The sequence below is a fragment of the Mustela erminea genome, chromosome 2 (genome assembly GCF_009829155.1).
Source record: "Mustela erminea isolate mMusErm1 chromosome 2, mMusErm1.Pri, whole genome shotgun sequence".
Taxonomy (NCBI): domain Eukaryota; kingdom Metazoa; phylum Chordata; class Mammalia; order Carnivora; family Mustelidae; genus Mustela; species Mustela erminea.
Window position 1 is genome coordinate 4868243 of NC_045615.1, and position 72089 is coordinate 4940331.

A 72089-nucleotide genomic window follows, 5' to 3' on the forward strand; every position below is an offset into this window, starting at 1 on the left:
CTTTTTTTCTCTTTCTTCCTTTTTTCTTTCTCTTTCATCTTTCTTTTTTTCATTCTTTTCCTTCTCTCTCCCTTTCTCTTCTTTCTTTTCTTTCTCTTTCTCTCCTTTCTCTTTATTTATTTATTTATTTATTTATTTATTTATTTATTTTCTTTCCCTCCTTGAAAATCCAATGGTGATAGGAGGAGGTATACAAGGGAAGATCTGAAAAGCCTTCATAAAAATACCTTGGGAAACCTCTCTGAACCAACTGATACCTCTTCTTTAACCAAACTTGACTTTAGTATGCAGAGGGAATGCAGGATAATTACACAGTAGAGTTTATGGAAATGGCAGAGTGAAAATTATTCTTTGCTTGCTGTTAGAGTAAATTCCATCCAATCATTATTGAAGGTGAATAGACAATTCCTCCAGGATGTTTAAAAGGTCTTTCATCCTCCATTTCTTGAGGTCTGTCTTTCATCCTATTTTTTCTCCTCTAGATTTAAATTAATACTAAATAAGCATACACTGAAATAGGAGACTTTACAAAATCATTTCACATCAAATATTTGAACATCTATGATAGAAATCCACAGTTTCCATTCACTTGCTTGGATGGACCTTAATATATCAAAGCATAGAATAAATATAAGAACTAGAAAGCTCCATGGTTGTAAGGATAATTATCCCTGTTTTTTCCATGGGGCTGTCATGCTCAAAAGGATTCTTACTGATTTCATTTTTTCATGTATGGAAAAATGTTAGTATAACTGTTAGTACAGTGCTTGGGAATTGTTTTACATAATGAAGCCGTGGACTTCAGCTATTCCCTGTGTTTTGCTTTAGTTGTTGCTTATACAATATCATGCCTCCTCAGCTAGGATAGAAGCTTCTCAAAGGCTCGATAACTTGCATTCACTTTGTGTTCTTTTCAATACATAGAATAGCACAAAGTTAACTCATGGTTGATTTACCCAACATACTTAATTGATTCATTGGTTGAAATGTGTACTTAAAAGTTGTGTCATTTTGGACATTGCTGCTATAAACATTCGGGTGCACGTCTGGTGATTCACAGACCTGTACCCCTGGGGATAAAAATATATGTTTATAAAAATAAAAAATTAAAAAAAATAAAAAAATTAAAATAAATAAATAAATAAATAATAAATAAATAAATAAATAAAAAGTTGTGTCATTTTAATCAAAATAACATTTTGGAAGTCTATATTATCTTTTTAAAGGTATTTTATCTTAAAAGGGATGATATTTCTTAATTTATCACATTTGCCTCTATTTTTAGCCCTGTCACCATTCTTCATCATCCACTTGCCCTTGTCTTCCTAAATATTTAACGACTTAAGAACTGACACAACTTCACTTGGGAAAACAAACTTATTCATAATCTGTTTCTGCCCAAATCTTCATCATAAAGAATTTAGTCTTTTAGAATACTGGATTAACTCATTTGGACTATTACTAAAAAATACCATAGACTGAGTTGCTTATTAAACAACAGAAATTTATTTTTCAACAGTTCTGGAAGCTGGGAAGTCCAAGATCAAGGTGCCAAAAGATTCTGTGTTTGGTGAGAGCAACTTCTGTTTCACAGATGGCACATTCTCACTCCCTGTGTCCTCAGGTAGTGGAAGAGGTGACAGAGCTCTCTGGCACGTCTTTTATAAGGGCACTACTAATCCTACTCATAAGGGCTTTTCCCTCATGACCTAATCCAAACACCCCACATCCTAATACCATCATCTTGGGGGAATAGAATTTCAACATATGAATTTTGAGGGAATACCATCAGCCCATACCAAATAAAAATAACCACTACCATCATTAATTTATTCATTACCTTCTTAGATAGCACTTTCTTAAAGAAGCTATAAGCCAACTAATTCATTCTACAAAGGTTAAAAAAATTAATATGAGAGTGAGCCTCACTGATAAGCTGTGAACTTTGGGGTCATCACGTAAATTCTGTGTGTCCATGAAAACATCTTTCTTTCCTTCCAACTTTCTAACCACATGAGGAATAAGGGAAAATAACATATCACCCCCCCCAAAAAAAAACCAGAATCTTTAAAGACTTTTTAAATTAATATCTCACCCTTTCTATAGTGTGTCATTCAGAGAACATAATGGCAGCCAGTGTGGTGGTAGAAATATTAGGAAACAGAAGACAATTCCATTTAAATCAGCAGACTAGAGTTCCATAAAAACAGAAAGTTGTCAAGAGCAAGAGTAATGACTATTATTTTTCCTATCTTGAAGCCCACCACTATACCGGAAGTAACCTGGAGAACAGAAGATTAATGAAAATGTAGAGATACCCTTAGAAAGTGGAAAAACATCTAAGAATCCCCTTAGGTGAACTCACTCTTGCTGAAAGCTTCAGGAGTAGTTGAGCATGAGGCATAAGCCTCTGAGGTTCCTCAGATCCACCTGTTCCTCCTTGACACATTACGGCAAGGAACTGAAGCCTGTCCAAAAGAATCCTGAAGGACTGACCTTAATCATTTAGTTGTCTGTTGATACAGCAGCTCAGTCACATCGTCTAGTCTAGAAATACAAACAAACATGGGTAACTGTGTATGAGCCAGAATTCATGAAATTTGGATTTTATGCATGGCCTTAAATCCTGCAGTTAATGAGATGCTGAGTTATGGTATGTCAGTTAACACAACCAAACATCCAAAGGAACATATTGATATTCTCACCTTTATGCAAGGAATTGACTTCTTGCATATGAAAACTCATTAGAACAGAGATTTGAGGGCACTTTGACTCAAAGAAAAATGACACCCTTTACAAAAAAAAAAAAGAGTCTTGAATACTCAGCAGAACATCTCTGCTTCGGTCTTTTACCAAATGCCGAAGATTCCAGGCCCTATAAACTAAGACATTAAAAAGAATATGCTTCAAGAAAAGGCCATTCTGGGTAAAGTTATTTCTATTCATCTCCATTACTTTGAGAACAATCTGTCAAACAGAAATTAACTGCCTAAGGAAACTTACCAAAAAATCTGTGTTCCCAAAACTGAAATATTTTAATTTTTCCTTGGCCTCCACTTGCCAAAACCATACATCGCAGAATGTCTCCATCCATGCTAGTGCTAAATTACAAGTCTCTCCTCTGGCTGTCATCTGGAAGATGGCTCCTAGTCAGGCTCCTGTTCACTATGTGGAAAGACGAGAATATTTTATGACAGCTTAGGCAAGAAAAAGTCAAGAAAGAAATCATTTCTGAAAGTTCCTGAATCAACAGTTTTAAACATATCTCTTCTCTTCATTAGAAAAGGTAGGTATCCCTGTTCCTACAGTGACAGAACCATCAGTACCAAAGTACTTGGGAGGAGTTAATCTGCTGAGGAAGTCACCCTGAGCTAATGAAGACTCAAGGTGGTCACCTACAAAACTTGGGTTCAAGTTGAGTTTTTTCAGTAAGAGGGAGGGCAAGTTTGAGCTTTTCACCTCCTTGATAATACTAGGGAGTGTTTTTCATGGCCTTGAGATCTCATTAAAAAAAAAAATGTATAATGACATCATTGGAAAAGACCTAAGACCCCAATTCCAATCCACTTATTCTTGAACCTCTTCCAAAACATCTTGAAAAATAATGTTCCTGACGCCTATGCCTGAAAGCCTCCACAACTCCTTACTCCCTCAAAAACCTCAAAAACTGTTTGGTTTGGCTTGATCATAAAGAAGCTTTGCAGGAAGTAGGACACTAGAAAGTACATGGATTTTGGTGTCAGGGAAACTCAGGTTTGATTCTTAAACTTGGGCTAATTATTTACCCCCACTTTTAACCACAGAGTAATAGGCTATTATCACCTAATATGTTATAAGTTTGATAATAATTATAAGTGGGTTGAGCATTCAGGAAAATATTATTCCCCAATTTCCTCTAACTAAACGCAGGATGGCTTCGAATGACCACAACAGCTGTACACTTTCAGCAGCTAATTTCCATATACCTTGGGTTCTTGAAGTTTGCCCTAGGACACCAAAGATGTTGGCCATGGCCTACTGGGAATATTGAAGTATGAGATAAGGCCATTGAACAAGAAGAGGTCAGAAACTTCTCAGAACTGCTGCAAAATTTTTCAGCAGCAAACTCTTATTTCTGACAATGTTCTTCTGTGTCACCCACTCCTACCCTTGCATACAAATGTGGATGATTACCTATTTCATGCGGTGGTGAAAGAATCAGAAGACAATCTTAAAAGATATTGTGAGTTTGGGAGCTTATGAAATCTCTGAGGAAACTTGTCTCAAAATCAGCTGTGGCTTAGTCATTACCTGATTCCCAGGCAGGCCTATAAAATTTGACATCTGGCTATCAAATGTTACCTGTTTCATTACATTAGCCCAGCCAAGGATATAAAAGGGAGTCATTTGTCTTAACCAAAATTCCAACTCTCAAGGCTGTTATGATGATTTTAATGAGATAATGTGTGCAAAAGTAATTTCTGGTGCTTCAATCATATAAGGTAGCAATGATTGATTGATCAAATTGCCTTTCTTTCAGACGTTAAATTCTGAAGATTCTTGTTGAGCAAATTTTAAATTACAATGGATATGTAGTTTATGTGTTATGTAATGCAGATGTGTTGAATCTATAATATTCTCAGTTTATGGACATTTTGACATTTACACTTATTTCCACCCTAAAAAATTGAGAGATACACTAATTTTATCCCTACACCTTATATAATCCCCAAACTTCATAGCTTAGGAATGATATCAGAATATCAAATTCAAAACAACTTAACACAAGGAAAATTATTACATACAGTAAGAGAGGTCCTTAGAAAGAGTGACTCCATAATTTAGGAAAGCTGCTGAGTAGATAGTTTCATTATTTTGGCAACCTCATCTACGACCCGGGTTCTTTCCATCATTCTGCTTGAACATTCCAGCACTCTGCTTTGTTCTCAGACTAGCTGCCCTCAGGGCTGCCAGATCCAGCTGCACGGTTTCAGGATTCAGATCCAGGAATAAAAATACTTTTTTCCTTGTACCTTTTTAAGACAAGAATCTTTCCTCAAAACTGCCAGCATATACACCTCTTATCTCTTTATCTAGAACTAAATCACATGGATAACCTCAGTGCAGTTATCTACTGGAGAAATAGAATTACTACTACTTAGATGAATGAGAATGTACCTTATAACTGGAGCTAAAGTCATCCTTCCTAAACCCACAGCTGCAAGGAGAAAACAGCTGTCCAAACAAACCTAGAGCTCTGTCTAGAGGAAGAAGGGGGAGTATTCAGTGGTGAGTATACAGCCAACACTGTCCCTTACACGCTTTAAGAAAAAAATAAGTGTTTTTATGTTTTAAATTTTTGACCAAATGGATTCATTTATATGATCTGAAAAACCTAATCAAATAGAGATTAAAATTAAAAACAAAACTCCCTTGCCCCATGCCACTTAATCTCTAGTTTTTCTTACATGGATCACACTGAACTTTAAAAATATTTCTAAAAATGTATTTCTTTTTTTTTTAAAATATTATATTTATTTCTATGACAGACAGAGATCACAAGCAGGCAGAGAGGCAGGCAGAGAGAGAGAGGAGGTAGCAGGCTCCCCGCTAAGGAGAGAGCCCAATGCGGAACTCGATTCCAGGACCCTGAGATCATGACCCGAGCCAAAGGCAGAGGCCTAAACCCACTGAGCCACCAAAGTGCCCCTCTAAAAATGTATTTCTGATGATCACCTTCAGTCTTTAAATAATCTGCTTTTTCACTGTTTTTCTTAATACATTCATTAGAAATAGCATCTACTGATTTCTTATTCTGACATGAGATTTAATTCTCTTATATCATCCCAAGCATTCCCTTCTCCTTCCTGCCAATATGACTCTTTCCATCCTTTTTAACTTTTTGTTAAAATTGTTTTTGTAACATTAAATAACTGTTCACCATTATATTTATTTTTGTAACAACATCACTTGCCTTTAAATTGTCAGATTTGATAATATATGTATTCTTCCCAAGGCCATAACTGTTTTCTGTGCTTTATTTATTTATAGTTTGGTTATAAAAGCAGAAAGTTGGCTAATCGTGCTTTGTTATTCCTCTCTAGGTATTATTTACTGCAGAGCCAAGTAGTCAGTTATGATTGATTTTGCTTATTTGTATAACTTTTTAATTTTTTCAGAGTTTTTAATTGTCTTCTTATTCTTTCACATTGCTGGCCTTTATTACATTCTTAAGGAGTTCTGTCTTCTTGAGGATAATATCAAGTCTATGATATTATCATAGATTTCAAATATCAAATCTTTGCTAGATGCCTTCCTCCTGGAACCTCTGTTCTCTTACTTTTGTCTCGATTGTCATTCTCCAGCTCCTCTGCCAACTACCGTTTGGGACTCCTGCCTTTCTCACCTACCCTAAAGCTGTCTTTCCTTGGATTTCATGTCTTCCAAATTGTTATGTACTTTCCTCATTTTGCTAAAGTAAATCCTCAAGTAATATCCTAAGAAATTTTGTCTGGGAAGTAAATTCCTTAGTATCTATAAATGACTTTATTTTTTACTCATCCAGATTGAGAGCTTGACTTGGTATCTTGAAAATATCTTTGCAAATAATTCTCAGAACTTTGAAAGCACTTCTCCACTTCCTTTTAGAATTCAGTATTACAGATGTGAGGTTAACATTAGTTTAGTTCTCATTCATTTTTATGTGTCCTGGTTTATTCTCCCTGGGAGCTTTTGGAATCTTTCGTTTATTTTGGCATTCTAAAATTTCAAAGTGATTTGTCTTGGTGTAAACTTTTTTGTAATTCATGGTGCTCTACATTCCCCCACTGAACCCTGTTAGTCTGAAGGCCCTTATACTTCAGGTCTTTAAATTTCTCTTTCAGTATTTATCCTATAGTTTCCTTGTATTTTCTCTGTACCTCCTCTTAGTCAAATGTTTACCACCAGTTTCAGCCTTTTATGTCTCTCATTATTTCATTTATCTTTTCTTTCTACTTGTCTTTTTTTCTATAGCTAGGAAAACTTCATAAAACTCATACTCCAATTATAAGTTGGAATTTATATATTTTTACCATTAATTGCAAAACTCTAATTCTTAGTCTCTAGTTTTTTTACAATTTTTCAAGGCCCATCTTATTTATTAGTAGAGATGATGCTTTCCTAAATCTCTCTGAGAGCACTGAGTTATTTCACAGTTCTATAGTTGAGTTATCTTAATTTCTTTTTTTTCTATTAGTTTTTTTTTCTATTATCACTTTTTTCTATAGTTTTTCTTCATTTTTCCTATAATATTCCCAATTTCTCTCGTGCTGATTGAATGATATGTTTATATAAGTAGAAAATTCACCATCCAGCTTCACTTTAGAGCCATTGGCAGGTGTCTAGGGACTCAGAAGTGTCAGAATGTATAGGTCTTTATTAAGCAGTGCTGCAAGTCAGATTGGCATCTCTGGAGCTTCTGATTCAATAGATCTAAGTAGGCCCTGAGAGTTAGTATTGCTGGAGCAAGTGCTCAGATGACAATGATGCTGATGATCTGAGAACCTCACTTTGAGAACCACTGGGAGTGCAACAGCTTTGCAAAGGAGAGCTGCTCCTGCTTCCATTGACCCCATCAGCCCTGTATATCTCAGAGCCCAATTTCCCTCACCTGACTTCATGAGCCATCTGTTCTCTACCTTCTTTCCATCTTCCACAAAATTGCTAAAATCTCTTGTCTATTAACAGTCCACCATCTAAACCTTATGTTAGGGATAATACTTTTTTTTTTTTTTTTTTGGTCTCTGTTTCCTATTTATTTGTTTGTCTTAATTCTTTACTCATTTTAATCATGTTTGGAGTCAGCCCGCCTTGTTGAGCTAAGGTCATCCTGTTATATTTAGTTACATCAATATGTCCCTAGCATCATGTCTGTCTTTGAGCTTCCTCTGCATCCATAGCTCTCACTACCAACCATAATTTCAAGTCAAATTTTTAAAAATTGATTTTTGTTGTAAAAATTTCAGGTTATCTGACAGTATATAAAAGAAGTGGGTGTGGAACAAGAAAATATTTTTTAGTAACACAAAAATTAAATATGGCGTAGTTGGGCTAGCTGTTTACCAAGCCCATTTTCTCTTCTGAGACACCTGGAAAGTCTACGTGTTCTAGTTCTTGGTAATGGGCTGGGAGTGGAAATGATGCAGCCAATGTGGTGAAGATTTCGATGGACCTTCTTTGCCTTCTTTTTCACCCATATGCCAGCTTAATGCATGAAAGTGCTCTGAGGTCTTAGAGGAGAGCAAATCTACAGACGGAAGGAAACTGAGTCCCTGAATGATTGACCCAAAAGAAGAGCAGTTGATCAGGAACAACCTCGTGAACTGCTATATGCCAAGTCACTAAAACATTTCAGTTTACATTACAGTAAACTTATTAATCCTACTAAAATAAATGATAAAAGAAGATCCCCCTAACCATGTGTTGGATGAATTAACTTTGTGTTGGACTATTGTCTACATGAACTTCTGTTTTATGAAAGCTAAAGATCCACATAGAATTTCACCACGGCAATGTATTAGATCATTTTCAGTTGATTTCTTGCTTAAAATTTAGTCTTATAAATCTAAAGAAATTGTTCTTATTTCATTTCCACTTTAATAAATAATATACAACATTAAATTAGGATGATTTGAATAGGATAATAGATACAAATATACTTTCCAAAAAAAGATATCATCTAAGTGTCACATAATAATGAACTTTTCTTAAGAACAAGGGTGAATTAGAAACAATTCTAAATTTTTTCTTTGTATTAATTTGTTAATTGAACTTGTAAATTTCAGATTCTTCCCCAATAGGCAGCAGATTCAAGATTATTGGAAAGCTTAAATTAATATTCTCAGCTTGGTTCCTAAGTCAGTGCCACTGCACTATTGTTAACAAGCTTAATTTCCATATTATTTAATTTTTAAGACATGAGAAGTTCTAACTAAAAACCATCAGTGCTTTTAACCTTTGGAAACTCTGAGGTTCTAACTGCAATACGTCATAAGTCATCTAAGATGATTGAGGACCTTGAAGGTCAAATGAGTCTAATCAGACACATTTCCACTTTGGTAATTGAACCACTGGCTTCATTCCATATGCCTAGAGAGGACTCTCAAAAGTGAGTTGTTATCCTCCAGCCCTAAGCTTCATTATTAAGACCTACCTACAAAAAAGTAAGAAAGGAGGAAAAGAATTTTGAGAGCACTTCAGTTCTTCTGCAGATGTAACATTCAGTAGATCACTTATAAATGCTCAGGTTTGTACACTTCATCTAGCAAACATATATTAAACACACAATATGTATCACATTCTGTGAGATGGCCATAAGGCAAGGGTAGGGAATTCACCTTTATTTGATAGCAGAAAATTCAATTCTCAGCCTTACTTTTTATAAGACAAGTTTTTCAATTTTCTGTGTAACAACATTAATGTCTTAAATTCGTACCAGGAGCGATTTGCAAAAGACCCATAAAACTCATCAGTTCAGACTAGTCCTCTTGTGATTGTTTTGACAGGAGCTGGCTTGGCAATTGCTTTAGTGCTTGATGGAAAAGAAATAAAAATATAGTGAGCAAAGAAATAGTGTTAACAAAAATAGGAAAAAGGTTATTTAAAAAAAAAATAGAAATTTTAAAGGTTTTATAAATACCCACATGTAGAATACAATTAATGGACTAACACAAACCACCAGTATTATAGCACTGAAGCAGGACTGGAAGAACTTCCATTTGACAACATTAGTTCAGCTGGTGTTCCTGTCAATGCTTAAAATGATGTAGCACTGCTTATCGATAAAGTCTAGTCTTGTATATATCTGGGCCAAATTAGCTGTTCACTAATCACTCTCAACTAGAGTTTAAACAATGTTTATTGAATATCTACTCTGTGCCACTCTGCTTATCATTGACCCAAGATTTAATAGGTGTGGTCCCTGCCCTCAAAACCCTTGAACTAAAAATGAAAACGTAATGAACAGTAACAAGCAACAAATGACACACAAATGATACAACCAAGTTCTACTACAGCCCAGAGGAGGCAAAACTCACTTCCAGTTTCAGTTTTCTCAAGACTTTTCTCAGAAAGGTGAAATTTCAGCTGGACCTCAAGGACAGATGGGATTTCAACAGGCAGTGAGAAGGAGGGAGTTTATTTCAGAGCAACAAAATATGTCCATAGAAAGATGAGAATGCCCAAAGCAGTATTAGAGCATTAAGAAGTCACTCATGAATGTGAGATTCGTGACTGGGAGAGTAGGGAGGAAGGATAGAAAAGTAATTAAGCACTCAAAATTTCAAGCTAATAAGGAAAGACTGATGCATGAGCTTTGATGACAGGCAGATAGGTCTGGTTTCTCATCCTGCAACACCAACCCACATGACTTTGAACAATTTAATCCCTCAGAGCCTCCCTTGTATGTTTGTATAATGGAGATGATAAACCTAATCATTGATCTGAGAACCACTAACTATGAAGGTGAAATAAAACACTATATGAAAAACACCTAACCAAGAAATGCATCAACCTGTTAGTACTTTCTTCCTATAATACTTCCATTGCATATTCACTTTGATAAGTAGTTGAGTGGTATATATGCTTCCTGATTAAATTGGTATCTGGTAGTACTAGCTAAGAGAAACACCCAGGGCCAACCATTTACCTTCTCTGGGTTGTGGGGATTAAAAAAAAAAAAAAAAAAAAAGATAACCCATTCTGTTCTAACTAAAAAGTTTTATTTAGCTCAAAGTATATCTTAGTCAACTTATCTTTCTCATACAAGATGGTCAAAGAACAAGAAATTCTACTCCCATTTGATACCCAAAGCAGAAATATAAGAATTCCATAATGTAAATAGAAGTAACCTATACAGAGGCCCATGGGTGGCTCAGTCAGTTAAGCAACCAAGTCTTCATTTCAGCTCAGATCATGGTGTCAAGGTTGTAAGATCAAGCTCCGCGCCATGCTCCATGCTCAGTGTGGAGTCTGCTTGTCCCTCTCCCTCTATTCCTCCCCCTACTATCTCAAATAAATAAATAAAATCTAAAAAAATAGTATATGTACAGAAACATTAGAAAAGCTAATTAATTTAGATATATAACTTTCTGTATTTCAAAGAGTTCCTCAGTTCATGACTTCACTGGTGAAAACTAGCAATGTTTTAAAGAAGAAATAATATAAATTCTACCTACAGTCTTTTAAAAAAAGGGGGGGGGGGAGAAGAACTCTCCAACCAATTTTACGAGGCCAGCACTATCCTAAAATCCAAATCAGACAATTATAGTATTTTCAGTGATGAAATTAAATGAATAAATTGCCCTACTTAGGTGTCATGATTATTATGAGAACTAAAACATAACATAGGTGAAAGTCCCTTGGAAAGTTACATATACTAAACTGAAAACCCACCTGCTACATTGAGTCATAATCTGCAGTATTGAACTTGCACTTAGAGTCAGTCTACAATGTTACACAGAGTCCTCTTCATACTCTACTCCCAACACTGCATAGTCCTTCCTTGCATTCCTTGCATTGCATGGCTCCAGGTGCATGTCTTTGCAATAGGCACTGAATCTCTTTCCCATACAATCATTCCCCCACCTCTAATCCATAGGGTATACATTTCCAGACCCCCAGTGGATGTCTGATGATGCCAATAGCACCCAACCCTCCATAGACTATGTTTTTTCTTACATATACATACTTACAATAAAGTTTAATTTATAAATGAGGCATAGTAAGAGATAACAATAACTACTAATAAAATACAATTATAACAAAATACTATTAAAAAGCTGTGTGAATGTAGTCTTTCTCTCAGAATAGTTTTTTATACTGTAATCTTCCTTTTTCTTCTTGTGTTGATGTGAGATGATAAAACGTCTATGTGATGCGACGAGGTGGCATGAATGACATACGCACTGACATAGTGTTGGGCAATGACTGACCTTCCGACAGTACATCAGAAGAAGGAGCATCTGCTTCCAGACTGTGGTTTACTGTGGGGAACTAAAACCACAGAAAGCAAAATCATGGATAAGGGGCAAACAGTCGTTTTATTCTGACTCATGTTATTTGCCATTATCAATAGATTATAGGATAGGATTTGCAGGTTAATCTAGTCATTGAAATCACAAGGAAAACTGAATGATACAACAGGCAATACCCAGGCTGTAGAATTAGGCAAAATGACTTTTTTTTTTTTAAGAGGGAAAAAATGTAGAGGAGTGGCAGAGGAAGAGAAAGAGAGAAACTCAGGACCCTAACACCATGCCCTGAGCCAAAACCTAGAATCAGATACTCGACTGACCAAGCCACCCAGGCATCCAGAATAACTTTTTTTTTTTTTAAAGTCTGTAATTTACCAGCACTTACCAGCTACATGTCACTAAGCAATTTAACCTCTTGGAAGACTTTTGTGTAAGATGGGAAAATATGTTTCTTACAAGCTGTAAATTCTGGCACCTAATAAGTGCTAAATGTTTCATTCCTTTCCTCTTTCCAAGTACATAAGCTGAAGATTCAATTCTACTTTACAACTGCAAAGTGCTGTTATTAGTGTCAATTTATAAACCATAGGCTGTTGCAAATAATGTTACCCACTAATGTATTGAGGTGATGATGGAAAAGGAAGAGTAAGAGATGAAAGCTGACAACAAAGCACATCACCACAGGGACTTGGAACAGGACTTGATGGTTCAGGATCTTAATCCTGTGTATTTTTATATGATCTCAGTGTTATGTATGCTTCCTGGTATCCAATCCAAAGTCAATTGGATATAAAACTCAGAACCAACAGCTGTTGCTAACATTATTATATCACTTTTTATTTTTATCTTACTAACCACGCCTAAGTTGGATGAAATAAATGGATCTGAAGTCTAAGTAGGTGTCTATGCTGAATTTTGCACTGAATTTATAAATAGACTAAGAATGAATTTCAATAGGGTTCCATGTACTTTTGCCCTTTCTTTACTGTTTTAGAATTGAGGTTAACTTATCTCATGAATAATGAGATAATGTCAAGAGAAAATACTTTGCCTTTTAGATGATTAAAGCAAAATATCTGGCTCATCTTCACAAAAATGAAATCATTTTTGTCAAATATAAAAAATTAAAATGATTTACACAATAAAGTACACCTAATGTCTGTGCCAATAAAATTAGATTTCTCCACCAAGTTTCAACCAATTTTACCTTATCATTATTAAAATAACATTAAGTCATCACCATATATAAAACAATAGTTCACAGCATATTATGCATCAAATAATAATCTAGTATTTATATATTATTAGCTATAATAAAAGTAGCGCAAATTAAACCAGTCTATGGAGTCTAACTTCACTTTAATAACCAAGTCACTGTGGTCTAAGCCCCCAAGCATTTCTAATGCAGAGTTTGACCAATTTCATCCTTTCAAAACTAGTTATTGTTCAAGTTTGTAAGTAGAAATTCTTTTCTCTCATTTAAAAAATGAAAATGAGCCACTGAAGGCTACTGTAATGTTTTGGACGAACTGGAAAGTTTATCGCTAGGGACCACTGAAATGTTTCTTAAGCCAGTTTTGCTGCAGCTGCGTCCCTCTGGCCCTGAGCTGTTGCTCCACCCTCCACCAAGCTTCCCTGGTTGTACCAGACACCCTGTTACAAGGTTGTAGTTACTCAGTTGCCAACAAAACCAAGTCCGTAATTTCACAATGCATTCAACATTATGCTGGGAAAATTCATATAGAATTTTCCCAGCATGAGATTGCGAGGTCATATGGTATTTCTATTTTTAATTTTTGAGGACCCTCCATACTGTTTCCCACAGTGGCTGTACCGCTTACAGTCCTACCAACAATCCTCAAGGGTTCCTTTTTCCTCCAGAACCCTGCAGGCATTTATCTCTTGTAAGGTTTTTTTGTTTGTTTTTTTTTTTAATCCTAAAATGGGTAATTTAATGAAATCTCCTCTTATTTTATTTCTTTTCAGTATTCCAAAATTTATTGTTTATGCACCACACCCATTGCTCCATGCAATACATGTCCTCCATAATACCCACCACCAGGCTCAACCAACTCCCCACCCTCCTCCCCTCCAAAACCCTCAGTTTGTTTCTCAGAGTCCACAGTCTCTCATGGTTTGTCTCTCCCTCTGATTTCCCGCAACTCACTTCTCTTTGTGTTTTTGATGATGACCATTCTAAATAGGTGTGAGGTGATATCTCATTGTGGTTTTAATTTACATTTCCCTGACGACTGGTGATGTTGGGCATCTTTTCATTTATTTGTTCACCTTTTATATATTTTCTTTAGGGAAATGTCTATTCAGGTCCTTTGTCTATTTTTAATCAGGTTATCTGGGGTTTTTCCTCTTCAATTGTATGAGATCTTTAAAGGTTTGCTCATATTTTTTCCCAATCCACAGGTTATCTGTTCACTTTATTGATAATTTCTTTTTTGCTGTGCAGAAATATTTTAGTTTGATGCAGGTCCACTTGCTATTTTTTATGACTATAGCTTTATGATGTAGCTTGAAATCAGAAAGTGTGCTATCTTCTGCTGTTTTTCTTTCTCAGGATATCTGGCTATTTGAGGACTTCTTGGATCCATAAAAGGGTAGGAGTGTTTTTTTTTTTTTTTTTTCTCATACAGTAAAAAATACTATTGGAGTTCAGCGGGGTCACATAGCTTCCAAGAGCTGTCACCAGCCCTTCAGGTCAGACGGTGCCAGGAGACACTCCATCGATGGGAGTATGATTCAGCATTTTTTCAGGCACCGGAGGACCAGGCTCTAAGGCCTGCAAATTTGTTTGAGAATATGAATCAATCAGATTTGCACCCACCAAGTTTCCTGGCCAGAATATGTCCCTAACTTGGTTCTGCAGAGGAGCAAAACTCCGGACTGGGATCACTACTTGGACACTGCAGGTGTGAAATCAGTCTGCTAACATCTGCGTGCCAGTTGTTGCAATTCCTTTCTTCCTTCTCTGTCACAGTCAGATTCCTAGTAGTGAGCTCCACCCCATGGTTTGAGATTAGAATGGGGGCTCCTACAAAGGGATGCCAGTGCTAGAGGTGCTGGTTGTCCCGCCACTGATTCTCTTTTCTCACTAAAGCAACTGGAGGGTTAGGGATGACCTCTCTCCCTGTGGTGTGTTTTGTGCTGTCCTGAGGGAGGGGAAATGTGGTCAGCCTGTAGCCACTTCTGTACCCTTCCAGTGCTGTCTTTGTCTTTCTGTGCAAGGGGGTACTTCAGCCTCACTCCCATGTTCTAAGATTCTCTCAGTGGTGTCTTATTCTTGAATAGTTATTACTTGTCCTTGTGAGGGAGAGTGAAGTCAGGAACGACCTATTTCACTATGTTGGTGATGTCACTCCCTTTGATTTTCTTAGTGACATCGTGGGAAGTGAAGAAATTTTTAACTTTAATAAGGTGCAATTTATCAAATTTTCTTTATATCATTAGGGCTTTTTGTGCCTTATGTAAGAAATTTTTTGCTCATTTGAGGCAGATTAAATATGAGCAAATTCTTTGAATTTCTCTTGATCAACAGACAGAACCTAGATTTCCTCCTCTAGAGTCTGCAAGGGATATATTATTGCTTGGCCAGTACAGTGTGGCAGAAGCTATGCTAGGCTCAGGTCTTAAGGGACTAGCAGTTCCCAATTCATGTCTTTTTGAATACTGCCTTTTGAAATCCACTCACCATGTTCTAAAAAACCTGAAGCAGCCCTTGGAGAAGTCCCTGGATTGGGACAGAGGCCACTAGATGTCAACAGTAGTTGAGCTCCCGACTGATAGCCAACATCAACTGGCCAGCCATTTTGAAATGAGATACTCCAGTCCAGTTCAGTGATCCCAACCTGATGGGTGAAGGAGAGTTGAGCTATCTTGCCCAACTTGCAGATTTGTAGGCAAAATTTATAATTGATGTTTTAAGTCACTGTTTTTAATTGGTTTATTACACAGCAATAGCTAACAAGAATACTATCTTAAGGTTACAAAGACTTGTTGATTGTTCATCTAGAAGTTAATAACTTTGGATCTTGGGACGCCTGGGTGGCTCAGTTGGTTAAGCAGCTGCCTTCAGCTCAGGTCATCATCCCAGCGTCATGGGATCGAGTCCCACATCGGGCTCCTTGCTCCGCAGGGAGCCTGCTTCTCCCTCTTACTCTGCCTGCTACTCTGTTTGCCTGTGCTTGCTCTCACTCGCTCTCTCTCTCTGACAAATAAATAAATAAATAAATAAATAAATAAAAATAAAAAAAAAAATAACTTTGGATCTTACATGCAGTTCTCCGATGACTTTCCAAGTTACTTTTTATAAATGGTATGGGGTAAGGGTTGAGGATTATTCTTTTTCCATACAGATATCAAGTTGTTCTATTACGACTTTTGAAAAATCTTTCCATTCCTTTCCCCTGCCCCCATTAAATTAACTTTAATGAAAATCTATTGACCAAATATATGAAGACCTATTTAGAGACTATTCTATTCCATCAATGTATATATTCATGCATATGCTAATATCACACTGTCAAACTGTAATTTATAGTTATAGAACTACATAGAGTTAACTTGGATAATAGACTCTTTTTTCAAACTTTGGGAGCTCTAATAGATTTTTACATTTTAATATAAATTTTAGAATCAGCTTATTCATTTTCACAAATAAGCCTGCACAGAATTTTATTGAAATCGCACTGAAATCCAGAGATCAATTTTGGAATAATGAACATCTTAACAACACTGAGATTCCCATCCTTGAATGTTATATATCATTCCATTTATTCATGCCAGCAATACTTCTTGTGCTTAATTTCATCTAGTAGTAGTATGTAGTTCAGCATAGCAGTCTTGAACATCTTATGTTCAATTTATCCCTAGTCATTGCACATTTTAGTCTATTGTAAGATTTCCAGTTATGTACTGCTAGCACATAGAAAAGCAATTGATTGTTGAACTTATACTCTTCAAACTTGATAAAGTCACTTATTAGATCTAGTGATTGTTTTTAGATATCTTGGGGTTTTCAGTGTTAAAAAATATATATATAACAATGACTATAGACACTGTTAAATGCTCTTTTATAATCTATGTGCCTTTTATTTCTCTTTCTTGGTTCATTGCAGTGGCTTAGACCTCCAGTACAATTTTAAATAAAAGTGGTAAAAGATAACCTTATTCCAGATCTTAAGGGAAGTACGATATCAGCTGTAGGTTTTTTCATGGATGCCCTATAGCAGAATGAGAAAATTCTTATCTCCAGTTGTGCAAGAATTTTGGTGATGAATGGGTGCTGAATTTTGTCAAATACTCTATCCACATCTGTTGACATGCTTTTACTTTTTGTCCATTTACTCTGTTAGTATGGTGAATTAGCATAGTTGCTTTTTGAATTTTAAACCAAACTTCCATTCCTGGGATGAAAACTTTCTAGTCATAATATGCCTTACTTTTTATGTGTTTCTGGATTTGGTTTGCTGATGGTTTGTTTATGGGTATTTTTTGCAGGTACTTTGTCTGACTTGGATATCAGAAAAATGCTAGTTTTATAAAATTGGTTGGAGAGGTTTTTCTCCTTCACTCTTTTGTTTTTTTTTAAAGACTGTACATAAAACTTATATTATTTCTTCTGTAAAACCTTGCTAGTTTTCAGGACTGAAGTCATCTGAAGAACTCTGTGGGAAGGCTGTGATTACAAATTTATTCACTTTAGTTTAAAAAATATTTGTTTTGGAAATTTTTCTCTTTCAAAGAATTTTCCAACTTCAACTAGCTTTCAGATTTGTTGGTATGAAGTAATTAATATTTCTTTATTTTCATTTCAATTCTATAAGTATATCAAATGATGCTCTCTCAATCATTTCTGATGATGATAGTATATAATTTTTCTTCCTTTATTAATTAGTCTAGCTTAAGGTTTATCAATCAAAATGATGTCTTAAAAGAAATCATTTTGCAGGGCGCCTGGGTGGCTCAGTGGGTTAAAGCCTCTGCCTTTGGCTCAAGTCATGATCTCAGGGTCCTGGGATGGAGCCCTGCATTGGGCTCTCTGCTCAGCAGGGAGCCTGCTTCCTCCTCTCACTCTCTGCCTGCCTCTCTGCCTGTTTGTGATCTCTCTCTCTGTCAAATAAATAAATAAAATCTTTAAAAAAAAAAAGAAATCATTTTTCTTTCATTCATCTTCTTTATTTAATTCATATATGTTCACTGATATGTGCTGTTATTCTTTATTATTGCCTTTTCTCTTTATTTGGGGTTTACTTTGCTTTTCCTTCCTGGGTTCTCAAGATAGAAGATCACTGTTTTGTGACCTTTCCCCTTTTCTAATATAAGTATTTAATTTTTTTGTTAGTAGTTTTTTAAATCAATAGACAGATTTTAAATTAATTTTAAGTTTACATAAACAGAAAATACAGACAGTTCTCATATATTCCCTCTCACCCCCTCCCTACATCCCCAGTTGTTAGCATCTTGCACTAGTGAAGTACATATGTTAAAATTGAGGAATGACTATGAATAAACCATTATTCATTAATATTAATTATATTGATATTATAATATTAATTGTATAATTATAATAATTATATATTACGCTTATGTTATGTATCATTATATCTAATTATATAAATACTATAGAGATATTATATAATAAACATCATATATTGTAATGCTATATTATTATATATATTATATAATTAATATAATACATTTTTAGATTATGTATTATTACATTAATTATATTATTCATATACAATAAAGTCCATAGCTTGCATTAGGGTTCACTTTTTGTGTTTTGTAGTCTATGGTTGTCGATAAATGTGTAATGACATGTATCCACCACTACAGTATTGTAGAAAATAATTCCAACCTCCTAAACATCCCCTGTGCTCCACCTTTACCTCTGACCCTTCCCTTTTTCAAAGCATGTGGTAACCACTGGTGTTTTTACTCTGTAGTTTTGCCTTTTTCAGAATTCTATGTAATTGAGATCATGCAGTATGTAGCGTTTTCATATTGGCTTCTTTCACTTAGAAAAATGCATGATGTTTTCTCCGTGTCTTTTGTAGCATGATAACTTTTTTAAAAAAATCACTGAATAATATTCCATTCTGTAGGTATATTAAAACTTATCCATTCACCCGCTGAAGGACATCTTGGGTGATTTCAAGTTTTGTTTATTATGAGTTAGCTTCCATAAACAGATATGTGCAGGCTTTAAAAATGTTTTATTTATTTACTTTAAAAAAGAGAGAGAGAGAGAGTGCAGCGGGGAGGGCCAGAGGGAGAGAGAGAACCTCAAGCAGGCTCCATACCCAGCACAGGCCCAATGCAGGGCTTGATCTCAAGACCCTGCAAACATGACCTGAGTTGAAATCAAAAGTTCCATGCTTAACCAACTGAGTCACACAGTCACCATGTATATATGCAGGTTTTTGTGTAGACATAAGTTTTCAACTCTTTTGGGTAAATGTCTAGGAATGTATTTGCTAGATCATAGAGTAACACTACACTTAGTTTTGTAAGGAACTGCCAAATGTCTTTCAAAGTGACTGTCTGGATTCCCACCAGAAATGAATTAGGGTTCATTCTTTTCTTCCACACTTTCATAGCATTTGATGTTATCAGTGTTTGGGGTTTTAGTCTTTCTAATAGTTATATAGTCATATCTCATTGCTGTTTTATTATTTTTTAAAAGATTTTATTTATTTATTTGACAGACACAGTGAGAGAGGGAGTACAAGCCGGGGGAGTGGGAGAGGTAGAAGCAGTCTTCCTGTGGAGCAGAAAGACCGATGGGGGGCTCGATCCCAGGACCCCATGATCATGACCCGAGCCACAGGCAGATGCTTAAAGACTGAGCCACCCAGGCACCCCTCATTGCTCTTTTAATTTGAAATTCCCTAATGACATGTGAGATTGAGTAACTTTTAATATGCTTATTTGTTATCTGTATATCTTCCTTGGTGAGGTATCTGTTCTGGTCAGGTCTTTTATCTAATTTTGAATTGTGGGGTTTTTTTTTTTTCTGATTGTTGCATTTCTTTGTTATATAATGTTATATTTATTTCCGGTGTATAACATAGTAATTTGGCAATTATATACATTATGCAATGTTCACCACGTTGTGTGAGGTTACCACTTGTAACCATACAAAATGATTACAATATTATTGATTATACTCACCATGCTGTACTTTCCATCCCTGTGACTTCTTTGTAACTGGCAGTTTGTACCTTTTAATCCCCTTATATTGTGGCAATGCCAGTTTGTTCTCTGTTTATGAGTCTGTTTCTGTTTTGTTTGTTCATTTATTCTTCTTTTATTTTTTTCATTTGTTTTTTCAGATTCCACATATAAGTGAAATCATATGCTCTTTATCTTTCTCTGACTTATTTCACTTAAAATAATACTTAAGATTCAGCCATGTTGTCATGAATGACTAGATTTCATTATTTTTTTTAAAGATTTTATTTATTTATTTGACAGAAAGAGATCAAAGGTAGGCAGAGAGATGGGGAAGCAGGCTCCCAACTGAGCAGAGAGCCTGACATGAGGCTCGATCCCAGGATCCTGAGATCATGACCTGGGTTGAAGGCCGAGGCCTAACCCACTGAGCCACCCAAGATTTCAGGTGCCCCAAGATTTCATTATTTTTTATGGCTGAGTAGTATTCCACTGTGTGTCCACCTCACATCTTCTTTATGTATGTATGTATCTACTGATGACTACCTAGGTTGCTTTCATACTTGGTTATTGTGAATAATGTTGCAATAAACACAGAGTTGCATATGATCTTTTCAAATTAAGTGTTCTTATTTTCTTTTGGGGAATACCCAAAATATTACTGCATTTTAAGAGTTCTCTGTATATTCTGGATACCAATCCTTTATCAGTTGTGTGTTTCACAAATACTTCCTCCCAGTTTATGGCCTGTTTCACTCTCTAAATAATAAACTTCACAGAGAAGAAGATTCTAATTTTAATGAAGTCCAACTTATGAATATGTTTCCTGCACTGAAACAAGTGGGTGTGTCTCATGCATTCTTTTGTATATAAAGAGTCATCACCAAGCCCATGGTCACCTGGATTTTTCTCCTGTGTTATACTTTTTATTTTCTCGCATGTGGGTTTCTCTTTCTTCTAGCACTTCTTAGTACTTTTATCTTCTATTTGTATTTTTTAAAGATTTTATTTATGTATTTATTTGAGACAGAAAAAGGATGAGCAAGGGGGAGGGGCTGAGGGAGGAAGAAAAGCAGGCTCCTGCCAGCAGAGGACAAATGTGGGTCCATTTCTTAGCATTTTTAAAATGCATACTACAAATTTTGATCTGTTGTGTTTTCACTGTCATGTAGTACAAAATATTTCCTAGTATTTTGACATGTGGGTTATTCTGAACTATATTAATTTCTAAATATTTGGTGGTTTCTACATATATTGTTGTTATCGAGTCATGATTTAATTCCATTGTATTGAGTGATCATTTCCTGTAAAAGTCATTTTTATTATTGAAATATGTTTTATGGACCAGCATATGTTTTTTCTTTGTGAATAATTTTTGTGCAATCATGAAGAAAATGTATTTTTCTATTGTTGAGTGTAGTGTTCTATATATGCCAATTAGGTCATCTGTGTCCAGGCTGTTCAAGTCTTCTATAGAATTATGGGTTTTCTATCCAATTATTATATCAATTACTTAGAAGTGGTGAAATCTTCACCTATGGTTTTGTATTTGTCTATTTGCCTTCAGTAGTTTCAGATTCCCAATATGCATTTAAGATATTTATATCTTATTGTTTCTTTAGCCTTTTGTCTGATAATATTCCTTGTTCTGCAATCTACATTGTCTGAATTAATATATCCACTCCAGCTGTTTCACATTACTGTTTGCATGGCATAGGTCTTCCTATGCTTTTGCATACTTCCTATGCTTTTGTTTACTATTCATCTGATGTGTTCTTTTTCTTTCTTTCTCTTCCACCTTTTGAATTAAATGAGTATCTTTAGTGTTTCTTTTTATCTCTTCTACTGGTTATTAACTATATCACTTTGTTTCTTTTTTAGTGGTTGCTCTAGAGTCTACAATAAGCATCTTTAATTTATCATTTCCTACCTTCCACTAAATTCACTTCACATATAATGTAAAAATATTAACAAACTATAAAATACTTCCATTTCTCCTCTTCTTTTGTATTATTGTTATACATTTTATTTTATAGAAGCTATTACTCATAATACATTGTTATAATTTTTACTATAAGCTGCTGGTTATATTTTTATATTTATTCTATATTATCTATTATATGTATATCACATATACTAATGTTTACTGACAAGTTCCTCATATGTGGTGGTCTTCACTTTTTTGTGTAGACCTGAGTTTCCATCTGGTTTCATATTCTGTCATCCCAAAGAACATCTTGTTAATTTTTTTGGTGCAAATCTCCTGGCATTAAATTCTCTCAGTTTTCCTCTGGAAAAAAAAAAAAAAAGTTGCCTTCATTTTACCTTCATATTTGAAAAATACTTTCACTTAATATACAACTTCAAGTTAGCAAGTTTTCTCTTAGCACTTGGAGAAAGTTTCATTGTCTTCTGGCTTGCATTGTCTCCAACTCATTCTTGTCTTTGTTATCCTGAATGGAATGGGATGAAATGGTAAGTAGTTTCTCTGGGTGCTTTTCAGATTTTGCTTTGTCACTGATTTTCAGCAGTTTGATTACAATGCACGTTGGTGTGGTTTTCTCTGTGTTTGTACTGCTTATGACAGAGCAAGATTCATGGATCTCTGCTTGATAGTTTTCATCACATTGAAAAAATAAGCTACTCTTTCTTCAGTTTTTCTTTATGCCTTGACTTCTACCTCAACCCTTTCTAAGCCTATCATTACCTGTGTGATACTTTAATATCATTTCATAGATCAATGAGTCTTCTACTTTTTTCACACTTCTATCATTTCTACATTGCAGTTTGGATCACTTTACTCCACTGCCTTCACACTCGCTGATTTTCTTTTTCTTTTTAGTGCCTAATCCGTTAAGCCAACCTAGTGAAATTTTAACTTCAGATGTTGCATTTATTCAATGCTAAAAATAGTTTTATACCTTTCCTTTATCTCCTCATTATGTCATTTTTCTTTAAATCCTGAAAATATTTATGATAGCTGTTTTTAATATTCTTATATAGCAATTCAATCATTTTTGTCTATTTTCATTGCCTGATTTTTCTCCTGGTTATTGGCACAATACTTTGCATATCTAGTATCTTTTTTAGGATGCTAAAATTTTTAACTCTTACTTTATTGAGCATCTGGATTTTATTGGCTCCCTTTAAAAGATGTTAGCTTTTGGTTTGGGGGGGGGTTGTTTGCTTGTTTTTAAAGATTTTATTTATTAATTTGACAGACCGAGATCACAAGTAGGCAGAGAGGCAGACAGAGAGAGAGGAAGGAAAGCAGGCTCCCTGCCGAGCAGAGAGCCTGATGTGGGGCTCGATCCCAGAACCCTGGGATCATGACCTGAACCGAAGGCAGAGGCTTAACCCACTGAGCCACCCAGGCACCCCGTTAGCTTTTGTTTTTGCAGATAGTAAAGACGTATGTGGGCCTTTTTGAGATGGGTTTTTAAGGTTTGTTAGAGTATTTCTGGAGCAGGCTTTACTCCACAACGGACTAGCTCTACTACCAAGGCATGGTCCTTCTGAGACAGCTACAAAATGCCTCGAGTATTCCTTGAGGTATCTGCACTGTGGCTTATCAGAACTTAAACCCTTCTTACCATTTCAAGAGCTCATGGAATCTCAGTCCACACATGCACACCTTCGTGTTCAGACAATCTCTCAATAGGATCCTTATACAGATTTCTGGGGTCCCTTCTTTGCGTAACTCCCAGCTTTCTCACATTCTTTCCCACATATTCCAGCTGCATCAGGTTCCCTGAACTCTCAATTCTGTGTTCTCACCTCTGGAATATCACCTTCCTCTGTTTGGGTTCCTTTTATCTGCAATGCAGAAGGGACTTTCCAAAAGAAACCCAGGGGTGATTTTCTTGCTCATGTTGCTTTTTACTCTTCTTTTAAATATCTCAGCCCTGTGCTGCTTGCCTTCCAACGTCTTTAAACAGTTGTTTTGAATACATACTCAGTCTCCTAGTTGTTTATGGCAGGAGGAAAAGACTGATACCAATTATGTCATCGGGCTGGAAGTGGATGGTTTTTGTGATTTTTAAACCCATAACTACCATTTAAATATTGATTTTTCTGGGTTGGGTTTTTTTTTTTTTTCTTGGTGGTGGTGGTGGGGGGTGACAGTTTGCATAGGAAGAAGGAAATGTGACTCATCCATAAGCTCACTACTTTGTTAGCCACTATCATTACTGCATAATTTTTCCCATAAATCTGTATAATCCTTACACTATTCAATTCAGACTATATGTGCTATAACCAACTTTTGTCACTAAACTTCACCTTTTCTTCATGATACCACTCTTCCTGCACATAGTTCTTAATGCCTTTATCTTATGACATTATAAAATACATGTGCCAAGACATAGGTAATTTGTGAACATTTGTGTCCACTGTAACGTCAAGGCCCCTCTGTTTCCTTTATCCTGTTCTTCTCAATGATTCAGGAAAATAGAACAGGAGAGTTAATGGCTCTTAGGGGAGGGGATATGTTCAAATTTGAGAACATAAATTAAGTCTGTATTGTTCAAGCAGTGAAGCTTCAAAGGCATGAAATTCTGTGTTCATAAGAATTGCTATTTTCCTTGTCTTCTTTGAAGCCACACTGGCCCACACAGATCATCTGGAACAGTGGAATATCCAATCCTATGTCTCTTTCAAGGAGAGTAAGTCTGTCTTTCCCAGGTAGAGTCCATGCCTAGGGAAGTTACACAGGACTCTGAATATCTGAAGGAGATAATTTCAAACAATAAGTTATTGGGAAGAAAACATTCACTCTCTATTTTTGTTCTCTTGCAACTTCATTTCAGCTGGTGTAGTGGGTATGGATTTTTTGACTCACTAAAATGGTAAATTCTGAGAAAATCCAGGGAAAAAGGGAAAGAATATGGCTTTGCCCCTCTGGGTCATTCAAATGAACCTGTCATAATAAAAGTTTTCTCTATACATCCCAGTCTCCCATCTGAAATTCAGAATCAGAGCCCCAGCTAAAGTATAATTGTGTCTTGCACTGAGATTTTTTTCCTTCTACATATGTGGAAGTACATTTCCCTCTGGGCTTCTTGGAAAAAGATGTGATGGAACCAAGCTATATTGACTCATTCCTGGGTCTTTTATTTCTTTTATTTTATTATTTATTTATTATTTGGGGGGGTCTTGTGTTTTTGTAGCAAAGTAATAACCTGATAGTCTGAACCTAACTTCTTATAGACATTTGTTTCTAATATTTCACTTTTCTAGATTTCAATTAACATATTTATATTAAATCTTCATATGAAACTTTAATTGTTCAGGGGGAATTATTCTTGGGAGTTGAATTGTGCTGCTAAAAAGTAGAAACTGAGCATTATCTACATTTTTAATGAAAATACCAAATTACCCTCTAAGAAATGTGTGCAGATATATATGCTTATCACTACAAAATGAATTTATCTTTTTATCATAGTCTCATCAATACTGGTCACCTTTAAAAAAAAAAATTTGCCAAAACTGCTGGGAAAAAATAATCACATTTTGTTTATTCTATGGTATTTTGATTACTTTTTACACTTATTGGGCATTTATTCTTTCTGTTTTGAATTGCCAGCTCATGCTTATTGTCTGTTATTCTTATTAGGGTTTTTATCTTTATCTTCTCCTTAAAGATTGTCTATTTTTTTAAGTAATTTCTTTGTTTCTTTTTCTTGTTTCAGAACTTGTCATATGACTATTATCTCTACTTACGGTGTAATGTCTTTTTTATGCATTGAAATTCTGCCACCTGCCCATTTTTCAGTTATGATTGACGATCAAATCTATTTATACTTGGATTTCTAACACCTGACTGGTTAAGTATCACAAGATCTTAAGCATAATGGCAAAGTTAACATAACGTCTAGATACAGTGGTCCTTCAAATCACCTTTTCTCTCCTTTCTTCTTGCAATTTGACACCACCTAACTGAAAAGCCAGTTCCCACTTGTGTGCAGAATTCCAGGCCTTGGGAGGCAGAGAGGTACTCTGAGGAGTAAAAGTGTATCCCACTTTTATTTATTCTTTCCTATCTATCAAACTCCACATTTTGTTCTTCCTCCTCAGGTCTGTCAAAAATAAAGCCCCACTGCAACATTTCTAACAATCACCCTGAGGGTATTTATCTATGAGACAAATTAATTAGTGCTTGGCTCAGAAGGACCAGAATGCACATCAAATATCCTGGTGGGGTGACAGGACGAGAAATGTTGGGGTTACACCTTATAGTCAAGGCACCCTGGTCCAGGTCTCTGGGAAGCTGTACTGGGCTGAAGGCATTGGTTTTTCCTGCAACCAGGAGTGAGGACAGCAGGGCAGCTGAAGAAGGATCTGGAGTGCTAGGATACCTGGGCCTTCTTCCAACTTGCTCTAGGCTCTTCAGGTTTTCTACTCTTTATTTTAGTTTCCTTTCATTTTGAAGACAAAAATAGTAACATCTAAAAGTTCTGACAGTTTTTTATTTTAATTTCTTTTTTTAAACAGGCGAGGGGCAAAGGGAAAGGGAGAGAGAGAATCTCAAGCAGGCTCTAGACCCAGTGTGGAACCCAAAGCAGGGCTCGATCTCACAACCCTGAGATCATGACTGGAGCTGAAATCAAGAGTCTGACCCTTAACTGACTGAACCACACAGGCACCCCTGAAATTTCATTTTTAAAAATTAGTTTACAAAACAACAAGATCTTTCTTTTATAGATTGAAGCCCTGGAACATGTCCTCAAACTGAAGGCCTCATGCAATAGTAAACTTACATGCAACATGCAGTATCATGCTAAAGCTTTGGAAGACATTCAAGCATTCTTCCTCTGATTCTAGAGACCATATGGATCCAAGATGCAGGAGTAACAAAGAGATAAACATCAGGAGAAAGGTTCATGTACAAGTACAAGAAGACATTCATGAGAAAAAGACCTTCACGACATTCTGTGGTAATTCCTGCTTCATTTACCGTCAGTAATCCTCGTCACTGCTACATTTGTAAATGTTTATGTAACTGAATTAGCGTAAAGAATTCAAAGCAGTATTATCTTTGATGCTCAGACGGATGTTTCTCTAAACACAACTTGGATAGCATTCGGGCATTATTGTCTTAATTAGAAAATGTTTTGATGTGGTGTTACTTCTTGTGTGTGTATGTGTGTGTGTGTGTGTGTGTGTGTGTGTGTGTGTGTTTAAGCAGAATTCTCGAAGACTGAGTTTGTGAACAGCTAGAAAAAGCTTTCTCAGAGTCAGAGTCATGTTAGAAGCAATTCTGATGCAGGACGAAAAACTGGATACCTTCACATTTCCAGTGGAAAATAAGGCACACTCCCCAGAAATGAAAGTCTACTCTGTCCCTGTGAGGGGTTATTTGAATTTGTGGAAACAGAAGAGGCCACGGAGAGGGAGCTAAGCCAGTGAAAGAAATCAGGTGGTAGTGAGGAAGAGTGAAGGAAGGACATTTGGCCCATGCTCTCAAGGGGGTCAGTTTTTATCCAAGCCTCGGCCCTTGAAGATTCCCTCTCCTGTTTATTCTGTAATGACCTTGGAGCCTCTGGAAAGGAAAAGGCTGGTGAGACTAGTGCTGCAGTCTGTGAGAACCAGCTTTACTCTGGCCTCAGAACATGAATGAACAATAAAATGCATCTGCCCTCAGAGTATGAAATGGGTTCTGTATGTGTCATCAAAGATGCCCCTTAGTCCCTGATAAAAGTCCTCTTAGAATCCAAGAGAGGTCAGTCGCCTGGCCTGATTTGCCCGTGATCCACTCCGAAGGGGACTCAAGAGCCACAACCTCTCCAGGGCCCTCTGAGCACTAGGCTCCTGTGAAAAAGCATCCTGCTCACTTCCTCCCTCCCAACCAATTGCTAGGGGCAGCATGCTAGTCTTTAATGAAACTGTCTGCAACCCTACACTTCCCCCGGGAGGCAGTGTAGGAGCAGGAAGCTGGAAAGCGAAGGACGAAGAGTACAGATTGCATTTTGAGGCAGGAGGGGGAAGGAGCCTCTCTGAGATCTGAGCTCCAGAGCAGCCAGCTACATTGACCTCTGCCGCTCTCCTTCAGTCTGTGCTGTTCCTTTCTAGCTTGGTTGCTTTCATCCAGGAGTGTATGTTGTACATGGAATGAGCTAAACCATCAATAACCATCACATAACGCCCCCAACACCCGACAGAATCAAATGCATGAGCAAGCATGCCCTTTCTTATGCCCTCCTGAAAAACTCAAGTCATTTGCAAAGAACTACTTTGCCAAGTAGCAGATAAACTCGGGGTCTGGAAGGAATGAACTCTTTCCCAGTGGGCCTGTCTGTTCACCTGCCCTTGTGAAGGAGAGTTGGCTTGGGCCACCCATTTGGGGACAGCAAGTGCACTGACTCTCTGAGAACAGAAAACCTTTGCAAGGTGGGTGAGGCAGCTTTTTCAAGCCTTTCATTTCTGTGGGACAAACTGTTCTAGTTACAGGCTGCTTAATTGCTACTTCAGGGGCTCTGCTTACAGGAAAAAGGAAAAGGAGGGTGGAGAGGTGGATCTTAATTCTGCAAATCTAAAAGCTTGTAAAAACCCATCTGGGGATTTGTTTCAGGCAGGACCCACAGGACTATCTATCAAGCTACTGGAAGGCAGAGAGCTGGATGCTTTTAAAAAAAAAAAAAAATCTAATTCAGCTTCCTTGCTTCCTAACAGAAGATTTCAGATTTTATATATAAATCCTTTTGAGGAGGAAATGCTTCCTTTTGACAAAAGGAACACCACTGGACACCCCCGTGTTGCATATACACAGCACGGGGATCTCACTACCACCACTCCAAATAACTCAGCCAATGGTCTTGACTTGGAGGCTAGTGTTGCTTTTAATGAGAAAAAGATGAACTTCCTGTACATTTTTTAAATTAAATAAGCCATACGAATTATTCATTTTTCACCTCCCCCCAAAATATGGGTATGATTATATTTTAAACATCATTACTTCCCCAATAGAATAATCAATTTCTTTCATGATAACCTCAGCAGAAAGAAATCTCTTCTCTGAATTGCTGTCACATTTATGACCAGCCCCACACACATGGTTTGCTGCATGGACAGCCTTACAGCTACTTAGGAGCACAGGCCCTTCCTGGTAGAGCCTGAGTAACCACCTAGGAGAGAGGGATAAGAACCCGAGCCCCAGAGCCCTCATTTGTCTTGCTCGCCCTAATGCTAGGTGACTGGATCTGTCCACCTCATCTCTGACAACTGGTAACTGAGGAATGCAACAGAGAAACTAACTGCAAGCTTGCCAAGGGCAGGGCGACTGAATTCAAATCCCACATACAAGCATCAGGGGTCGAAATTGTATTTATCTCAATCAATCCTAAAGGTTAATGTACAGACATGGTTAGCTCTGTAGAAATGAGAAAGAACATTTTCTTCTCTTCCTGGCTCTTTGTTATGAAAAAAAAAAAAAAAATTCATCTTCAGAAGCCAAGAGCAGATAATTAAAAAGCAAATGTCGGTCTGCTTCCAACACATCCATTTTCCATGCCCGACCACATGCGTTGCCCTTCCTGCAGTGTCCTTGGCCGGGATCACCTGAGCGCTCTCCAAAAAGAGCTATGCTGACTCAGAACTCTGCAGTGATTGCCTTAACTGCAGACCATCTTTTCCTTTGTGAATCCTCCTCAGCCCATTTGCTCAGTCGGCTGACGTCATGTTACCCAGAGCCAACCAAAGGATGGGTGCCTATCTCACCTTCTCTCTTTTGCAATCCCCCAGGAGTTAAAAAAAATATGCACACAAGCTTCTAGAAGGCAAAAGGCAAAGGGAATATCAAGCTGCTTTGATGGATGATTCTTGAGGCCAGAGCAGCCCCCCCTTTCTCTGGAGTCCAGCACAATGAGGAGGCGCCCGGAGCCAGCATCTTCTGGCAAGAGGGAGGACTGCATGCGTCAGCTCTGCTGAAGTGTTGGAGCAAAAGGGCTGAATGGCTGGTCTGCAGTGCAAACCCCAGGAGGTATTTTTTTTTCCACTTTCTTGCAAGAGTCATACATCAGAGCCAACAAACACAAGGAAAGGATGGGACGAGGTATACCAGCTGGTCAGAGGTGGGCAGGGAAACAGCCCCAGCAAAGCCTTACAATAAGTCAGCAGTGTTCCCTGTATCCAGGCAGCAGCATCTGTGAAATGAGTTGTGGCTTTTAGGTTATTGTTTCATTGTCCCACATGGAAGTAATCTCTTAGGCAGGTGTTCTTTTGGTTATTATTTTAATGCATGTCATCACAGAACTCAAGCAAGCACACCCCAATCCCTTTTACAGAAGGAGACAAAGACACAGGAAAAAATCATGGTGATGGGAGACAGGAGGCCAGTGTTCTAGATCTAGCTCTGCCACAAACATCCCATGTAATCAAAAAGAACCACATCACCTCTCTGAGTCTTAATTCTGAGGCAGACATTATCGGTTGCCAAAAGCCATATCTTTCTCTCCACATACTTCTTCCTGGCAGAACCCCAATTTTGTTTGGCTAGTCAGTCTCCCCTGAGCTCAAGGAAGATGGCAACTTCCCAGGCTCAAGGGATGAATATCAATTATCATACTTCCATTCTCCTCACTGTGATTAGTGTATGCATGAATGTATCAAATCTGGCAAATGAGATATAAGACTGCAGCAGACCTCTGAGGACATTTTCCTCACTCATTAAAAAGAACACTGATGGGGATTTGCCCCTCCTTGTATTTGAAACTTCTCTATCCAGGACATAAATAATGTTTGGAGCTATGGCAGCCGTACCACGACTATGAGGAGAAATGCCATCCATATACGAAGAATGGCAGAGTAGGAAACTAGAAAACACCTGAGTGAGTATATGGTTATGCCACTGAATTAACCCTGGAAAAATGAAAAATTCACCTTTTATCAACAAGCCACTCTTAGTTAGGTATTCTATATATGCAGCTAAAATAATTCTCTGAATCCCAATCCTGCTTCCCTTCCTTCAATAACCTCCACATTCTACCTGCTATGCCCTTTCTTTCCTGCCCTCTCCTGACCTCTCTTGCCTTGACCAGCTGGGCAGCAGCAGTGAGGTGAAGGAAGGAGAAAATGTGTCGATCATTCAGTGCACCTACGGCGTTCTCATTTTGTGCTAAGTGTTGTCCAGGAAAAAACAGGAACTTGTGAAATAGATGCAAGAAAAAGCCATATAATGTGAGAAGCCTTGGAATCCACAGCAAAATCAGATATGTGATATATGGAAAAACGTAAGACACAAGACTTCATTGCAAGGAAATTAGAGCACCATTCAGAATAAATAGGAGACATGAAGAGGTACATGAGACTTGAAAGTCCAGGCAAGGGGTTTGTGGGAGAGAAAGCTGTCCCCCAGCAGTCACCACAGACAGCTGTCTATAGCCATCTATACATCTACACAGACATCCCCAGTGGGGACTCATCTCAGAATAAGGAGCACAGTGTTCTGGTGAGAAAGTTTTCAGACATAGAGTCCCTCTACATCATACTCAAAAGTATGTTAGTGTCCCCAGAAGACACAAGGGCTGCTCGAGGACTTCTTGGACTGAAACTGAACTCTGTGCCCTCTAATTCTTACATCCTTCACCCAGATTGAAATAAGGGGAGTTGATGTGGGCTTAAAAGTTGTTTATAGAAGTGTCTATACCTCAGGGTTCAGAATGGCTCCTTAAATGTTTGCTTTCCTTACGAGAAGTCTCTGTCACCCTACTAAGATCATATGCTCCAGACCAAATACATCTGTACCCCCTTAAAAGTTTTCTTGAATATCCAGGGACTGTATTAGTTTTCAATTTCTGCATGACAGATTGGAACATAAAACCATACCTATATATTATCTAATAATTTGTGGGGGTCAGGAATCTGTATATGACTTAGTTGGGTCTTTGGCTTAGATTCTCACAAAGCTGCAAGGTGTCTGCCAGGGAAGTTCTCATGTGGGGACTCATCTAAGGAAGAAGCCACTTTCCTGCCCATGTGGTTATTTGCAGCATTCAGTTCCTTGCAGCCGTGGGGCTCATGGCACCTTGCTTCTTTAAAGCCAGCAAGGGGAGAGAGAGCTAGCAAGCCAAAAGTTTATTTTGAATATTTATTTTGAATAATTATTTTGAATCTGCTAGCAAGCCAAAAGTTTATTTTAAAAAATCATGGTTCACCTATGCCATATGCTGTTGGTTAAGAGCAAGTCACAGGTCAAACCCAAACACATAGGAAATGAGGGGGCTACCACAGTTTGTCCACCCAGGGACCAAGCTGGGAATGCAGGTCAGGTAACATGGTTATCATGTTCTTCAAATCCTCCTAGAACATAGATTGTTCTCATCCTTCCCTCCAGTCCCAAATTTCATTAACTTCAGCCGTTGGTAGAGGGGTTACCAAGGAACATGGATACCATAAGACTGAACAGAATCAGAAGCTAAGTGTGACCCTGAAGTCAATAGACCAAAGAGCAAACTTTAAACAGTCCCCAAAATTTGGCTTACACAAAACATTAAACAAGGAGCTATTATCAGTATGAGGTAGGTTTCCTAATTAACTAATAGGTAAATGGGAAATCTTGGGTTTCAGGGTCCAAGCTGGAGGTCCAGTAGCCCTCTTCAAGTGACATTTTCTGCTACAAACACTGACAGAATATAGTGCTATTTTAATAAGGAATGGGACTATCCGCAGTCAAGTAGTAGTCAGCAAGTCACCAGATGATTATGCTTAATTGGTGTCACCTGATAGATAAAATCTGTCTAAAAGATCAGATCTTGACAGACATGAGAACTTGATAACAAAAAAAGACACTGAGACTAAAGATTAAGAGTGGGAGGCGGTATCTGGTGGTAAATCCCTTACGAAGGTGAAGCCACACTAGACAGCACTGAAGGGAACCTCAGGGGTCCTGAGAAAATGGAGCCCCTGTAGGGGCTTGTTCTTGAGTCAACAGAGAGGGAGACGGGAAACCAGTGTTCTGCAGTAGCTGGTTCCCCTTATGGAGAAGCTCTGCATGGAAACGAAATGGGTCACACTGGATTCTCCACGGAAGCCACTGCTGGCCTTTAGAGGAATTCCAGTTCCACACTCACTGTTTGCTCTGACTTTGAGGAGGGGAGATGCAAAGATCTTGTCCTTTAGGCCATATTTGGACACTTTTAGAGTTGCAGCAAAGAGTGTTAAAACCATGACTTGTGTCCTAATGGTTTGGTCTTCAGATTGACTCTCTCTGCGCACACCCAGCTAACTGGAATGTTGGTTGGCTTGCTACCAAGCAGAGGCCCAATCACGGACGGTTCTGTTGGCTCCAGCCAGACTGCAGGAAGAAAGACATCCTCTTGCAGCATTTTACCTGGGCTTAGATTTTCTTCTCTGTTGTTCCCATAAAGCAAGACAGAACAAGTCAGGAAGATGGGGGAAAGGATGAGTCTCCCTAGAGTCCTTCTGGGAAGGACCCTAGGCCAGAGATCCAAAAGAAGTTTTTATAGGAATTGATTTACTCCTACTTATCGGCCATAAGGGAGTCTGAATCCACAATTTAGGCCCATTTCCCCTCTGTGTCTCCTTCTTGTGAAACTGACATAATAGTAGAAGCTGCATCAACAATCTTAAGAGAAAAGATTTACTCTATCATGAATGTAAGCGTGCTCTTTTCCTGGTCCTTCTCCAGGGAGCACAGAATAGCATTCCTCCATCTTCATACTAAGAGTGGTCCTGTGGCTGAATTTGGAATGTGAGAGCCCAGTCCACGAGTAGCTTTAAGAGCCAGTGCTTGATTTGCCTACTCTTTCCCTCCGGGGCATGTCTGACTGACCAGTCAAGGGGCTGCTCTGTCATCCCAGTTCCCTAAGCGGCTGCAATAAACACAGCCCCACCAGCCTGCAATGGCCATGGAGTCTTAACAAGAAACGAGTCTGCATTGCTTTGTACTGTTGGATTTTCTTTTTGCTTGTTGGCTTTTCTTTTTCACAGCAAGACCTGGCTTATGCCGACATCTACAGACCATATTGCCTCCAGCCTCTGAGACTGCACAGAGAGTAATAGAATCCTCGTGAAGGCTGTGATCCTGGGCTCAAATTTTATGTCTGAAATTTGGGATGCACTAAGCCTCACCCTGTGAAACATAGGCTGCTCAGCAGTTTGCTGGGGGCATACAGGCTTCTATGAGCAATAACCAAAATGATAAGGCAACATTTTATCCCTATTTATAAATTGCTTACTGGAAAATTCCCCCAGGTTTTTATTTTTGAGCTAATAGGTGGAGGATGCCTATGGCGGTGGGAGGAGGGAAGAGGAGTGCAGGGAAAAAGGAAAGAGGGGGAGCTTTCTCAGGGGCAAGTTCCCACAGCTTATATGCTGTGTGCTAAGTCTGAGGCAAAGCTTTACTGATGTCATGGAGGAGTAAGCTAGACCTATTAAGAAATTTACTTTGGAAAGTGGCCTAATCATGTCATATTTAATTCTCTGAGGCAGTAAAATATAAGCATTTTTGGAATAGAGACTCAATAAGATCATAACAATATAAGGTATCAAAGGTATCGGGGCACCTGGGTGGCTCAGTGGGTTAAGCCTCTGCCTTCAGCTCAGGTCATGATCTCAGGGTTCTGGGATCGAGCCCCACATCAGACTCACTGCTCAGCAGGGAGCCTGCTTCCCCCTCTCTCTCTGCCTGCCTCTCTGCCTACTTGTGGTCTCTCTCTTTCTCTGTCAAATAAATAAATAATATCTTTTTTTAAAAAAAGTATTAACAACACGGTATCAATGGACAAAGCCCTTAATTCTTCTATTAAATTAAAAATAAAAGGAGAAGGAAATAAAAAAAACAAGGCCTGTAAGAAAAAAAGGACACTCATAAAAAGGACTGTAAATAGTAGTTGTGATGATAATACTTGAACGGGAATACTACCTATAAGAGACTACTAACTTGAAAGTAAGTAATGACAGATAAAATTTCTTTTTCTGAGTAGGAATGGAGGTAGTAAAGGAAATTAGAAATAAAGGGAAAATGGTGATAAAATTATTTATGTGCGTTTGGTTTGTGACAATCTGATTCATATCCAACACAAGAAAAATAAAATCAGTTACTATAAGAATATTAAATAACATATTACACCGAGTAACTCATGTAGTAGCCAGGCCACAAAAAACCATAGGAAAATATGGAACCTTGCTGCCATCAGAAAGGTCAGAAGAGGTCAACATGCTAATTGCAGAGAACTTTGAAATATGAGAGGTAGAACAGGAAACAGAGATTCTGACTCCACATAAAATGAAGTTCTTTCATCGTTCAAGTGCCATGATCACAGAAGTTCCAAGTAATGAAGCTAAAAATCCTCTCAAAGCCTGCAAAATTCCTTTTGGAATCAGGATAAAGTAAGATAAGTCAACCTCAGAGTTGACAGAAGAAACCTCCACGTGACCTATATTCCTCTGTATTCTAGATGCAGGGATGATGTTCCAAAAAGTGAGAGGAAGGCTCGGGGAGCCTGGGTGTCCAGATGTTAATTCACTATCCCCAACAGATAACCTCCTGGTATGAATAGGTTCTGCAAGAGTTATTTTATACCCAGACTTGTTAGAGGTCCTCACACATAGATGTGGTACCAGAAAAGAGGTGCTTTATCACCAAAGACAGCTTTATCAGCATTCCAGGAGAAAATGTAGCTCAGTGGTAAGAGCATTAATGTCCGCAGCAAACAGACCTAAATCCAGTCCTCATTCTGACATCTACTCATTGTGTAACTTTGTGCAACAGCATCTCTTGCTCTCAATTTTTCCATGTATGAAATAGAGATAATAATAGAATCCACCCCAGAGGGATGACTCTGAAGATTAATCAATATAATGCTTATAAATGTTCAGTTCCTGGCATTCAGTACAAAATCAATATATGTTTGCTATTGTTAGAGTGTAAAGTTTTCCCTTTGGACAAAGGAATGTCCCAATCTCTTTCCAATATTAGGTCAACAACCACAGTACAGTTGGAGCATTTAACCTGCTTACATTGTTGACATTCAGCCCAGAATATGGAAGCCTACTTAGAACATCTATGCCTCGGGAGAGGCAATTAGGAATTACAAGAGGTAATGTCATTAAGATACATAGAATAAAATCATTCCTTTAGGACAAGATGGAAGTTGTAAAGTCCTGATCAGTTCTCCAAACCTAGACTGAAGTTAGAGGCCACTCGAAATTGGTCTAATACTATTGGACATTTATTCTTTAGTGTGGGTCCCTGCTTTCCATTTTGACTGGCCTCCTGGAAAAGAAGAAATCAAATAAGTACATCGTACCTTTAGATTGTCCCAGACAACAGTACAGGAGTGCTTGGTATCACTTGTTGCTTAAAGAAGATCAAGTCTTTGCTCAAAGCCCCATCAGGTTTTTGAAGTGATTAGGAATCATGAGGGATTTTAGTCTCAAATTTTAGTACTCAACATTGAATCAACAATAGTTTGATTACCTGATGAAATATCTTAGCAAATTTAAGAATGTGGTAAGTGGTGATGTTTTTGGAACACTTTGAGTTAAAAGTTAGGAAAGATGGAAAGAGCACTGGGCGTTATATGCAACTGATGGATCTCTAAATTCTACCTCTGAAACTAATAATACAGTATATGCTAATTAAATGGAATTTAAATAAACTTTTTTTAAATTAAGAAAGATTGGAAATTTGGGCCAAAAAAAAAAAAAAAAAAAAAGTGCTACCTGGAAGGGGAAGCTAGAGTGAAATGGCATTGGCCACAGATAAATAAACCCCTGTGCACATGCTTTCCTTTAGTTCCCATAAAAAGTAGATACCAAGCCATATCTAAGAAGCCAAATCATTTATTTTTGTTCCTCTTTGAATTCATCCTTAATCTCATTATCTTCTGAAAAGTCATCTATAACTGATATAATTAACTTCATTAGCTTGAGATACAAATATGACATATATCTCTTTTAGTTTTTGAATTCATTGCACTAGTCAGAAAGTGTCTTCATTAATACGAAGCTTAATGTTGAAGACTTCTCTTGAACAGTCCAAAGAAGATTTATGTTGAGCATATAAGTTCTTGAGGATAATGATTTCTATTGTCCTAAAATTATGACTAAGATCCAGAGCCAAGGAAAAGAACACACTAAGGACCTTATACTTTGAGGTCAGGACCTACCAGCAGCTGGACTCAGTCACTTCCCAGCAATGTTTACTGAGAGGCACCAGTACAGAAGGATCTTCCCACCACGAACCAATAGAAGAGGATTTAGAGGAAGGAGTATGTTTTCAGCCTTTTGGGAAAGAGCACTGTCCCTTGAAAGAAGCTATTCCCTCCCTTTTCCTGAGAAGCCAAGGAAGAGAACATTCTAGAAAACTGAGAAGATTAGGAGTTCCTGAAAGGATGGTAACTGGAATTTTGGTTCTTCTTTAAATATTCAAGTATCCAACAACCCTTTCAATATGCCTCTGTGCTACATAAACAGATGAAAAGGGAACTGGAGAGAAATGAAGGGGGTAGGAGAAGGGCCCGCAGTGAAGCAGCCTGTGAGTCCACCATTTCATGTGAAGAGAACACTAGTGCTATCGTGGGGGTTGAGTGGACACTCAAGAAAGTAGCTGAGCTTGAACCCTTTCTCTGGGTAAAAATACCCCACCAGCAAAGGCATACTTTTAATGGTGGGAGGAGCTAACAGTTGTGTATAAAGTGCTGAGCCAGAATTCAATCTCTCACTTTACAGAAGCATATATGAAGGGATCCCAATGAATCTCTGAAAGACCCTCGCATATGCTAGCATTTGAATACCAGCTCTTCTGAAGGTAGGGCAATCAGATAATGCTGGACAGAAAAGCAAGGACAACCACTAAAGGATCCCCTGTTAATGATATACCAAATCCAGTGTATGATCTATCCCAGATGCCTGTATTTGCATGGTTTTCTGGCCAGGGTAGCCCTAGAAAACACTAGTGATGTGCTTCTGTTTATGGAGGCAGGTCACTGATCTTACCTGAGACATCTGAGTCTAGGGACTCAGTCTAGGGACTAGGGACTTTGAATATGGGACTTGTCTGAGTCTAGGGACTTTGAATATGGTTCCACCTTAGAAATATGGATTGAACCTATCAGGTATCTAGCTTTCCCCCAATAACGGCTTACAAAGGTTGGGCAACAAAACCCAGAAGTATGGGGGAGTTAACATCTCATGGGACATGAATTGGCCAGTGGAATACAGAGGATGAAGCAAAACTAGCTGACAAATTCTTCCTGAAACATATTGTAAGTGTATACACTTAAATGTTCCTCATACCATTCTCCAAAAAATACTGCAGCCAGTAATTAGGGAAAGTAAACACAGCAAAAGTGGTCTACCCAGACCTTATGTGTACTGTATTATGGGTCTGAACAGTCACATAACAGAAGGCCTAAAATGTCATCAGGATCTTTTGGTAATATGCATGAGTGGTAAAAATTCAATTTTATTTTGTCTTAAGTCTGTCTCACAATGCCTCCACTGGGTTCAAGATCCCACCTAGGTTTTTGGCTTTTTTTTTTTTTTTCACCAGTATCCTAATTGAATAATTGGGATAAATACACATTGCCATTGGAACTTTTTAAATTGATTCCCTGATCCGAGAAGGAGGGTTATTATGGTGGGAAAGACCAAGGGGAAGCCCAAAAACCTCCCCACCTCCAGCAAAGGGAGTAAATCAGAAGCAATATAGAAGACCAGGAAGACTACATATAACTTGGGCTTTGCAGAACACAGATAGATCGGGGCTATAGCATGGACTAAGGCAAGCCTGACCAAGGGGAAAACCCAGTTGAAGCTGCCAGACTGAATCACTGCAGTCTCTGACACTTGGTCTGGAGATCTGATCTGGTACAATCTTACTTCTCAATCTCCATCAATAGGGAGGATCAAAAGCAGTTGGCTTTCTCTCGCAAAAGCAGCAATATACATTTTCCCTCCTCCTTCAGGGCTCTGCTAACTCTCCTGCTCTCTGTAATTAATTGGTCTGCAGGAATCTTGATATTCTTGACATTTTGAAAAACATAACGTTGGTCCGTTATATTGATGACATCATTTTAACTGAAACTATGAGCAGGAATTGGTGAGTACACTAACTCTTAATGAGACATACATGTGCCAGAGGGGAGAAGAAAAACTCCACAAATATTTAGGGACATGACACATTGGTGAAGTTTTTAGTTTCTGGTAGTACCTTTTTGGATTTGGGATACACCTTATCGAATGGACACACTTCAGTCCCAGCTCTGGACCAATCCAGAAAACAAAAGCAAACATGAATAAGTGGCCTGGACTTTCAGGTCACTGACCAATGTCATAGTATGACTACCCCTCAACTCAAATCTTTGGCCTCTTGGGGGTTCCTATGACCAAATGATGAAGGAGGAAAGAACTTGGCCTCATTTGCAGATGGACTCATGAACTGTGTTGATGTTTGCAGGAAATGGACTCCTACATTTCAGCCCCACTCAAAGGTGATCCTAAATAATAGCGGTAAAGGGAAATCATTCCTGTGGTCAGAACTTCAATCAGTATATTTGGTAGTTTATTTCATGTAGGAGGACAGATGCCTGTAACACACGAAACTTGTGGAAGATGGGAGGGAGTGGCAAACGGCTTGTCTTTTCCAAGTCCTGAAAAGTACCATTTCTTAGCTAAACCAATCACCCAATCATAGTTACTAGACCCCCTCATCTTGGATATGTCAGTGGTTTCTTCTTACTAAATTCAATAGTTCTCCAGATATGAGTTTGCCTTCCCTGAACATAGTACTTCTGCCAGTACCATTTTCAGTAATTTTTGAGAATGCCACATCTTGTCAACGTGCTATACCACACAGAATTGCCTCAGGCCAAAGAAACTATTTTGTAACAAGTGGGGTGTGACAATGGCCCATAACCATAGGATCCACTGGTCTGACTCTGTACTTGATCAGAAGCAGTAGCCTAATGGCAGAGTGGAATGGCCTATTAAAAGTTGGGTTAAGGTGTCTGTTCAGGGAAAATGTCCTACAGGGCTAAGGATAGGACACATGGTCCAGGTTGCAGTATATGCTCTGAACCAACAACCAGTGTGTTGGACTATATTCCCACTGTCTAGAGTAAATAAGTTCAAAAAACACATGGAAATTGGATTGGTCCTTATCCCCATAATTCCCAGTGACCCATCTATAGAGTCTGTGCTTCTCTCCATGAACCTTATGCTTTTGTCAGAGTATACAATAAGGGATCTATGGAACTAGAAGATGCCTTTAAACATGACAACTTTGGGCTCCCCAAGCCAGCAGACCCAGAGGCAAAGAGAGATGTCACTGTAGTCCTTAGGATAATTGATTCTGATTACTATAAAAATTTGGGCTGCTGATACACACGAGGACATAGGGGTCACTGACACATCCTTAGTGCTTCTGTACCTATTAGAGATGGACAGCTTTAGGAAACATGCCTAAGCAGGGCAAGATAAGTAAGGGGTCAGATTCTTCGGAAATGGAAATTTGTGTTTTCCCTCCAGGCCAGCAACTCAGACTATTTAAATTATTATCCCAGAATAAGGGAAATGAATAATGAGTGTCAGAGAGAGGATAGTGAGGAATATCAATTAAAATCCCAGGACCAGCTGGGCCTGAAACCAGCTAGATTTACTGATCCTCATTAAGCCTTTTCAAGACTAAAACCCACCATCACCTTGAAGAACTGAAACTTTTCTTTCAAGGAAGAATTGAGGGCATCTTGTGGTGAGGTAATGTGTGGACATCACAATAGAGTGTGTATCTAAGTGATACTAGAAATGGACGGAACCCAACTTAGTTTATGTGCCACCTCGTTCCTGGGCCTGCCTTGTTTCCTGGCCAGAATAAACCTAACAACTCTGTGTCTATTGCTGATGGTGATAGAGTTAGTTCACTGTTGCTGTCACCACAGGTCCCAGATCTAGGAGCTCTGCATGGAGTTGCACTGAGTCAAGAGATCACTGAACCACAAAGAACTTAGAGGGACTCTGACCTCCTCAGTGATCATCTGGAGTAGTCAACTGATGCAACCAGATAGTGTGGGAAGTTAATGTCCATGGAGCAAATTGGGATCAATGAGAGAAGAGCCTGGAAGGGAGCTGGAGAACAAACTGTTCTCTCATTTGCCTTATATAGACAACCTTGAGATATAGTAGTTTGTTCAGCCTTTCTTGAAAGCAAGCAATCAGCTGCACTCACTGTAGCCAGGTCATTTAGACATCATCTTACATTTGCTTCCATTTCTTCTTTGTGTCATTTATCCTTTTCCTTCACTTTGCTTTCCTGTGTGTGAATTCCCGACAAAGTCTTGGTATATAGGCTCTTACCTTCAGCCCTCTTTTCTGCACAACCTGGAAGGGTAGTTTTCATTCTCCCTCCTCTCTCTCAGTGCTCTCAAACTAGACAAGCCAATGAAGAAAAGAGGAGCACGTGTGTGAAGACACCATGCTTCAGCACTCCTAACTAAACCTATGGAGTTAGAGATAGGCTTTGCCTGCCTAGCATGATTTGGGCAGGAATCAGAAGAACTGATTCCTGATGCCTGGTGGTAGGTATTAAGAAAGGCATGTACTGCATGGAGCTCTAGGTGTGGTGCATAGACAATAAATCTTGGAACACTGAAAAAAAAATTAAATTAAAAAAAAGAAGAGTTGAGCTTTGAATCAAGTTTGCTTTTGCATTTTCTCATGAACAAGACTAAGTCATAAACACTGGATTGAAACTGTTCCGATAATCGGACATACCTGAAAAATTTTAGAGTCCAGCTAAATGTTAAGGAACATGTCACCACAATAGGAAGTAGGATTCCACATAGCACAGTGGAGTTCGGTTATGGGGGAAAGGGTAATACTTATATATAATCAGACTGAGGTGCTTTGATCAAGGATCACATCCTCAGGGAGGTATTCACAGATACATCATTCTAAACCAATTAGCTGTACACACTGCTATAGCAATGTCCTTGTGCACTATGATAACAGCACTATCATACTATTATTCATCTCTGAGCCTAGATTCGCCATTCAAAAAATATAGGGAGCAGACAGTATTCTAGGCACTCGTAATCTATTGTTGGACTGAAGTAGACAGTCTCTACTTTTATCAGACTTATAGCATAGTGGAAGAGATACATATTAACCCAGTAATCATGCTAACATTTCTATAGGTAAAAAATTCTCAGAAAAAATGTAGGAGCATATGGTAGAGGAATGTGACCAAAACTAGAGAATCAATGAAACCTCCTAGGGAGGCTGAGATCTTGAGCTACGAATGAGAGGAAACATGGGAGTTAAGGAGAAGTTGGCTCCGGGGGATGGGATGCTTTCCAAACAAAAGGGAAAGTATGTCCAAAGATCCTGCGGTGGAGGTAGGAGCAAGTGGATATTGAGAAGATAAGATCTGTTGGAGTTGGAGATAAATACAGAGTAAGAGGACAATCAAGTGTGAGTCTTCAGTATCTGCCTGTAGATAATGCCTGTTCTGGACCAGAAGACACTGCAGTGAAATGATCTGGGAGGAAAAATCATGAGTTTGATTTAGATATATTAAGTTTTATGAAGTTTTTTCCCTTTCAGACTGCAAAGTAGATTCAAATTCATTCATATATTTTAAAACAATCTTATTTATATAATTAATGTGTTTAATTCTGTGCTAAACATAGCATGGAAGAAATTAAGCACAGTTGGAGACTCAAGTGGAATGTACTTAATGCCATCTTCTCTGAAAATTCAATTACTCAGGACTTAATAACCTTTTAGCGTCACAGGCTCACTCCCTCTCTCTCTCTCCCAGAATATTTTTTGAGCACATATACACATGTGGTTTTGTTCTAGGTGCTGCAAATATAACAGCAACAAGATCTGTCTTTAAGGAATTCAGAGCTTTAGAAAAAAAAATTTTAATAGATCATTACAATGCCATGTAATAAAGGCTTCAAAAGCAGGGACTAGAGAATTCTATGGGAGCACATAATAAGGACCTTTAGTCCAGCTTTGGAGTGTGGGATTAAGAATGCTTATCAGAAATTTAATGGTGTGTAAATTATACCTTAATAAAAGTATTTAAAATAAAAAAAAAAGAATGCTTATCAGAAAACCACAATGAGATATCACCTCACACCAGTCAGAATGGCTAAAACAAACAAGTCAGGAAATGACAGATGCTGGCGAGGATGCGGAGAAAGGGGAACCCTCCTACACTGTTGGTGGGAATGCAAGCTGGTGCAGCCATTCTGGAAAACAGCATGGAGGTTCCTCAAAATGTTGAAAATAGAACTGCCCTATGACCCAGCAATTGCACTATTGGGCATATACCCTAAAGATACAAACGTAGTGATCCAAAGGGGCACGTGCACTCGAATGTTTATAGCAGCAATGTCCACAATAGCCAAACTATGGAAAGAACCTAGATGTCCATCAACAGATGAATGGATCAAGAAGATGTGGTATATATACACAATGGAATACTATGCAGCCATCAAAAGAAATGAAATCTTGCCATTTGCGACAACATGGATGGAACTAGAGCATATCATGCTTAGCGAAATAAGTCAAGCAGAGAAAGACAACTATCATATGATCTCCCTGATATGAGGAAGTGGTGATGCAACATGGGGGCTTAAGTGGGTAGGAGAAGAATCAATGAAACAAGATGGGATTGGGAGGGAGACAAACCATAAGTGACTCTTAATCTCACAAAACAAACTGAGGGTTGCTGGGGGGAGGGGGTTTGGGAGAAGGGGGTGGGATTATGGACATTGGGGAGGGTATGTGCTTTGGTGAGTGCTGTGAAGTGTGTAAACCTGGTGATTCACAGACCTGTACCCCTGGGGATAAAAATATATGTTTATAAAAAATAAAAAATTAAAAAAAAAAAAAGAATGCTTATCAGGAGGTAGCGATGTGTTGCCAAAATAAGCTAAAGGCTAGGTCAAGGAAGGTAAAAACAGAAAAGTGCAAGTAGGTTTTAGTAACAGGAGGTATCAGTGACTCTGGCACACTGTTCTGACTGAATGAATGAAATGCCTTATTATGGGTTCATATAACCTGCTTAATACCTGATTTTGGAGGATGTGGGGAGGCACTGTCGAGCATTCAAAAACATGTATCAGGGCACCTGGGTGGCTCAGTGGGTTAAAGCCTCTGCCTTTGGCTTAGGTCATGATCCCAGGGTCCTGAGATGGAGCCCCACATCTGGCTCTCTGCTCAGCTTCCCCCTCTCTCTCTGCCTGCCTCTCTGTCAAATAAATAAATAAAATCTTTAAAAAAAAAAAAAAAACGTATAAAATAAAGAACTGCCTCTGCTGCCTCACGAAGAGGATGGCCCCAATCCTACTGGCCTGGCTATTTCACAAATAACAATAGTTCTACCGACTTACATTTTCTAAGGAAACACTTTTATTTTTGCCAGCTTCAGCAGTAACCTTATAATCTTCATCATTCCCAGACACTCTGCTAATCCCCCTTTCTGAACCATTTGTCATGGCTTTATAAAAGACTCAAATTCCCAAGATAATCTGAGGGAAAAAAAAATCATTCCTGTGTTTCTTGGGAGTATCCATTCAGGAAGCATGACTTAAGTGCTTTTCATTTCTTTCTGTGGTATTGATTTTTGGCAGGCAGACTGGGAGACTTGGTTTCTCTCTCTCCATCAAGATCAGGCCACAAAGATTAAAATGTTTACCAAGCTTCCAGAAATAACGCTGATGGTTTGCATTCATCAGGGGCACTCCCTAGAGAATGAAGTGACAAGAAAAAACTGGGGGTACCAACACTTCCACGCAGCTGCAATGTATTTCCCTGCCTTTTAGAGATCTCCTGAGTCACTAGCCCCCCACCCACCCCTTTGGCACTCCGAAGCAGTGTACCTGGGATGGAAAAGTAATGAAGCAAAATAAAATCTCAGATGGGTCCAATTCTCATTTATCCATCATGAGGAAATACAAAGGCAACTGACTGCTAAGTGGTCCTCCAGTCTTTCGTCCCTGTGACCCATTCATCACAGTTAGCAAAGTTTATTCATGAATCACAAAGTCAATCTGGTGTTGCCTTGCAACATCTTTAATGTCTCCTTTAACCTACAGGATAAGCCCATAGCTCCTCATTCGGGCTAATCACAACAACAACAATAAATAGTAACCTCTAAATGACACACACCAAGGACTGCTCTGAGCTTGTTGGATGTTTTGCCTCCTCAAACATTTTAAAGAACCTATAGCACATCACATTTTAGGAATCATTAGTACCCCATTTTGCAGGCTAGAAAACTGAGGTATGCAGGAGTTGAATAGTATCTTCAAAGGTAGACACATATTAGGTGGTAAAGAAGACTTGACACCTGAAGGTGTCTTCAAGTCTAGGACCTGAGCCACTATAGATACTACCATCAATCTCCCCAGCATTTTCTTCTCCCACTCCAGTAGGTATGTTCCAACTATACCAAATGTACAACATGCTGGGTATTCCCCTAAACACTAATAATAAAGAAAACACAACAGCAACAAATATCATCCAAGTTTCCAAGTCTCTCATATGTTATCCTTTCTTATACAAAGGGAATTTTTTCCTTCCTCTTTACGTTTATGGAATAATCGTAAGTATCTTTCAAGCTGCAAATCCTCTGATGGTCCTTTCTTCAATTTGCCAACATACACCCTTATAACAAACAGCCTTGCAATGTAAGGACATATACTAATCTCATTTGACAAGCAGGGTAATTGAAGCTTTAAAAAGCTAATTACCAGCTAAAAGTAGCAAATTTGTGGTTGTGTCAAAATTTTATGCCTGGATCTCTAAACCCAAGACCAAAATCTCTTTATTAACATATTTTGTACAATCATTCTATTAAAGGCTGAGACAGATATGTTAAATCTCCAGCCACTCCTGCCTGCCATTTGATTTCATTATTTATTTCTACATAGAAATTATTTACTTTAGGGGCACCTGGTTGGCTCAGTCAGTTAAGCCTCTACCTTCAGCTCAGGTCATGGTCCCAGAGTCCTGGGGTTGAGCCCCACATTGGGCTCCCTGCTCAGCAAAGAACCTTCTCCCTCTCCCTCTGAAGGTCCCCCTGCTTGTACGCTCACTCACTCTCTCTCTCTCTCTCTCTGTCAAATAAATAAATAAAGTCTTTTTTTTTTAATTTTTAAAGAAATTATTTACTCTATATATAGTCTAATGATATGTTATCTGAACTACAAAACATCAAGACTATTTTGACATATTTGGGGATAGTTAAAAGAAAAACATCCTTTTGTAACAAAAGCAGTTTTAAGAGGGAAGTTTACAGCAAATGCATAAATCAAGAGGTTAAAAAAAAAAAAGCTCAGGTAAACAAACAAACCTTATACCAAAAGAAGCTAGAAAAAGACCAACAACAATATCAACAACAACCAGAAAAAAAAAAAAAAACAAAGGAAGTAAGAAAATAAAAAAGATTAGAGCAGAAATAAATTATGTAGAAACTAAAAAAAACAAAACAGTAGAACAGATAAATTAAATGAGGAACTACTAAAATAAATCAAATTACAAATGAAGAAGAATAAATAACAGCCAACACCAAAGAAATACAAACAAATATTTTTAAAAAATTGTGAAAAACCAAATGCCAACAAATTGCATAACCTACAAGAAATGGAAAAATTCCTAGAAACATAAAACATATCAAAACTGAAGCAGGAAGAAATAGAGAATTTGAATAGACTGATTACCAGAAAGGAGATTGACTCAATAATCAACAAACCCTCAAAGAACAAAAGTCCAGGACCAGACAGCTTCACAAGCAAATTCTACCAAACACTGGAATATCCACTCTTCTCAAAGTATTCCAAAAAATAGAAAAAGAACAAAAGCTCCCAAATTCATTCTATGGAGCCAGCATTACCCTGGTACCAAAACCAGATAAAGATACCACATAAAAGGAGAACTACAGGCCAGTATCTTTGATGAACATCAATGCAAAAATTCTCAACAAAATATTAGCAGATCGAATTCAACAGAGCATTAAAAAAAAAGTCACCAGGGGAGGAGTCAAGATGGCGGAGAAGCAGCAGGCTGAGACTACTTCAGCTAGCAGGAGATCAGCTAGATAGCTTGTCTAAAGATTGCAAACACCTACAAATCCATCGGCAGATCGAAGAGAAGAACAGCAATTCTAGAAACAGAAAAACAACCACTTTCTGAAAGGTAGGATTGGTGGAGAAGTGAATCCAAAGCGACGGGAAGATAGACCCCAGGGGGAGAGGCCAGCTCCCGGCAAGCAGCGGAGCAACAGAGCACAAAATCAGGACTTTTAAAAGTCTGTTCCACTGAGGGACATCGCTCCAGAGGCTAAACCGGGGTGAAGCCCACGTGGGGTCAGCATGGCCTCAGGTCCCGCAGGGTCACAGAAGGATCGGGGGTGTCTGAGTGTCGCAGAGCTTGCAGGTATTGGAACAGGGAAGCCGGCTACAGAGACAGAGCCGACAGTGAGGTCCCAGCTCAGGGTTATCTTAAACCGGTTGCAGGCTCGGTGAGCTTGGAGCGCAGCCAGAGACCAAGGAGATGGGAGTAATTGGGCGCTGTTCTCGGAGGGCGCACTGAGGAGTGGGGCCCCGGGCTCTCAGCTCCTCTGGGCCAGAACCGGAAGGCCACCATTTTCATTCCTGTCCTCCGGGACTCTATGGAAAGCGTTCAGGGAACAAAAGCTCCCGAAAGAAAACCCGAGCGAAAGAAAACCCTAGCGGATTACTCAACCTGGCCCCTGGTAAGGGCGGTGCAATTCCGCCTGGGGCAAAGACACTTGAGAATCACTACACCAGGCCCCTCCCCCAGAAGATCAACAGGAAATCCAGCTAGGACCAAGTTCACCTACCAAGGAGTGCAGTTTCAATACCAAGGAGAGCAGCAGAATTCCAGAAGAGGAGAAAACAAAGCACGGAACTCATGGCTTTCTCCCTGTGATTCTTTAGTCTTGCAGTTAATTTAATTTTTTTTATCATTTTTTTCTCTTCCTCTGCTAAAATTTTTTTAACTTTTACCCTTTTCTTTTTTAACTTTTTTTAACTAGTTTATCTAATATATATATATTTTTCTTCTTTATACTTTGCCTTACTCGTTTTCATTTTTTAATTCTTTTCTTTTCTTTTCTTTTCTTTTTTTTTACTTTTTTCATTCTTTCTTTCTGAACCTCTTTTTATCCCCTTTCGCCCCCTTCACGATTTGGGATCTCTTCTGATTTGGTTAAAGCATATTTTCCTGGGGTTGTTGCCACCCTTTTAGTATTTTATTTGCTCCTTCATATACTCTTATCTGGACAAAATGACAAGGCGGAAAAATTCACCACAAAAAAAAGAACAAGAGGCAGTACCGAAGGCTAGGGACCTAATCAATACAGACGTTGGTAATATGTCAGATCTAGAATTCAGAATGACAATTCTCAAGGTTCTAGCCGGGCTCGAAAAAGGCATGGAAGATATTAGAGAAACCCTCTCGAGAGATATAAAAGCCCTTTCTGGAGAAATAAAAGAATAAAATCTAACCAAGTTGAAATCGAAAAAGCTATTAATGAGGTGCAATCAAAAATGGAGACTCTCACTGCTAGGATAAATGAGGCAAAAGAAAGAATTAGCAATATAGAAGACCAAATGACAGAGAATAAAGAAGCTGAGCAAAAGAGGGACAAACAGCTACTGGACCACGAGGGGAGAATTCAAGAGATAAGTGACACCATAAGACAAAACAACATTAGAATATTGGGATTCCAGAAGAAGAAGAAAAAGAGAGGGGAGCAGAATGTATACTGGAGAGAATTATTGGGGAGAATTTCCCCAATATGGCAAAGGGAACAAGCATCAAAATTCAGGAGGTTCAGAGAACGCCCCTCAAAATCAATAAGAGTAGTCCCACACCCCGTCACCTAATAGAAAAATTTACAAGTCTTAGTGACAAAGAGAAAATCCTGAAAGCAGCCCGGGAAAAGAAGTCTGTAACATACAATGGTAAAAATATTAGACTGGCAGCAGACTTATCCACAGAGACCTGGCAGGCCAGAAAGAGCTGGCATGATATATTCGGAGCACTAAATGAAAAAAACATGCAGCCAAGAATACTATATCCAGCTAGGCTATCACTGAAAATAGAAGGAGAGATTAAAAGCTTCCAGGACAAACAAAAACTGAAAGAATTTGCAAACACCAAAGCACCTCTACAGGAAATATTGAAAGGGCTGCTCTAAGCAAAGAGAGAGCCTACAAGTGGTAGATCAGAAAGGAACAGAGATAATATACAGTAACAGTCACCTTAGAGGCAATACAATGGCACTAAATTCATATCTCTCAATAGTTACCCTGAATGTTAATGGGCTAAATGCTCCTGTCAAAAGACACAGGGTATCAGAATGGATAAAAAAACAAAACCCATCTATATGTTGCCTACAAGAAACTCATTTTAAGCCCGAAGACACCTCCAGATTTAAAGTGAGGGGGTGGAAAAGAATTTACCATGCTAATGGACATCAGAAGAAAGCAGGAGTGGAAATCCTTATATCAGATCAATTAGATTTTAAGCCAAAGAATATAATAAGAGATGAGGAAGGACACTATATCATACTCAAAGGATCTATCCAACAAGAAGATCTATCTATGCCCCCAATGTGGGAGCAGCCAACTATATAAACCAATTAATAACAAAATCAAAGAAACACATCAATAATAATACAATAATAGTAGGGACTTTAACACTCCCTTCACTGAAATGGACAGATCATCCAAGCAAAAGATCAACAAGGAAATAAAGGCCTTAAATCACACATTGGACCAGATGGACATCACAGATATATTTAGAACATTTCATCCCAAAGCAACAGAATACACAGTCTTCTCTAGTGCACATATAACATTCTCCAGAATAGATCACATCCTTGGTCCCAAATCAGGTCTCAACCAATATGGGATCATTCCCTGCATATTTTCAGACCACAATGCTCTGAAGTTAGAACTCAACCACAAGAGGAAGTTTGGAAAGAACCCAAATACATGGAGACTAAACAACATCCTTCTAAAGAATGAATGGGTCAACCAGGAAATTAAAGAAGAATTGAAAAAAATCATGGAAACAAATGATAATGAAAATACAACGGTTCAAAATCTGTGAGACACAACAAAGGCAGTCCTGAGAGGAAAATATATAGCAGTACAAGCCTTTCTCAAGAAACAAGAAAGGTCTCAGGTACACAACCTAACCCTACACCTAAAGGAGCTGGAGAAAGAGAAATCATAAAGATCAGAGCAGAAATCAATGAAATAGAAACCAAAAAAACAATAAAACAAATCAATGAAACTAGGAGCTGGTTCTTTGAAAGAATTAATAAAATTGATAAACCCCTTGCCAGACTTATCAAAAAGAAAAGAGAAAGGACCCAAATAAATAAAATCATGAATGAAAAAGGAGAGATCACAACTAACACCAAAGAAATACAAACTATTATAAGAACATACTATGAGCAACTCTACACCAACAAATTTGACAATCTGGAAGAAATGGATGTATTCCTAGAAACATACAAACTACCACAACTGAACCAGGAAGAAATAGAAAGCCTGAACAGACCCATAACCAGTAAGGAGATTGAAACAGTCATTAAAAATCTCCAAACGAACAAAAGCCCAGGGCCAGACGGCTTCCCGGGGGAATTCTACCAAACATTTAAAGAAGAACTAATTCCTATTCTCCTGAAACTTTCCAAAAAATAGAAATGCAAGGAAAACTTCCAAACTCATTTTATGAGGCCAACATCACCTGATCCCAAAACCAGACAAGGATCCCATCAAAAAAGAGAGCTATAGACCAATATCCTTGATGAACACAGATGCGAAAATTCTCACCAAAATACTAGGCAATAGGATTCAACAGTACATTAAAAGGATTATTCACCACGACCAAGTGGGATTTATTCCAGGGCTGCAAGGTTGGTTCAACATCCGCAAATCAATCAATGTGATACAACACATCAATAAAAGAAAGAACAAGAACCATATGATGCTCTCAATAGATGCTGAAAAAGCATTTGACAAAGTACAGCATCCCTTCCTGATCAAAACTCTTCAAAGTGTAGGGATAGAGGGCACATACCTCAATATCATCAAAGCCATCTATGAAAAACCCATCGCAAATATCATTCTCAATGGAGAAAAACTGAAAGCTTTTCCGCTAAGGTCAGGAACACGGCAGGGATGTCCATTATCACCACTGCTATTCAACATAGGACTAGAGGTCCTAGCCTCAGCAATCAGACAACAAAAGGAAATTAAAGGCATCCAAATCAGCAAAGAAGAAGTCAAACTATCACTCTTCGCAGATGATATGATACTATATGTGGAAAACCCAAAAGACTCCACTCCAAAACTGCTAGAACTTGTACAGGAATTCAGTAAAGTGTCAGGATATAAAATCAATGCACAGAAATCAGTTGCATTTCTCTACACCAACAACAAGACAGAAGAAAGAGAAATTGAGGAGTCAATCCCATTTACAATTGCACCCCAAACCATAAGATACCTAGGAATAAACCTAACCAAAGAGGCTAAGAATCTATACTCAGAAAACTATAAAGTACTCATGAAAGAAATTGAGGAAGACACAAAGAAATGGAAAAATGTGCCATGCTCCTGGATTGGAAGAATAAATATTGTGAAAATGTCTATGCTACCTAAACCAATCTATACATTTAATGCAATTCCTATCAAAATACCATCCATGTTTTTCAAAGAAATGGAACAAATCCTAAAATTTATATGGAACCATAAAAGACCTTGAATAGCCAAAGGAATACTGAAAAAGAAAGCCAAAGTTGGTGGCATCACAATTCCGGACTTCAAGGTCTATTACAAAGCTGTCATCATCAAGACAGCATGGTACTGACACAAAAACAGACACATAGATCAATGGAACAGAACAAAGAGCCCAGAAATAGACCCTCAACTCTATGGTCAACTAATCTTCGACAAAGCAGGAAAGAATGTCCAATGGAAAGAAGACAGACTCTTCAATAAATGGTGTTGGGAAAACTGGACAGCCACATGCAGAAAAATGAAATTGGACCATTTCCTTACACCACACACAAAAATGGATTCAAAATGGATGAAGGACCTCAATGTGTGAAAGAAATCCATCAAAATCCTTGAGGAGAACACAGACAGCAACCTCATCGACCTCAGCCGCAGCAACATCTTCCTAGGAACATCGCCAAAGGCAAGGGAAGCAAGGGCAAAAATGAACTATTGGGATTTTATCAAGATCAAAAGCTTTTGCACAGCAAAGGAAACAGTTAACAAAACAAAAAGACAACTGACAGAATGGGAGAAGATATTTACAAACGACATATCAGATAAAGGACTAGTGTCCAAAATCTACAAAGAACTTAGCAAACTCAACACCCAAAGAGCAAATAATCCAATCAAGAATTGGGCAGAGGACATGAACAGACATTTCTGCAAAGAAGACATCCAGATGGCCAACAGACACATGAAAAAGTGCTCCATATCACTCGGCATCAGGGAAATACAAATCAAAACCACAATGAGATATCACCTCACACCAGTCAGAATGGCTAAAATAAACAAGTCAGGAAATGACAGATGCTGGCGAGGATGCGGAGAAAGGGGAACCCTCCTACACTGTTGGTGGGAATGCAAGCTGGTGCAGCCACTCTGGAAAACAGCATGGAGGTTCCTCAAAATGTTGAAAATAGAACTGCCCTATGACCCAGCAATTGCACTATTGGGTATTTACCCTAAGGATACAAACGTAGTGATCCGAAGGGGCACATGCACCCGAATGTTTATAGCAGCAGTGTCCACAATAGCCAAACTATGGAAAGAACCTAGATGTCCATCAACAGATGAATGGATCAAGAAGATGTGGTATATATACACAATGGAATACTATGCAGCCATCAAAAGAAATGAAATCTTGCCATTTGCGACAACATGGATGGAACTAGAGCGTATCATGCTTAGCGAAATAAGTCAAGCAGAGAAAGACAACTATCATATGATCTCCCTGATATGAGGAAGTGGTGATGCAACATGGGGGCTTAAGTGGGTAGGAGAAGAATAAATGAAACAAGATGGGATTGGGAGGGAGACAAACCATAAGTGACTTTTAATCTCACAAAACAAACTGAGGGTTGCTGGGGGGAGGGGGTTTGGGAGAAGGGGGTGGGATTATGGACATTGGGGAGGGTATGTGCTTTGGTGAGTGCTGTGAAGTGTGTAAACCTGGTGATTCACAGACCTGTACCCCTGGGGATAGAGTATTACGCCTCCATCAGAAAGGATGAATACCCAACTTTTGTAGCAACATGGACGGGACTGGAAGAGATTATGCTGAGTGAAATAAGTCAAGCAGAGAGAGTCAACTATCATATGGTTTCACTTATTTGTGGAGCATAACAAATAGCATGGAGGACATGGGGACTTAGAGTGGAGAAGGGAGTTGGGGGAAATTGGAAGGGGAGGTGAACCATGAGAGACTATGGACTCTGAAAAACAATCTGAGGGTTTTGAAGGGACGGGGGGTGGGAGGTTGGGGTACCAGGTGGTGGGTATTATAGAGGGCACGGATTGCATGGAGCACGGGGTGTGGTGCAAAAATAATGAATACTGTTATGCTGGAAATAAAAAAATAAATTAAAAAAAAACAACAACAAAAAAAAACAAAAAACAGATAAGCTTAAAAAAAAAAAAAAAAAAAAAAAAAAGAAGAGAGGAAGGGAAAGGAAAAAGAAAAGTTTAGAGGCATCACAATTCCACACTTCAATCTCCATTACGAAATTATAGTAAACAAAACAGCATGGTTCTGGCACAAAAATAGACACATAGATCAGTGGAACAGAATAGAAAACCCAGAAATAAACCCACAATTATATGGTCAGTTAATATTGACAAAGCAGGAAAGAATATACAATGGGGAAAAGACAGTCTCTTCAACAAACAGTGTTGGGAAAACTGGACAATATGCAGAAGAACGAAAGTGGACCACTTTCTCACACCAGACACAACAATGAATTCAAAATGGATTAAAGGGCTGAATGTGAGACCTGAAATCATACAAATTCTTGAAGACAGCTTAGGCAGTAATGTCTCTGACATCTGCTGTAGGCATATTTTTCTAGCTATGTCTTCTGAGGCAAGAGAAATAAAAGCAAAAATAAATTATTGGGACTGCATGAAAATACGAATATTATGCTCAGTGAAGGAAATGATAAAACTAAAAGGCAACCTATAGAATGGGAGAAGATATTTGCAAATGACATATTCAGTAAAAGGCTAGTATTTAAAATATATAAAGAACTTATACAACTCAACACCCAAAAAACAAATAATCCAGTTAAAAAGTGGACAGAAGAGAGAGCAAACGGAATGGCTTACTCAGTAACCAACTGCAGTCCTCAGAGGATGAACAAGCCTTTGTTAGCAAATCCGGCTCCAGCTTTGAAACCCAGCACCACCACCTGCTTCACTGCCTGGAAAAAACCACGAATCACGAGTTCGTGGATGAGCAAGTCTTTGAGGAAAGCTGCATGGAAGTTGCCACGGGAAACCGGCCTTCGAGCCACAGCCCCTCTCTCTCTTCACAACGAGGGGTCACCAGCACCTGCTGCTCACGACGACACAAAAAAACCTTCCGCATCCTGAACGCCAACATGTCCGGCAGCCACCGGGGCAGTGTGCAAGAACTCAGTACCATCCAGATCAGATGTGTGGAGAGAACCCCGCTCTCTAACAGCCGATCCAGTCTAAACGCCAAAATGGAAGAATGTGTTAAACTAAACTGTGAACAACCTTATGTGACTACAGCAATAATAAGCATCCCAACACCTCCAGTGACCACCCCTGAAGGAGATGACAGGCCAGAGTCTCCGGAGTACTCAGGAGGCAATATTGTCAGAGTGTCTGCTTTGTAAGACAATTGGAACCAGGTCTAAGAGAATTTGAGCTCCGGCTGTGGAAAGAATTCCAATGTGGAAGAAAGAAGAAACAATAAACCTTTTGCAGATGAAAAGAGCAAAGCAAGAAGGTTGGCTGCGAAATAAAAGCAAAGCTTCCAAACTTGAGGATGGAAATGAAACCACCAAATGGCATTTCTAGACAGAGTTTGACCTGTTCTACAGAGGAAGAGTCTGTGACCCTTTGACTTTGTGAATGAGCACAATGAAATGCCGCCTATGGATGCTTCTTATGATCTGAACTCTTTTTTTAATAAAATAAATAAAACAAATCTTTGAACATAATTTTCCGGTTGAATGCAAAACAAAAAAAAAATATGGAAAACATTTTGATAAAAATTTTTCCTGTTAAAACCATGAACATTGGCTATGATGAAGATTATTACATATTAAAAAAAACTATGACACATTTGTATTGACTGAAGGAAACCATCATAATGCATGCTAGAATTCTTTGGAGCAGTGATTTCAGTGTCCTTATGTTGTCTTCAGAATAGGCATGATAAACTATAATTGTAGAAAGGGGAATTTCTGTGCACTTACAACAAGCTGATTGTTCATGTTCCATGGTGGGCTGTGCCAATACACTCCTTTTAGAGCTGCGGTATTTATCATGGGGATGCTCACTAGTAAATCTAAAGTGTTCAGATAGTTCAGTATTAATTATTGTTTTACCTTGCACCTAGATACTGTTACAACTGCAATAATTCATTGTACACCTGTTGTATCAGGAATCAGGATTTTTTGTTGTCGTACTTTCCAGATCTTCATAGATAACGGTAAGAGCCACGTTCATAGAAACACTTCCGGTGTGGCCAGGTTTTAGATAACTTTTTAATCCAAAACTGTTGTGCCATAAATGTTTTTCAGTAATAACCTTTGGTCCACTGTGTCCCCGTGACAGTGCATTATCCGTTCTTGGACTTCTATAGCACCTTTCTATTGGGTTTGTCGTCATCGACTGGACTAACGTTTTGTAGTTCAAATGACTTTCCTACTTTTGTATTCCCCGACATATTATCTTGTAAGTAGATTACTATCATCAATCCCCTTGTCAAAAAATAGGAAAAAGGAGTTGACATCTATGACTACTCTCTAACCTCTTTGCTGTTAGGGAAAAAAGCCCAGACACTGGATTTTTCACTATGTGTTTCAGGCAAAGAGTAGGCTGGGATTATTATCACAAAATCAGTGATCCCAGAATCTTGCTTGATGTATTACTTATTTTACTTTAGATCTTGAATACTTTTTGAGAATAACTAATGTGAATAGAAACGCAGAGATAAACTTGAGTGCTCTATGTAGCAATATTTGACGAAAGCACGCTTCTATGCCATTGGAGAAGGCAGCACAAATTTACTGAGAAAGGTTCCTATATACTGCAAGGAGCAGTTTTCTCCACTAAATCAGGAGGACAGGAATTTGATGATGCAAAGTTGATCTCTGTGTACATTTAAGTGAAAAGTCTTTATACCTTTTCACCTTTAAAATATTTCAGCAGACATGTCTGCACGTGACAGTGTAAAAAAGTTTTATGTCCAATGAAAAGTTTTGTTCATTCCAAACCACCACTGTAAGAAATAAAGTTTAGCTTCCATACATGGAAAGAATGAATAATTATCCCTCTACTATAGAGATTTTAAAATGCTTATCATAATTTATCATAAGAAGGAATTAATCCAACCATTTTCAAGTAAAGCCAGAAATTCTTGCTTCCCATTTCTAGAATAGCTTCTAGAACAGTGCTGTGCACATGGTAGATCTTAATAAACATTTGCTGAGTAAAAGTAAGATACACTCTACTATCTCTTGGGACGAACTGGCTTCATTCCTAGTAAGTCTTTTAAAAAGTTACTAATCTTCCTGGAGCGTGAATATTAATAATTATATTAACACCTGCCTCATGTCACTTTATGCTTCTAGAGCAAATATAGTGAAACTTCTTTGATGGCATTTGTTGAAAAAAACTTTTTAAAAAGTAGACTAAGGAAACCACAATCGGGAATACTTAGGTCTTTTGATTCCCAATGAAAAGTTCTATTTTCATGTTCTTAATACTACATTTTAAAAAATACAGTTAGAGTATTTCAGTTGACAATTCTGCCTCCTTTTTGACTTATCATTTACCCCAAGCTATTAATTTCTTTAGAGTTTTGGAAAAGAAAAAAAATTTTTTGGTGTTTTAGGTGATTTAAAAATATACTGTGTTGATGGTGAATGACTATTGATGACTGTGTTAAGTGCATCTGTATTGTAAGTGAAATGTAATTATTTCTGTGTACCATATGGAATAACCAAGGTCATTGTTTTTGACAATTTTGTTTGAAATTCATATATCTTATTTCAAAGGATAGCATAATATCTGCATTATGCTGGAAAAAAAATAGACCTTTGGAGAATACTTAAATAAAACATGTGCATGCTTGAACAGGAAAAAAAAAAGTGGACAGAAGACATGAACAGACATTTCTCCAAAGAAGAAATCCAAATGGCCAACAGACACATGAAAAGATGTTCAAATTCACTCATCATCAGGGAAACGCAAATCAAAACTGCCCTGAGATATCACCTCGTACCTGTCAGAAAGCTAAAACAAAAACACAAGAAATAAAGGGTGTTGGCAAGGATTTGAAGAAAATGGAACCCTCTAGCACTATTAGAGGGAATGCAAACTGGTACAGCCACTGTGGAAAAGAGTATGGAAGTTCCTCAAAAAGTTAAGAATAGAACTGCCTTATGGTTCAGTAATTGTGTTACTGGGTATTTACCTCTAAAACACAAAAACACTAATTCAAAGGTATACATGCACCTCTATGTTTGTAAGAACATTATTTACAATAGCCAAATTATGGAAGCAGCCCAAGTGTCCATGGATGGGTGAATGGATAAAGAAGAAGCAGTATATTCATCTATATTGTGTATATATACATATATATGTTATCTAGCTATTGTATATCTATATATATAGTGAAATATATATATATATGGAATAATGAAATATTTTGTGTATGTGTATACATACACACACACACACACACACACACACACACACACATATATATATATATACACAATGGAATATTATTCAGCCATAAAAAAGAAAGAAATCTTGCAAGGATATGGATGGAGCATAGAGTATAATGCTAAGTGAAATAAGTTAGTCAGAGAAAGACAAATACCATATGATTTCACTCATATGTAGAATTTTAGAATCAAAACAAATGAGCAAAGCCAAAAAGAGAGAGAAGCTAAGAAATAGACTCCTAACTATGGAGAACAAACTGATGGTTACCAGAGAGGAGGTGGTGGGGTCATGGAGATTAAGGATTGCACTTGTGATGATGAGCACCAGGTAGTGTATGGAATTGTTAAATAACTACATTGTATACGTGAAACTAATATAACCCTGTATGTTAACTATACCAGAATTAAAATTTAAAAATAAAAAAAATTCCTCTATGTCCCTATCTTTGAAAGTTATGTTAATGTGGCAACCACTGCAATTTTTTACTACCTTGGGTTTATATGTCCTTTTACAACTTTTTATTTTTAATCTCTTGGAGGCCACAATTTTTGGCTCTTATAAATAGTATGCTTATAAATAACATTTCTGACCCAATCTAAGAATCTATGAGTTATCTTTCTGCTTTGCTATATATGTATCCTATCTACTTTTGCCAGCATATAGACATGCATATTTATTGTAGAAAGCTTAGAAAATAGGAGGGCCTAGGTGGCTCAGTTGGTTACGGTCTGCTTTCAGCTCAGGTCGTGATCTCAGGGTCCTGAGATTGAGTCTCACATCAGGGTCTCTGTTCAGCCTGGAGTGTGCTTCTCCCTCTCATTCTCCCCCTGTGCCCTCTCTCTTTCTCAAATAAATGAGTAAAATCTTCAAAAAAAAAAGCTTAGAAAATACGAAAAGAATTAAGGCATTCATACGTTCACAATTCATTGTATTCAGATAATATCACCACCAAGATACAATAACTATGTATATATTCAACTTTTTCTACACATTTTTATGTAATATACAATTAAAATTAGTATTTAATATGCATGTATAGTATCTAAGTACTCTAAGGGTTTTACACAGGTTAAATAATTTCTATTTCACAACAGCCATATGAGATATACCTTACTACTATTTCCATGTTAAAATGAAACAACAGAAGCAAAGAGAGCTTAAGAAATTTCTCTCAAAAGACATTGGATATAAACCCAAGGAGGATTGCATGGAACAATAAGTGTTACAAGCCAAGGATGAGTCATGAAACACTACATCAAAAATTAATGATGTACTGTATGGAGACTAACATGACACAATTAAAAAAAAAAAACACAGGAATCCAAAATAAATAAATAAGTAAATAAACAAACAAATTATTAATAAATAAATAAATTGAATTAATAAAAGAAGATAAACCCAAGGACATGTGATTCTATGGGCCATTCTCTGATTATGCTATCATTATAATAGCTCCTTGATAGAGAAAGATAAAATAGGAAGGTGGGTGGATAGGAATCAGTAGAGAGGGAGGGTTGAAGATTCCATACACAAAACTGCATTTTGCTGTATATTGTGCTTTCCTCTCTTAAAATAGATCATAATTTCTCTTATTACCTATTCTTTCGAACCATGATATAGGACTCTATACTCCTGTATTATATAAACAGGCAATCACTCAGTAATCAATTTCTTGTAGTTTACTATTCAAACCAAGGCATTTTCTTTATTTCTTTCTCTTGTTGTGCTCGCTTTGGCAACACATATACTAAAATTGGAATGATATTTCTTTCTCTTCTTAATGTAATGGGTTGTTCTAACAAAGGAGTTTCATAGTGAGGTGCAACCAGGTCAAAGAACTGCATAGTCAGGGTGTTCCTTAAGCAGGTTGATACTCCAAAAGTTACAGTTGCTTTGGTTTCATTGTTTTCAGTCTCTTATAATTTAATGACAAATTAGTTTTGCAAGCCCAGCATTCTTGTTTACCTACTTGATGGCCTTCTTTTTGATTTGTTTTTGTTTTTGTTTGATTGATCTCTGTTCCATTTTCTTTTTTAAGATTTTATTTACTTATTTGACAAAGAGAGACACAGTGAAAGAGGGAACACAAGCAGGGGGAGTGGGAGAGGGAAAAGCAAGTTTTCCATGGAATAGGGAGCCCAATGCAGGGCTCCATCACAGGACCCTGGGATCATGACCCGAGCCAAAGGAGATGCTTACGACTGAGCCACCCAGGTGCCCCTGGATCTCTATTTTTGTGTTCTCACCTGGGAAAGCATCCAGCCTGGAATCACTGCCTCCTCCCTTCCCCATTCTCTCATCCCCAGCTTCCATCCCCCAATTCTAGGGGTGTTCATTTGCCTTAAGTGTATACAGCCCCTTATTCAATAGGCAAGCTTCACAATAAAGCTGCCTAAGAGGCTGGCAGTAGGAGTCACCTCCCCACACAAGATAAGGAGTGATGACACTGGCCTTGACCATGTCTCCATCCATGAGGAATCCAGCACTTCCAAACACTATTTTGCCAAGGGGAAGTCAGACTCACTGAAGAACTTTTCTTTCAATCTGTTGTTGATGTCATTACATTTACACTTTATGTCTACTTCCAGGTATCATTTCATGTAAAAACAAAACAAAACAAAACAAAACAAAAAAACGCCATCAACATTTCTGTGACCATTAATTCGCTCTCCCAATTTCTTCTCTCTTATCTCAATTACAGTTCCTTATCCTGTTACTTCATTCTTTCACTTCCTATTTTCAATATTCCACTACCTCTCGCCACATGCACACACATGCACAGATACCTCTTTAATTTATTTTTATTCTTTTTTTTAAGATTTATTTATTTATTTTATAGATAAAATAAGAGCATGTGAACAGGGCAAGGGGCAGAAGGAGAGGGAGAGAATCTGAAATAGACTCCACACTGAGCACAGATATCAAGACCTTGAGATCATGATCTGAGCTGAAACCAAGAATCCGACACAGCCGACTGAGCCACCCAGGTGCCCCACAGACACCCTTCTTTAAAAACAGTATCTAGAATTATTGGACTATGTACTATTATTATTTTTAACTTAGGCATCTACTTTTCACCATTGGATAAAACTAGATCTGGCCTGTTCTGGCATTTATCTCAAAGGAGTGTACCTAGTTTCTTTCTGACTCTCCATATTATTCCTCCAACTTATATTAGAATTCGCCCATATCTTTGTCTGGAGGTCAGATGATGTCAGCTTACTCAAATTTTTCTGGTCCATGACTTAGCAGTACAAAAAAGAGAGGGACCTGATGCTGAGGATCAGTGAGCCGGTAAATTTTGTCTCTGCATGGCTTCTTCCCTGTGTTTACTGAAAATATTATACCAGGGAGGATTGCTGCATCTAGTCTCTCTTCAACCCAAGCCTCCAGCCGAGACGCACTCTGTGGCTTGAGTGGTATCACTTTCTGTCCCATCAGGAGACAACATGCGGTATCCAAGAACAATCCCTACAGCATGAGGTTGAGACCTGAAACATTCTGGAAGAAACTGAGTCAGGAGCAATTCTACAAGCTCGGTTTAGCTTGGCAGCCTCACCTGAAATGTCCAAGTATAGCCATTTCTGGATGGGAAAAGCATTCATGTGGAACAATCTCTCTCTCTCTCTCTCTCTCTCTCTCTTTCTGCTATTCCCCTCCCTTTCTTTCTCCCACATAATTCCATGCCTTATGTCTATTTTAGTTCCTTGAGACTTCCCAGCATTTTCCATGGAGAAGGCTTATGAGTTAAATGTCTGACTGTTTTCTTTTAAGATTTTATTTATTTATTTGACAGACAGAGATCACAAGTAGGCAGAGAGGCAGGCAGAGAGAGAGAGGAGGAAGCAGGCTCCCTGGTGAGCAAAGAGCCCTATGCGGGGCTAGATCCCAAAACCCTGAGATCATGACCTGAGCAGAAGGCAGAGGCTTTAACCCACTGAGCCACCCAGGCACCCCAATGTCTGACTGTTTCTATACTGGTTCCATTTGCCTGAGAACCAGCAGAGACTCTTTTTGCCTTTTGTGGTAATGAATGAATACCCCTTCTTAGCTTATATCACTGATTCACTGATCCTGGTTTTCTTCTATTTTTATATTTCTTTGTCCATTTCAGCCACTTCTGGTGGGAGGGGAAGAAGTGGGAGCTGAGTATTTGTGCCCCCCTGCCCTCTTCCCAGAATCCTGGCAGCGTATGTTCTGTTTGATTAAGATAATCACTGCCACATTGAGTAAATCCAACTAGACCATTCTGCTAACGGAGACACTCTGATTTTCCGAACCATTGTGAAGGAGGCACTACTTTAAAAGATGAAGCCACTGACATGTATTATTATTTAATAAGTATATTTGAATTTAATTTAATTGTCCACAACATAAACCAGGATCCTCTGAGACCGAATGTTCATCCAAAAACAATAAAGATTGGATTAAGATAGATGATAGAAGATGTTCTGGGGGTACCTGGTTGGCTCAGTGGGCTAAAGCCTCTGCCTTTGGCTCTGGTCATGATCCCAGGGTCCTTGGATTAAGCCCCGCATCAGGCTTTCTGCTCAGCGGGGAGCCTGCTTCCTCCTCATCTCTCTCTCTCTCTCTGCCTGCCTCTCTGCCTACTTGTGGTCTCTGTTTGTCAAATAAATAAACAAAAATCTTAAAAAACATTTTTTTTTAATTTTGAAGATTTCTGAAATGAGGGTGAAGATTATAATCAACAAAAAGGATGCTTTGTGCCATCATTTAAATGGCTACTTTTTTCCCATCAAGTAATACATAATATAATGATGGGCCTTAAAATTGAAGGTCTTAGATGCAGTGAAATACATTAGGATAAATTATGTCACCTTCCTGCTTGATATTCTCCAGGGGCTTCCATCTCCTTCAGAGTAAAGTCATTATTGAGACCTCCAGCTGGGGCCCTACCAGATCCCCCTTGTTCCCTGTCACCCTGACCCCACTTCCTAACCATTCCCTCACTCACCCACTGAGTACTGACCTTCTTGGTGTCATCCAGAAAAAGCAGATCTTCTCTTGCTTTGGGCTTTCCTCTTTCGGACTGAAGACTTGTACATGACTTGCAGCTGTTCTCTCATGTTCTTGTCTTTCCTCGAGGGCCCCCTTCTCAGTGAGATCTTTCCTAAGTGCATTTTCCAAAATGACAACTCTTCTCCTATTTTTGAACATAGACTTCACTCTGACATAATATGCATGGTTTTCACTCCCTTCTTCCAACTACAATACAGCTTTCTAAACCTGAGCCGTGACACCCAGAAGATTAAGGAAAAGGAGATCTTAATGACTTAAAACTATATTATTGACTAAGTTTTCCAGCTGTGTGCCTTTCCCTCTAGGCTCTTAGGAGTCTAGTATTTACGAAATTTAGCAATAGTTAGCGTGTAGAATAAAGAACTCTCCCTAAGCTTGAAGATAAACAGTGTCCTCTTGGGGATTCCATTGTGACAGAATTCACTTTACAACATTGGGTTTTTCAGCTGCTTGTGTGACAGGACTAAAGTCATTAACCTTGATTACTCACAGCTTTCTCCTCTTCCCACTGCCCAAAGGAGACTTCTGTGTTGGCCTGATTGTCCTGCTCCTCAGCATGGTATTTAGGGTCCTGAACAATTTGACAAACTTTCCTCCTGTTTTTCCTTATTTTGTTTTTCCTCTTAAAGCCATGTGCCCCTCAAAATGATTCAGTCAATGCCCCGCTGTTCTTCTTCCTCCTATACTTTCATTAACAATGGTAAGCCCACCATCGCTTCCTGCCTGAAATCAGAGCCATTAAGCATCTGAGCTTTGACAGAAATTATAGGCTGAGCAATTCATTGACTATTATGCATCATGACATTTCTTTATTGTTGTCTTGAGTTATTCAAACACTTTAGTGTTGTTTAACTTGCCACGTATTTTTCCTTTTCTTTTTTTAATGCCTCAGAACTTAGGCCTTAAATATAGTAGGCTTTGACCAAATGGGCAATGATATGAAGACCACGATAACTGCTTAAAAGGTAAGTTGCTTGACTAGAATGCTAAGCACTATCAGCATCACATAAATAAGTTTTCTGTCTGAGTTTTTACTAATTATCTGCTTTGATGTATCCAAAATTGTTAATTGGAGAAGAAAGTCAAGTAAGAAAATTTGATGCTAAGGCTAGACCTTCTCAAAAACCACCAGGGTAGTTGGTCCTTATTCACAAATTCATACTATGATGATCAATTTTTGTTAGTTCATCATGAAGTAGGAAAACAGAGGAACCCTTACAGAGGGTTAAAGTTTTTGCTTTTGAAGCTAACCAGCACAAACAGTTGACTTCAGTAATCAAATACCAAAGAAGTTAAATCAGATGCCCCACAAAATACAAAAGATAATAATTTATATTCACAGTTTTTAAGTATTTATTTAAAAAAAAAATAGCTATCCTTAGGTATTATTGTGAATTAACTAAGTAAAAATCATATAAAGCTGATTGCATTTACTAAGTATTTTTTAAAACATTTTATTTATTTACTTGTCAGAGAGAGGGAGAAAGCACAAGCTTAGTAGCAGTAGAGGGAGAAGGAGAAGCTCACTTCCTTCTGAGTAGGGAAAGGCTCAATCCCAGGACCCTGGGATCATGACATGAGCCAAAGGCAGACACTTAACCAAGTGAGTCACCCAGGTGCTCAGTAATTTACTAACCTCCAAACTGACTTCCAAACTGTAAAGTCAGGAAAATTTAATAAGTATAGTTGAAAATAATTTTTATTTTTATTTTTTTTTAATTCATATCAAGCATCTTTATTGATCACAATGGTATAAAACTAGAAATTACATGAAGAAAACTGGAAAATTTACAAACATGTTGAAATTAAACAACATACTACTGAACAACCTTTGACTCAAAAAAGAAATCAGAAGAGAAATGAAAAAATACCTAAATACAAATAAAAATAGAAATGTAACATACCAAAATTTAAATTTTATTATTAAAAATAGTTAAAAGAATTAAAAGGTAGATCAGTAGCTGTATTTATGGATGTTGATCTTGATCAGAAGGTCTTGGAGTTGAGCTGCCCACTTCCATGAAGTATCTGCTTCTGAACTTAAAAAGTCCTAAAGATTTTTGACTTGTTCACTTAGTATAATTTGATAAGTGTTGGTGATGATTCATTATTGAGGCTTTTTTGATTTTCCTTCTAGACAACTTAATTTCTGACCTATAATTTGTAGCAGGGACTTTTAGGCAAATGTAAGAAAACAAAATAAACTATTTGAACGTAAGATTGAATAACTGGTCAAATTAATAATAATACTAGAATGAGGAAAATGGAATTTTCTGTTGAGATTAATAATACCAATCTATAAGTCTTTAGTGAGTCACTTATATTGTAATGCATTTTTATGATTATTGTTCCCAAAAGCAATCAAAATACTAAATATATTATGTGGAATAATTTTCTGAGACTATGGATGCCTTATTTCTTTTCTCGATTGTCTTTCAGAGAGCAGAATTTTTCATTATAATGTTTGTTTCATCATTTTTTCCTCCAGTGGTTGAGTGTTTTTTGTGCCCTGTTTAAGAAATATTTATCCAGGGGCTCCTGGGTGGCTCAGTGGGTTAAGGCCTCTGCCTTCGGCTCGGGTCATGATCTCAATGTCCTGGGATTGAGCCCCCCATTGGGCTCTCTGCTCAGCGGGGAGCCTGCTCCTCCCTCTCTCTCTGCCTGCTGCTCTGTCTACTTGTGACCTCTGCCTAGCAAATAAATAAATAAATAAATCTTAAGGGGAAAAAAAAGAAATATTTATCCAATTCAGTGTCACCAAGATTTTATTTTATTCAGGTATAATAATTTTAGCTCTTACATAAAGTCTGTCATTCATATCTAGTTGATTTTGTATGTGGAATGAGATAAGGGTTTGAAGTTAATTTTTTTTTTTTGTACAAATATCTAATTGTTCTAGAATTATTTGTTGGAAAGTGTATCTTTACTCTTACTGATTAATGCAGTGCCTTGTCAAAAATCGATTGCCCAGGGGCGCCTGGGTGGCTCAGTGGGTTAAAGCCTCTGCCTTCGGCTGAGGTCATGATCCCAGGGTCCTGGGATCGAGCCCAACGTCAGGCTCTCTGCTCTGCAGGGAGCCCGCCTCCCCCTCTCTCTCTCTGCCTGCCTCTCTGCCTACTTGTGATCTCTGTCTGTCAAACAAATAAATAAAATCTTTAAAAAAAAATCGATTGCTCACCTTTGAAAGTCAAGTGTAGGTGAAAATAATTTTTAGAAAAGGCATTGACATATTCCTTTTTGAGATCTTTACAGAATAAAAGAAAACATATGCAATACACTAAAGTTTTATCATATGCATAATTAATTTATTCAAATTCAATGCCAGGTTAAAGAGAAAAATAAATTTCCTAGTAAAAGGTGGGGGGAATACCAATTATCAGAGTGTGTATAGCATCCATCCTCATGGTCTCATTATTCATCATACTTGGCTTACACATTTCTATGTGGAACTTTATATACAATTCTCTATATATAATGCTTTTGCATCATTTAAGGACCATTCAAGAATAATCCTGAATACAAGTGATTCTTGTCCTAACATTACATGAGTATAAACTGTAGTGAAATTACAGAAGTTGTATATGTTTATATTAGGATACAATTCTCTCTGCATCTCTGGCATTACTAAATGTTCTAAGTCTTTTAAGCAAAAGTATTTATAGCCCATTTAATAATGTTTGTATAAGGTGATATTCCAGGATAATAAGGCATTCCTCCTCTCCCTAATGTAGATTTATTTAATATTCTAGGGTAATAAAGATAATGTCTCTGGAGGAGATAATATGCAGATTTGCAGAATTCTCTTATAACCTTATTAACTTCCTAAACTGAGTGCTCCTCAGGTATGATACAGGTCCACTGTATATATCATTTAACTTGCCCCCCTCTATGTCACTCTGAATGGGATTAGAGAAGCAAAGAGAACTGATGTGAAGGCAAAGCTCATGTTGTCTTCTGGGCCAAGAGTAATAAGCTATATAAAATCCATTAGGGCTCATTTTCTTCTTACCAATGGAATTCATGGAAATGTGGCAAGAAAACCTAGCAACTGCCTGCTGCTTAGGGACTGCTTCACCACAGGATAATTTATAGTTAAACCAGGTACAAAATTTTTTATCGATCTATCAGCTAAACAATTTTGTTTAACTGATAGATAGACTTCATCATTCAGTAACATTTGCAATTGTTCAATAACATTTTAGCAACTATTTGAATTATTATAAAGAAGACATATAGAAGAGTTTGAGGATGAACATACCTGTAAAAGAAAATTAACACCATGGATAATAAAATAAAAAAGTACTCAACAGGCTAGAAGAGTGGTTTAAAACTAACGAAACGAGAATTCATAGAAATATATTTAAAGTCCTAAATGTTAGTTTAAAACATAGCTGCCCATGAACAAAATAGGGAAATTAAAATTAGTGATTCAGATGAAGGAAGGAGAAGAAAAAATGAAAAACACTCAGGGGGCTTGCATTTCCAAATATAAGGGAATAAAATAATCAAGAATTTCCCTCCTACTAAAAACAATTAGAAAACTGTATGAAACATAGAAAATGACCATTTTTAGGTATCAAACAACAAGCGTTACAAGACTGTGATTCTAAAAAAGCAGAAAAACATTTTCTGCCTAAAATAATCTTGGATGTGGACCAAGGAGAGGGAAAACTGAATTCAACAATCTTGCTTAAGATTATGAAATTAGAGTTTGATGAGGCTGAGTCAACTATCATTGCAAAGGAAAATTCCTGAAAAGAGGAAGTTACACAGATAAATAGCTCCAAAAATGTCATAGGGGTCCCCTTGAGTCTTTGATTGAATATCATTATACACATGTGTAAGGTTAAACCCAACAAGGATGGAAGAGAACAACTTTCAAGGAAATAACTATTATTGGAAGACTAACGATTTCCAGAGGTCACCTGGGACTGAATCACTTGAATTCCCTCTAGCAGGGATGATGAGATTTTGTTGACCATATGAACTATTCAGTAGAGACCCATGAAGGCCCAAATCAAAAAAAGAAAATGAAGAAGAAAAAGAAAGAAAAGAAGGTTAATTTATCTCTATAATAATGGCTTCTCTCAACCTACCTAAAAGAGGTCAAAAACAAAGTTCAAAATATTCAAACTGAAACTTTTCATATGCATGTAATTTAACTGCCTATGACAAAATAAAAGGGCAATATTCTTTAAAGGACCACAACAAAATCCATCACTAAACAATGTAAATCGAAAATAACTATCTCTATGGAAAACAGAAAAAAAAAGGTGTTTCATAGTCAACGGAAATAGACCCAGACAAATACATTAAACTACTAATTGTAAGTATGTTCCATATACTTAAGGATGTAAAGAAAAACATGAATATTATAAGGCAAATATGGAATATTTAGAAAATATCCAAATCAAATTTATGTTGATGAAAAATAAACTTTAAAATGAAACATTAGAAAAGAGTGATAACCAATTAGATCCTGTATAAGAAAAGATCAGAGAACTTGAAGACATAGTAATAGAAATTATCTAAATGAAAGCACAGTTGGGAAAAATACTTTTAAAATAAAACCTGGGTGATCTGTAGGACAACATAATGTGGTTTCATATAGTTGGAATTAGAATCATAGAGAAAGGGAAGAACATAAAAATATTTAAATAAGTAATGACCAAATTTTTTCTGAATTTGATGAAAATTTTAAAACCACAGTTCCAAGAAGTTCAATAGATCCTAAACAGAATAAACACTAAAACAATCACATTAATGAACATAAAAATGAAATTACTAAAACCCAGTTATCAAGTAAAACCTTAAGAGAAATTAAAAGGTAGAAAAGGTATGTTGTGCTCCCCAGAAAATAAAAAATAAAAAATAAGAATGCAGCAGTTATATTGTAAGAAACTATGTAAACCAGGAGATAATTAATTAGCATCTTTAAAGTACTAAAAGGGAATATGTCAATCTAGAAACCTATAAAATATTAATAAAATTAACTGCCAGCAAATCTGTAATATAAGAGATACTAAACAAAATTCTCCATGCAAAAAGAAAATAGCACTAATGGAAACTTTACCTACATAATAAATAAAAAGTGCTGGAAATATGTGGGCAAATACAAAATATTTTTCCAGGTTTATAATTTTATTCAAAACTTTATTAAGGAAAAATAATAAGAGTATATAGGTTTATACAGAGTTAAAAATATAGAGTTAAATATAGAGTTAAAGTAAATATATGACAATCAAGTCTCCATGTATCACCCTAGGGAGCTGGAAGGAATGTTGTAAGGTTCTTACATTTATGTGAAGTTTTATGATATCCTTCAAAGGTAGACTGATGTTTTAAAAATGTGTTTTATAAATACTACAGCAACCACTGGAAACTACAACAAGAGAAAGAAGGATGTAAAATAAGCTAAGTGAAGATAAAATAGTATCTTCAAGAACACAATCCAAAATATAGGAAAATAAGACAAAAATAAAGAAAACATGCCACTATTAGAAAAAAAAAAAGAAAAATGGTAGATTTAGTCACCACAAATCCATACTTCCATTAAATATAATGTGAGTACAAATACTCCCATTAAAAGGCAGAACTTACTACATTGGATTAAAAAAAAGTTCCAATTATACTCTGTTTTCAAAATCTTTTAAAAAGTGACAAGTGAAAAGTAGAAGACTGGAAAATATATAGATTGTGTAAATACTAATTAAAAGAAAACTAGACTAAATATATGAAATTCAGAAAAGTAGCCTTTAGAACAAGAACTTTTATGAATAAAGGACATTTTTATTTATAAAGGGCCAATTTATCAAGAAGACATGACAATTTTAGCTGAATTTGTATCTAATAATAGAACTTTAAAATACATGTAACAAAAGCTGATAAATTTAAAAAGAGAAAAAGACAAGTCCATAATTATATTTGAAGATTTCAACATTCTTCTCTCAGTTGTTATAGAATAAGTATACATAAAAAAAAAGCAAACTATAAGAAAATGAGCACTATTGATACACTTGGTCTAACTGACCACAGAGCAAGTCTCAACACATGTTAAAGCATTAAAAATCACACACTTTAATCAAAGTTCAATTAAAATATGTAGTTACGACACTTAAAAGCCTACCTGGAAAATAATATATTTGAAAATTAAGAATTACACTTCCATATAGAGATCTACTGTACATTGCGCCTACAGTTAATGATACTGTATCGTGTGCTTGAAATTTTATTTAAAGAGTAAATCTCATGTTCAGTGGTCTTACCACAATACAGAAAAGAACAAAACACACTTCTAAATAATCTCAGAACCAAAAAAGAAATAATAATGAAAATTAGAAAACAAGAACTTGGAAGACTTCTACTTCTAACCAGTTGAAGTAATGGAGATGGTATATATCCACCCCTCTTAAGACAACTAGAAAACTGAAAGATATATATGAAATAGTGTTTTAAACAATTGGAAAACAGTCAGTGTAGGACTGTGAACCCTTAGAGAAGGAGAGAAAAAAACAAGGTGAAGTTTATGACTGTACCACCTTGGAATCTGAGGAGAGTTTCCAAGCCTCAGTATGCTTAAGGGTATCCTATGCAGCCGGATATTCTCACCAAATTCACAAGACAGTTTAGGGTTTAAGCCATCCAAGGCATCTGGAATTTGTGAGGCAGAGCACCACAGAGGAACAAGCTACATGGAGAGAGAGCTCAGGAAACCTGCAAAGGATCTTTCTTTCTCAGATCTTTGCTGTGGGCTGTTCAGCATGTGGATGAGAGGAAATCACAATAAGCAGGCAATCAGCAAAAACAACTCTGGAAGTTCATACAAGCTAGGGAATCGTTTGATTTTTTCCATCAGCCAGAGTGGAAAGACTTCATAATATCTAGAATATCAGGTAGAAACCCATCATCCTACTAGTGGGACTAAATTATTCCTACACTAAATGTTTCTCTGGATATGACCTAACAAAATGTAAACTTAAATTTCAAAAGGTTCCAACTATCTCCAAGTAATTTAACTAAGGTACAGAGGGAAATTAAACACTTTTAAAGAAATGATAAAATCTAGCAAGCAATAATGCAAAACTCACAATATTCAAAAATTAATAAAAATTGTCAGATATGAAAAAATTACAAAGGGGAACCCATACTAGAAAAAAAATACATAGAAAATTCCCCAGAATGACACAGATGATGGAACAAGAGAAAAACATAGTAAAATAGGTATTATATTATCGAAATCTCAACAATACTTATTTGTAGACATAGACAAGAGTATTCAAAAATTTAAATGGAAACACAAAAGAGCTAAAATAGCCAAAGTAATTTTGAAAAATAAGTGGAAATAATCATTTTACTCAACTTTAAAACTTATTTTATAGCTACAATAATCAAGACTTTGTAATATTTACGGGTGCCTGGGTGGCTCAGTGGCTTAAAGTCTCTGTCTTCAGCTCAGGTCATGATCCCAGGGTGCTGGGATCAAGACCCGCATCAGGCTCTCTGCTTAGCGGGGGGCCTGCTTCCTCTTCTCTCTCTCTGCCTGCATTTCTGCCTCTGCCTACATGTGATCTTTGTCAAATAAATAAATAAATAAAATATTTTTTAAAAAAAACTGTGTAATATTTATAGAGACATGAAAATGAAACAGAATAGAGAAATTAGGAATACACCTACACAAGTATAACCAATTAATTTTGGTGAAGGGTCAAAAAGCAATGAAGGAAAGAGAGTATTTTCAACAAATGGTGCTAGAGCAATTGGACAGCTATAGGAAAAAATAATGAATATTAATCTAAACTTCAAAAATCATACAAAATTAGGTGAAAATGAATCATGGATCCAAATATAAAACATCAAGCTATAGAGCTTTTAGAGG